This window comes from Eumetopias jubatus, unplaced genomic scaffold (assembly GCF_037043125.1).
Source record: "Eumetopias jubatus isolate StellerSeaLion01/CBP00866 unplaced genomic scaffold, mEumJub1_p1.0 scaffold_11, whole genome shotgun sequence".
Classification (NCBI taxonomy): Eukaryota; Metazoa; Chordata; class Mammalia; order Carnivora; family Otariidae; genus Eumetopias; species Eumetopias jubatus.
This window is the reverse complement of record NW_028274817.1, coordinates 116,746,619-116,818,417: the sequence shown is the minus strand read 5'-3', so window position 1 is coordinate 116,818,417 and position 71,799 is coordinate 116,746,619. Positions and strand designations below refer to the sequence as shown.

Genomic DNA, 71,799 nt, shown 5'->3' with positions numbered 1-71,799 from the left:
GAGACACACTAAGGACCAGCTGGACTCTTCTCCCTGTGCTCCTCTGTGTCCTCAGTCCCTCACTGATGTTTGTTGAATGAATGAATGAATGAATGAATGAATATAAAGAGCAGACAGACCTGGGATCAAACCTCAGCTTGAGCCCTTACTAGCTGAGCCTCAGTTTCCCACTCCACAAACCGAAGACAACAGACTCCTCACAGGGTTGGTAAGAAGATTTAAATAATAGCTACTCAGTATTTTTCTCTTTCCCACGTTAAATTTACCCTCAGTGCCCCTTTCATAATGGTTATCTGCTTTACCTTTTATTCTTTTCCATTTTTGCTCCCTTTGAAAGGCAGAAGCAGACTAGGAAGTGGATAGTTCTGCCTTCTCCCTGTCATCCCATCTGCCCCAAACCTTACTTCTCTCCAGTCTTTGTCCCTCCTTTGTCTGGTCATGAATTAGAAAATGTCCTCTGTGCTTTGTGGGTCACAAATAAAAGCACAACACACACAAGGATAAAATACTGGCAAATCAGCCCGCCTACACGGTGTCCTTTTTTTTTTTTCATAAGGCAATCAAAAACCGTAATTCTAATTCTAAGAAATGGCACTTTTGATTTCTTAGAATGCAATTGAATTTGAGATGAAGAATCAAAATCCTTCAAGAGAATTACATTGAAGTCGCCTTCTATCTCCAAACAGGTCATGTTTTGGGAGCAATTTCCCAATATGTAAAATGAATAATGATTGCTTTAGAATAATCATAATTACATCCCCAAAAGGGAATTTTATCTCCATTAATTTTTTTCTTTGTACTGTCGAATGACTGATTCTGAAGCAATTATAAAGCCCTGCATTATTTTTCACCGCTGAATAGCACGCCCATTATCCTTCACGGTTCCTTGTTTCCCTGCCATGTAGGCATTTGAAAACAGTGCTTTCGTGATTTAAACTTAATCAAGCAAAGTGCCATTTGGGAAGCTGATTTGTCAACTGACCTTTGAGTGTGTGTCTTTGTATCACAGCGCAGGGCCCGGAAAAAACACGTGGGCATGCGGCGGTGGAGGTACGGTTAATCCTCTCTGGGTTTGGTTTCCATTTTCCTGCGGAGTTTTGTGTGGGTGGTGGGAGCAGATTGGCCATCATAAAAAGCCAGGCTCCTTTTCTCTGTGGAACAGAGGCCCTCTCGCAGCAGCTGTGCGCAGCGGGAGGGGGGAGGGGGTCCTTTCGCCTGCTCTGGGTATGACTCGGCATCATGGGTCCATCTTCAGGGCCAGGTGCTGCCCCCCCACCTCTTCCCGATGCCTGTTGCATTGTGTCTCACCTCTCCATGGGCCCACTTGAGCCTGGCTCCCTCCTCGGACAACTGTCACATTCTAGTAGGAAGGGCAAATGGTGATGGGGTGCCCCTTGGGGGGGCACTCTGTCTGCCCCAGCAAAACACGTGCAGCAGAGAGGTGTAACCCAGTGATTTGCCCTAAGAATGGGCTTTGAAGTCAAGCAGACTGGATTCAACTCCGGCCCTGGCTTCATAGAAGCTGTGGGGACCCGAATCTGTTTGAGCAGCCTTCCTCCCCTTGCAGAATGGGAGAGGAATCACGCCTGTCTTATTGATTGATTTTTTTTTTAAGTCGGCTCCGTGCCCAATGTGGGGCCTGAACTCAGACCCCAAGACCGAGAGTGAGCCCCTGTTAAAGGAATTGTTCTGAAGAGTCCATGAGTTAATACACTTAAAAAGCATCATGCAGGGCCTCGCTTTCCAAAAGAGCTCGGTCATCGGGAACGACAGTTACCCTGCTGGCAGGGCAGGGTCCTCCTGGGAGGACCCGGTGTGGCCGACCATCTTCATCTTCACTCCTTGTGCTTGGCTTCTTCAGAAGGCATTGTTGAGTGATTCCTTGTAGTTTGTGTGTGGCCCAGAAACACCTTCCAACTGGATGGTGGCTTCCAAGCTGCCACTGTGCAGAGTGGCTTGGCCCGGCTCTCCCACTCGCATCCCTGCCCAGCCTTGGCGTGGCCGCCCGGACTTGTCTCCCCCGCTGCTCCCGCATCTTACTCATGATCACGGACTGTTCTCGTTCTGGCTCTTCCTGATCTCCTTCTTCTTATTCCCCTGCCTCCTCAATGTGTTTTTTTTTGGGGGGGGGGGGAGTTGCTTCCATTTCCTCCTCGGATTCCCAGCAGCCTCAGGCTGACAGCGCGCATGGTGTGGCAGGTTTTCCCCTCTTAGGCCATTCTCCACGCCGGCCCGGCAGCTGAGAGCGCCGGGGCATCCTTCCCAGGCTCTTCCCAGGCCCAGGGCCAGGAGGGAGCATTTCTTTGGGTGGACTCTTCCCAGCCTTTCCGCTGCATGAGGCTGAGCCATGTCGTGTGCCTGTTGGTCCCGAGGAACAGCAGTCGGTGCTCTCTGCGCGTGTCTCCCTGGTGGCCCCACCACCTGTTTCACGGTCACTCGGGTTGACGGACTCAAGCCCAGCGAGTGAGCCCTCTGTGCGATAAGCTGATGAATGCCTTGGTGGGAGAGGGTCTCAGTCTCTCTCTGCCCCTGGCCTGCCCGACAAGGAGCTCCTCCTCTGGGAGCCTCTCAGGTTGTTTGTGTCTCTGAATGTGACCGGAAGCCATTTGGTACAATCAGCTGGGGACGGTCGTGAAAAGACGGGCTCTTGACCTCTTGAATCAGAGGTTAACCTGTCAGGGAGTACGGATTGTAATGAGTTTTTTTGGGCCACTGCTACCCCAAGTGTGGACCCGTACCTGCAGGATCAACCTCTCTTGGGAGCTTGTTAGAAATGCAAATCCACAGCCTCATCCCACCTCCTGAATCAGCTGCTCTAGAGGCACCCCCCCCCCCACTCCCACCAGGTTCTGGGTTAAAGCAGTGTGGTAGTTTCTTCTTGCTACTGTGACAAATTACCACCAGCTTAGTGGCTTAAGACAACACAAATGTATTCTCCTACAGTTCTGGAGTCCAAAAGTCTGAAATCAGTTTCGTTGAGATAAAGTCATGGATTCAGCAGCGCTGTGTTCCTTCTAGAGGCTCCAGGAGAGGATCCGTTTCTTAGCCTGTTTCAACTTTTCATGGCTGCTTGTATATTTCTGGGCTTGGGGCTCATTCCTCCATCTTCCAAGCGTGTCTCCGCTTCTGACCCTGTATCTCCTTCTCTGACTCTGACTCTCCTGCCTCCCTCTTAGAAGGATGTTTGTGATGACACTGAACCCACCAGGATAATCTCCCATCTCAAGATCCTTCACCTAATCACATCTGCAGGGTCCTTTTTGCCATATAAGGTACCATTCACATGGTTCCTGGGATTGGACGTGGACATGTTTGGAAGGGGGACATTCTTCAGCCTTCCACAGGCGGTATCCCAAAGGGTCCTCATCAATATGTAACTGTGTTACCCGAAAGCCAATGGGCCAGTGTTTATCGAGGGTCTGAACTGTGCCCATCTTATTAATGTCTGCAGTTCCAAAGTTCAAAGGTAAGTGAAAGGAATCCCTGAGAGTCTCTCGGAATGAGTGCTTGGGTGTTCTGAACACTTCACAGAGATTGTCTTGATGATTTCTCAGGACAATCCTGTGAGCAGTAAGGGTGGTTAGATCATCCCCAGACCTGCTGACTCAGAACGCACATTTTAACAAGAACTACTACTTCAGACAATCAGCAAACACAAGCAGTGCTACATTGTCTTAATTCTTTTCTATAACGAAAAAGCACCATCTTAATTCTTACGATGGTTAAAATGTGTCAAATTATTCTATCCTAAAAGTAATGAAGCTCAGGATGCCTGGGTGGCTCAGTCAGTGAAGCGTCTGCCTTCGGCGCGGGTCATGATCCCGGGGTCCTGGGATCGGGTCCTGCATCGGGCTCCCTGCTCAGTGGGGAGCCTGCTTCTCCCTCTGCCTGCCCCTCCCCCTGCTCATGCTCTTTGTCTCTCTAACAAATAAATAAAATCTTTAAAAAAAAGTAATAAAGCTCATTATAGAAAAATGCTGAAAAGAAATGAAAAATACCACCTGCCCTCTCAACACCCTAATGTAAGCACTATTTTTATATGTGTACATTTCCACATATCTACGCTGTGCATCCACATCACACTCTTCATTCTGTTAGAAGGCTTTTTCACTGAACCTGGTCTAAACATAGTTGTACCGCCATTATGTCAATAGCTTTATGGCAGTGGAATGGTTTATTTCACCATCCTCCAATTTGGGGCAATTTTTCCCTAATCTAAGCAATTTTGTGATAAACATCTTTGGTGCACATAGCAGTTGGTCTCCATTGAAGACTATGTCTTTAGAATTGGATTTCTAAGAGTGGAATTACTGAGTCCTTGGTAATAAAAACTCAAAAAAGCACATTTTAAGATATCAATGGCACACTGCGTGTGTGTGTGTTTTGGTGTAAGCTGGGAACTTGTTTTGGGAGCACATAAATCTAACCTTTTGCATCTGGATTCCATGACAGAGTGATAATGTCTCACTCCTGCCTCTTGAACAACTGGGCCTGGGTTCAGTCTGTGACAATGAGTCTAGCTCTAGGAGATGCCTGGCGACATTGCTGTGAGGAAGCACCCGCTCCCAACCTGGGATTTCTGTCCTTCTAAGAAGGCTTGGTCATCAGCATCATCCCTGACAAAGTGGGTCATGGCACGTGCTCACCCCTGTGGTCATTTATGCCAATGGGGCTGGTTTATGGAAATAGAACGGTGCCGATTTTAGCTGTTTCTCAGTGGGGTAGATTACATGCAAACATCTCCACATATCCACGTTGTGCAGTAAGAAAGTAACAGTGACTGAGTCGCTGTCATTTGATTTCTGTCTCTTCATTCTTCACACCAGTCAGAAAGCAAAAGTGGGGCAAAGATTTGGGTGGTTTTTTTTTGGTGCACCTCTTTAAAAAATTTATTTATTTATTTATTTTTAGAGAGGGAGAACGAGTGGGAGGGGCAGAGGGAGAGAAAGTCTTAAGCAGACTCTGCACTGAGCACAGAGCCCAATGCAGGGCTTGATCTCAAGACCCTCAGATCACGACCTGAGCCAGAAGCAAGAGTCAGAAGCTCAACCAACTGTGCCACCCATACACCCCAAGGTGCACCTTTTTGGGTAAGTTTTATTTGTTTAAGTAATCTCTACCCCCAGTGTGGGGCTCGAAGTCATGTCCCCAAGACCAAGAGTCGCATGCCCTAGGGGCACTGGGGTGGCTCAGTCGGTTGGGCGTTGGACTCTTGGTTTTGGCTCAGGTCAGTGGTGTTGGGGTGGTTGGATCGAGCCCCGAGTCAGGCTCCATGCTGAGCACAGAGTCTGCTTGAGGATTCTCTCCCTCCCTCTCCCTCTGCTCCTCCCCTCACTTCTGCACATGTGTGTGCACACGCTCTCTCTCTCTCTCTCTCAAATAAAATAAATAAATCTTAAAAAAAAAAAAGTCGCATGCTCTTGCGACTGAGGCAGCCAGGCACGCCCCCCCCCCGTGTACTTTTTTCCTAAGTGTACAATTTCAGTGGTTTTAAACACAACTATCACCACAATCGATTTTATAACATCTTCATCACCTGTAAAAAACCCTAGACCAAAGAGCAGTCACCTCCAATTGTCCACAAGCTTCTCCCTCTGCCCTGCCCCCCAGATCACCAATCTAGAGATGAGCGTCTAGAGATTTGCCCATCCTGGGCATTTTATATAAGTGGAATCATTTGGTGTGTGACCTGTTGCGACTGGCCTCTTTCACTCAGGATCACGTCTTCAAGGTTCATCCGCGCTGTGGCATGTCCGTATTTCATTCTTTTACGGCGGAACAGCATTCTGTTGCGTGGATGTGTGGCTAGACCGTCTTTCGTTTACTCATTCATCTGCTGATGGACATTTGGGTTGTTTCCAGTTTTTGGCTATTATGACTAAATCCTGCTATGAACATTTGTGTGCAAGTTTATGTGTGGAAACGTTTGCATATCTCAAGTACCTAGGAGTATAGTTGCTGGGTGGTATGGGAAGTCTGTTTTTCATTTTTTGAGGAACTGCCAGACTGTTTTCCAAAGAGGCTGCACCATCTTACATCCCCGCCTGCAGTGTATGAAGATTCCATTTTTTTCCACCTCTTCACCAACACTTGTCTGTCCTTATTCTAACCAGCCTAGTGGGTGTGGGGTGGTGTCTCACTGTCGTTTTCATTTGCATTTCTCTCACTCTTAATGGTGTTGAACATCTTTCGTTGTTTATTGGCCATCTGTGTATCTTCTTTGAAGAAATGTCTTACTCAAATCCTTTGCCCATTTTTTTAATTGGTCTGTTTGTCTTCTTATTAGTGAGTTGTAAGAATTCTTTGCACATCCTGGTTCAAAGTCTCTTAACAGATAAATGATTTACAAATATCTCCGCCTAGTTTGTGGGTTGTCTTCACCGGTACCCCTTTTTCAGTCTCCACATAAAAGAAGCTGTAGCATTTGGAAAATTTCTTTGGTCTTTTTCCAGCCATAGTTTTCTGGTGTGTGTGTGTGTGTGTGTGTGTGTGTGTGTGTGTGCATGCGCGTGCGCGCGCGCGCGCGTGCGCATTAAATCCAAACATTCAGCAGCATTTTTAAAAAAGATTTCTTATTTATTTGAGAGAGAGAGAGAGACCCAGCAAGCACGAGCTGGGGGGAGGGGCAGAGAGAAAGAGAGATGCAGACTCCCTAATGAGCACGGAGCCTAATGCAGGGCTCAACCCTGGACCCTGAGATCATGACCTGAGCCCAAGTCAGCCGGTTAACTGACTGAGCCACCCAGGCGTCCTTCAGCAGCATTTTATTTTATTTTTTATTTTTTTTTTAAGAAAAGAAATTCCTATAACAAACATGGAGTGCCAGAGCAGAAGCAGACCATTCGTTTGCCGATCTGATTCTTACAGTAAGTGAAATTGAACCAACACCAAAAATGGCAGTTTCTTTTCTCTCTCCTGTGCCCCCAGCCTTCCTACCTAAACAGAGATCTCCAGAGATGGAGGAATGGAAAGAGGAGGCAATAAATTATCTACATTTTGGCAGGCTCATCTTGCAAATAACAATGTAATACTTCAACTGAGAAGCTGAGTCTATCGGTTGAACTTGTGAAATCCACCGCAGAATGTCTTAATGGAAAAAAATAATAGCCATTTTCAGAAAATTAGCCCCACGTTGACAGGAAATAGGACTATTCCATGTGTTGGACAAATGGTCCTTTCTGAAGAAAAGTGCTGATTCTTTCACTAATGACGCTCAGAGGCAGGTTGACTTAAAGCAATAGCTGAGCATCTTTAGAAAAGTGGGGACCCTGGGGCGCCTGGGTGGCTCAGTGGTTAAACGTCTGCCTTTGGCTCAGGTCACGATCCCAGGGTCCTGGGATCGGGCCCCACATTGGGCTCCCCGCTCCGCGGGAAGCCTGCTTCTCCCCCTCCCACTCCCCCTGCTTGTGTTCCCTCTCTCGCTGTGTCTCTCTCTGTCAAATAAATAAATAAAATCTTAAAAAAAAAAAAAAAGAAAAGAAAAGTGGGGACCCTGTCTTCCAGAGGCCCCTGCCATGTAATGGAGTAATATCAGGAGAAGATGGATCTAGAAGATCGTTCCCTTTCTTTTCTGGCCGCACACATGCCTACCACCCAACCCAACCCTCAAGTTCAATCAAGTCCCACCTCTCTCCTGCATCCTCCTGAGACCCCAGCAGCCCACACAGGTCACCTTGCTCTCTGACTGCCCCTGGGGCCTTCTGTTCCCCGCCCCCCCCAACTTTGGACTTGCTTCTCTACCTCCTGAGACTGTGACACTCTGACCTAGAAAGAGTGGGAAATACTGCTGGGCCAGCTCGCACCACCTCATGTGGCTGGGCTTCTCCGCGGTTCGCGGGGCTCCTGGCCTAAGAGGGGACCAGCAGGCCTGGGGGCTGCTGCTTCTGTCAAGGCGCTATTGGGCTCTCCCTCTTTGCCTCTCCCCTTCCTGTGCCTCTGCTTTCTGCTTGTGCCCTTTAATTTTTTTTTTTTATTTGTTTGGACTTTCTGTCCTTCCCACCAAATGACAAGAAGAAAAATGATGGTCCCGGAATGGGAAGGAGGGAAGCCTGGAATGATTTGTTTGGTTTGTTTTCATCTTTCTTTTCTTGTTTGCTTTTTGTCCAACGTGGCCACGTGAGTTTTGGAAATTTGTGTCTATTTAGAATTGTAGACGGTGGAAGAAACTCAAGAGAGATCATGCAGCTCAATAGACACCTGTACGATGAAGAAATGGAGGTTCAAAAAAATGCCCCAAATAGCACAGCTAGTGAGTGGCAGGGTCAAGGTTAGCACCTGGATCTCTGGACTTCCTTTGTCCAGGCTCTTGCCCCTGTCCCTGGGCTGGGATTTTTATGCATATGATGCCTGGTTCATAAGGAAAGGATGTTTGATAAATATCATTATCATTACCACAATTAGCAATATCTTCAAACCTACATAGGTCTCTGTTGAATTTGGGCCGATTTGGAAGTCTAAAAATCTCGGAGTCAAATTCAGCATCAGACAGAAAGAAAGTAATGCATTGCTCTGACAGTTTTCCTAAAACTCATCACGGCAGAGTTTCCTAAAGCCCTATAGCCTCCCAGCCTGTAAAAGTGTTGACTTATTCCTGGCAGATGATTAAACGCCCAATGCAACGCAAAACCAGACCTTAGGAGCTGAAAATTCAGAAATATGCATGGATGTCAAGAGGCTTCTCCTGGCACCCTCATGCTCTGGGTCAGGCTGTCCAGGGCAACTAAAAGTCACGTTCTCCATCGGAAGAGTGGCATGTTCCAGAATTAGCAAGAAATGATGCTGTAGGAAAAGTCTCCATGAGGGCGCCTGGGTGGCTCAGTTGGTTGAGCAACTGCCTTCGGCTCAGGTCATGATCCTGGAGTCCCGGGATCGAGTCCTGCCTCGGGCTCCCTGCTCGGCGGGGAGTCTGCTTCTCCCTCTGACCCTCCCCCCTCTCATGCTCTCTCTCTCTCTCTCAAATAAATAAATAAATAAAATCTTTAAAAAAAAAGTCTCCATGAAATGGATCCATGTCATGGGATTACATGAAATGTATCTGTGTGAGAATCCACTGATTTTATGGAGGGGAGGAAGGGGAATATCGTGGCCCTGAGAAATTCTCATCATCTTGCTTTGAGAACCTTCCAATGAAAACAGACATAGATAGGGCTTCCTTCCAACAGAAGCCCTAGGATTAGCTTCTTTCACTTTCATAGAGAGTGGAAACAGCATTCTCTGAGAACCCTTTCTTGTAGCATAAAAATCCTGGTTACGTGATGCAGCAATGCTAGAAGAAATAACAGGAAAAAAAAAAAAAAACGGAACCAAGACATGGAGTTAAAAGGCACAGCACAATGTTGCGGTTTGATGTGTTCCGAGAAGTACCATGATCTGACTAGATTTTTACTTCTTTCATCCGCATGCTGGCCGAGGCCCTGATTGCAGCAATCAAAGTCGAGAGGGGTACCAGCTGAAGCCGCTCCCAGGACAGTGCAACTCTGGGAGAATCGTCGAGCCCAGAGCTTTAGAAGGAATGTTCTTTGGAATCATGTGACATGCCGGCTGTCAGGGAGGTGGCCAGTGTGGGGATCCTGGAGGCCTGCGGCCCAAAGTCTTCTGGAACCTCCTGGCTCATCAGTACACTCCAGGAGGGCACGGCCCCTCCCCAGAATGACAGGGCACCCATTCAATCCTGTCTCCTGCGGTTTTCCTATCTTGCAGCTCTAAGAAGACCAATGGTAGAAACCACAGGGCTTGTGTGTCTCTAGGTTAACCATTTCTGATGTTGCAAATAAGCAAATCGTGGGGCTTCAGGGGTTCATTGAGATACTGAGGAGCTGGAGGGCATTTGTTCTATAAGTACTCACGGAGCATCTGTTGGACGACCAGCTCTGTGTGAGAGGCTGTGAGGGGCAGGAAACGGGAACCCAGCCCTCCGGGAAGTTACAGGCAGAGGCTGGCTTTTGAAGAAGTACCACAGCTGACTCATTGCATTCAAGGGTGATCGTAAAGAGCACTTTTGTGTCACTGACCCCGAGACACCTCGGTCCACACGTCGCCCTACCCCAAGAGCCACGGCTCCTTAGGATCCTGGGATTCGTGGTAAGAAGGCAGGAACTGCCTGGTCAGAGACTCTCAGGATACTTTTTGGCCCCGTGGTGGCCACCCCATGAAAGTCAGATGGTACCCCACCTGGTCCCTGCCCGTCGCCGCCGGGAGTGAAAGTGCACGCGGGTTGGCAAATGTCAGTATGTCAGTGCTTGCTCTAGGCTTCTCCGGTCCCCTCCCATTAATAGGGCCACCCACAGAACACAAGCTGAGGTAGGAAAGGGAACCCGATGGCTTTGTTTCGTCCATGGTTTGCACCACCACCGTGTCCCGGGGTTGAAAGATCCTGGCTTGCCTCAATTTGAACCATCGGGATCTGTGTTCTTACCGGGTTGGCTGGAACACAGCAGAGTCATTGCAAAGCAATTTCTTGAATACATAGAAGAAAGAGTGAGAGAGCGAGGGAGCGAGGGAGTAAGAGCGTGAGCGAGAGCCCTTAAGCAGATGTCCAGAGAGTCCAGGGTGTTCAGCCTTGAGGTTTAACGAGTGAGATCTGTCATCTCAACGCCAGACTCCTTAGAGCAGTGGTTCTCAGCCCGGCTGCCCACGAGAATCCCCTGGGCAGCTTGGAAAACGTGCAGATGCCCAAGTCCCACCGCAGAGAAATTAAATCCGAATCTCTGGGGGTGGTTCACAGACATCAGTATTTATTAGCATTTCCACTGCTAAACAGTCATCAGGCGACTGATGATCGCTGAATTAGATTCCTGGTAGAGGCTTTAGGAGGACCAGATTTTCAAAAGCCCCTGCTCTTCTGAGTACATTGCAATTCTCCTTCGATAGAAGACTGCGGCGTCATTAGGATCAGGCCTCAGTGACCTCGACTTGTTGTTATTGCCAACATTTTGAGAATGTTACCCAGAGAATACTGCTTATATGTACGCATAAACACATGTAAGTATTCGCTGATGCAGCTATACAGAGGTTGGTTCATCACTGTGTTTCTGGAATCTGAGTACATAACGGCTTTATTCTTATCAGGGAGGCACTCACCTCCTTTTGCGACCTGGGCCCTTGAAAATTCATCCATTCCTTTATTCGAAGAACATGTGCTGAGCCTGTGCTGCGAGCTACAGCAGGTACAAAGGCGATCAGAGCCTGGCTAGTCTGAGGTCGGGAAGCGTGAAGCCACATCCAACGAGGCGGTGTTGTACTGGGTGCTAACGGATGTTTGGGACCAGAGGGTGGCTTTAGGGGACGAGCTAGAAGAGATGACTTTTCTGAGACTTGCCTGGCAGCTCAGGGTGGGGATGGAATAGCAGGATGGGGGTAGGGTAGGCTCAGAGGCAGGAAAGAAAGAAATTCCTACACGGGCCTCCATCTTGCCCTCCTCTGTAACACGCCACTGAGAAACACGACAAAACGGGGGGTTATAGGCCTATTTCCTGCTAACACGGGGGGTTTGAGGCACTTCTTCACACAGGCGAACGAGATAGAAGCCTGGCCCTTTAGGAAATTTCCGTCTCACTGGGGGCGCAGAATGGACCTGCATTACCATGCTTTCCTTTTTGAATGGAGTTTTCCCAAAGCGGATTGTTGAATCTGCTATAACCGAACACAGGACGAACCCAGGGAGAGGAATGAAAGCATCTCATTCTATGTGAGTAACCAGGGCAGCGCGCCTGAGACTTCAAGCTGACAATAACACCCGACGGCTGTAGATCACTTTGCCATTTATTAGTGTAGTTGATCTTCATAAAAGCTTTGTGAGGTAGACGAGAGAAGACAGGCAATATTATTCCCACTTTACTTGATTCAAAGGGTCAAGTGACTGACCTGGAGTGAGGAAGTAATGAATTGCTCTAGAACCCACATCTTCCTACTCCTTATTTCATCTTTCTACGTATTTCTTTCCTTCTGGCTGAACGCCAATTTGTCACAAATGTCTCCATGCCGTACCGTTTAGAAAGCAGAGAAAGCTACTCCTGGAATAACTCAATTTGAGGAGACTGTCTTAGTCTCCGGTTTAGTCTCTTAGCAACCACTTATATTTAGTGGTGACTACTTCCATGCCCATAAAGCATAGCCAACGTGCGCTTGGTTTCATATGCATTCCTTGAGCTGGATCATAATTTAACTACAGCTTTGGTCTAAAAACCCCAGTGACTCTTTCATGCTCAGAATCTTATTTTTCACCCTCTTTGCTATGCATATGATGGATGAAATTCTGACACTTTCCCATTTTAAAAAGAAATTTTCTTTAAGAGGATGATGCTAATGAAGGATATTTTTTCCCCTTAAAGGCGGTTTATGACTTCAGTAAATTTAGGGGAATTTATCTAGGTGCAAACTTTTGGGGGAGCAGTCTGGGAGGATCAAGAACCTAAAATACATCCTCTGTTTGATTTGTCAGTTTCCACCTCTGGAGTCTGTCCTTTGGAAAGCAAATCTAAAATGCAGACCAAAATTGATGCATATACATCATCATCGATGCATTATTTAGAGGACTGGTTGAGTTCAATTTTATACAGTCATAAAATAGAATATTATACTTTCATTAGAATCAATTCTTTTCGTGGCAAAATGCTTATTATATTAGTTAAGAGATCAACTGGAATATGTATACGTGCAGATTATGAACCTAGCTGCATGAAAGCACGTGGATGAGAGAGAAGTGCACCAAAATGTCAACAATGGTTGTATCTGGGAGGTACCATATTGGTAAATTTTCTCTCTCGTGTGTATTTTTCTGTTTTTCTCAAGTTTTCTGCAGTGAGTGTGTGCTATTCTTATAATCAGGGGGGAATAATGAGCTTTTAAAGACTGTGCTCCTGCGTTGTGTGTAGGGTCTTCACATGCATGTGCTTTGGAGAGGTCTAAGAATATGCTCCAGGGAGTCAAGTGAGGAATAACAGAATCATTCTGGCACCGGCCTCCCTGCTTCTACCCTGCATCTTCCTTCTCCACACAGCAGCCAGAGGGATGCTCTTAAAATGTAAGAACAAATTTCACTCCTTCACTCAGTATTCTCTAGTGGTTTCCCATCTCATTAAGGCGGTGTCTTTAGCAGAGCTGACAAAGCCCTGCGGCATCCGCTGCCTCCTCCCCACCGCCCGTGCTCCCCACCTCCATCTGCTCCAACCACACTGGCTTCCTTGCTGTCTGTCCTCTCAAGAGGCCAGGAAATCTCCTGCCTCAGGAATGTTCCCTCTGCCTGGAAGGCTCCTCTCTCAAACACCAGCACGGCCGCTCCCGTTCCCGCCCCCCAGTCTGCACACCTTCCTCAAATGTCACCTTCTCAGTGAGCCTTCCTAATCACTCATTTCAGATCGACACACCCCACTGGCATCCTAGGTAGCCATCCTATGCTCCTGATCCCTCTTACCGGGTTCATTTTTCTTTTGTCTGTAGGACACACCATCTTCTATTTATTTATTTTTAAAGATTTTATTTATTTGAGAGAGAGAATGAGAGAGAGAGAGCATGAGAGGGGGGAGGGTCAGAGGGAGAAGCAGACTTCCCGCCGAGCAGGGAGCCCGATGCGGGACTCGATCCCGGGACCCCGGGATCATGACCTGAGCCGAAGGCAATCGCTTCACCAACTGAGCCACCCAGGCGCCCGACACATCGTCTTTTAATACACTACACAGCTCACTTACTCATCACAGGCTTTAATCTGTAATAGGCAGGCCAAGAGGTGGAGCCCTCCTAGCTCACTTGCACTGTGATGCTGTGCAAATTTGCCTTTTGTGCCTTCCTTTAACTCTTCCAAAAAAAGGTTTGTTTTGTTTTGTTTTGTTTTGGCAGAGAAATCAGCACCTTGTCCGTTTAGCCTCACCTTTCTCTATTTGTGTATTCCAACCGGACATGCAAAGGTACATCACGTAGGCCATTGGAGAGGAGTTAGGTCTCTTTGAGTCATTGTCAAGTATGTTTCCAAAATGGCCTTAATCTAAGGACATACTGGATTTCATGAAAATTTATCTGTATTTGTTTTTTTGAAAGGATAGTATATGCACATGGCTCAACAGTCCAAAGATAGAAAAAGGTAGACAGTGAAAACTTTCATTTGTATCCCTGTCTTCTAGTTCTTCAGTGCAGCTCGCTAGAAACTGTTAGCAGTTTCTTGTGTATTCCTATAGAGATATTTTATCCCTACCAAAGTAAATTCATACCTAATATATAGCTCCATTTACTACCCAATAGCAGCCCACTATACACACCATTCTCTACTTTGCTTTTATTCTTGCTGTATCTAGGAGATCATTCTGCATCAGTAAAGATTCTCCTTATTCTTTTGTAGTGGCACGTTATTCCATTGTGTGCAAGCATCAAAACGTTCTGTAAAGATTTTATTTATCATTATTTACTTATTTTTAAAGATTTTATTTTTAAGTCATCTCTGTACCCAACACGGGGCTCCAACTTACAACTCCGAGACTGAGAGTCACGTGCTGAGCCAGCCAGGCACCCCTTGCGTGTGTCAAAATTCACTTAACCAGTCCCATGCCGGTGGATGTCTGGATCCCTACATCGTTTCCAATCTTTTGGCATTGTAAACAATGCTTGCATATAAGTAATTTTGCATATATACAACTTTATCTGTATCTAGAAATAGATCAGTGTGTCACTTTGTGCTTTTATAATATTACTGCATATCTTATTTTTAGATATGAGGACACAGGATTAACAAGATGTCATCCTCTGGGGCACCTGGCTGGCTTGGTCGGTAGAGTGTGCGACTCTTGATCTTGGGGTTGTGAGTTCGAGCCCCACGTTGGGTGTGGAGATTACTTAAAAAAAAAAAGAGAGAGAGAGAGAGAGAGAGAGAGATGTCATCCTCTAGAAAGTAATGTGAGATTTCAATGTCATTCTAATCAAAATACGTATAGAATCAGTTTTTGGAACGGTCAGTCAGCTTATGACGCACCTTTGCTCCATATGGTCTAGTGGCTCCCCACCTTGCCCAGAGGAAGAGCCCGAATCTCCGTTTGCCCACAAGGCCCTCTCTGATTACTCCTGTTACTTCTCTCACCTCATTTGCTTCTCTCTCTCTTGCACTCGCTTTGCTCCAAGCACACTGGCCTCCTACCTCAGGACCTTTGCAACATGTTGCTCCTGCTTGTCTGCGCCGTTGGTTTTCTCACCTCACCTGCCATGTTCTCAATGAGGCCTGTCTTGATCACCCGGTTTAGTACTCCCCCACCTCCTATCTTCCTCCCCTAGTTTGTCTTTCTCCATCACACGTATCACCCCTTGACACTATATGTATTGGAGTGATTTGATTTGCCTTTCTTTCTCATGCAGCTAGGACGTAAGCACCACGTGGGCAGAGATTTTCCCTGTTCTGTTCGCTGCTGTCGCCCTAGTGCCTAGACCACTGTCTGGGGCTTAGTAGTTGCCCAGTCAACATTTATTGATTTAAATAAGCATGGGAGAAGAGCAAGAACTCTGGGGGGAAATGATTAAAGGGTAAGGGGCAGTTATTAGCTTTACTAAATTGTAAAATTTGTTATAAAGCAGAAATAATTAAAACAGTTTGGTTCCTGGACCAAGAATAAATTGAACAGAACAGAACAGAGAGTTCAAAAATAGACCCCAATCCATACGAGAACTGGAAATTTGAAGAAAGTCACATATGAAATCAAAACAAGAAAAGATGGATTATTCAATAAATGGGTTTGGAATGCCTGTCTAGTCACTCGGAGAAAATAAGATGAAAATTCTATGTCTCCTTTCATACCAGAGGATCAAAGATATACACGGAAAAAATAAATCACAAAAGAGTCCAACACTAAAATTTGGGGGAATTAATTTGTAATCATGGGACAACCCTTCTATGCAGGACACAAAACTAAGAAGAGATGTAGGAAAAGATTAATAAATTTCACAAAAACCAAAAAAGCTCCTGCAGGGAAAATTACCACAAGCAGTGTTAAAAGATAACACATACTAGTGAAAGCTTTTCAAGATATATGACTGATGACTAATTTCCTAAAGTTGCAAAAAGCTCTTATAAATCAATGAGAAAAAGATGAAGAACCTGACAGAAAAATGGAAGACGACATGAATAAGTAGTTCTCAGAACAAGAAATCCCAGTGGCCAATAAATAGTGACAAAGGGCTTACTTTCATTTATCCCTTTAAAAAGGCAGATTAAAATATCAAGAAAATACATTTTTTTTTCAATATCAGATTGGCAATGATCCAACAATTTGTTAACAGCTCTACTGGCAAAGAAGAGAAATAGGCATTCTCACCTACTGCTGGGGGAGGGCAGTTTCGGGTAATCTCTCTGCAGAGCACTTTGAGAGTATCTCTCAAAATGAAAGCTGGACAGTGCTCTCTGACCCAGCAAGTCCACATCTAGGAACCTGTACTACAGAGACAATTGAAAAAAGATCAAGGATGTACACTGTAGCATTGTTTGCATTAAAAAATAAAAACCCCAGGTGCCCGGGTGGCTTAGTCAGTTGAGCTTCCGACTCTTGATTGTAGCTCAGGTCATGATCTCAGGGGGTGAGATCGAGAGCCTTGCGTTGGGCTCTGGGCTGGGTATGGAGCCGGCTTGGGATTCTTTCTCCCTCTCCCTCTCCCCCTGCTGCTCCCCCCACTGCACATGCTCTCTCTCTCTCAAAAAAAAAAAAGAAATAAAAGCAAAGAAAGTTAAAAAATAAAAACGTGATTGTCCAATAATAAGGAAACACTGGTTCAATATATAAATTTGTTTTTTATTTTAGAGAGAGAGTGCACATGCGCGCGAGCAGGGGGCGGGACAGTGGGAGAGAATCTTGAGGGGCTGGATCTTATGACCCTGAGATCATGACCTGAGCCCAAATCGAGTGGGGTGCTTAGCGGACTGAGGCACTGTTTCAGGAGCCCCTGAAACACCGGTTAAATAAACTATTCTGCATCCATATAATGGAATAACTCTATAGCCATTTAATAAATGACTTGGGATTTTATATGTGATTATGTGATGCAAGATATAATAAATGCAAACAACACGTGTAGTGTATTCTTATTTGTGATAGAATGGGTATCCATATTATTGTGTCTGTATAAAAAGCATTCTGGAGAGATCCATAAAGTAGCGGGTAGTGGGACTTAGGTTTATGTTGGGGGAGAGAAAATTTTACCTCTCATTTTGTAGCCCCTTTCTGGTCCTCATTTCTTGCAATGTGCATGTGTTACATGTATTATAACAGTAAAAAACCCCAACAACGTTAAATTTTACTCTAAAAATGGTCTAATTCTAAGGACTGAGGTTCACCTATGGAAGGTAGCTTCCTCCTCACTCCTCTGATCTCTGTCAGCCATAACAAGCTTTGCAGAGGCTGGAAGCTGAAATCAGAAGGGTCCGTGACTTAAGTCCGTGAGGTCAGAGGGCATCTTCATCTCCCAATCACAGTACCAGTCCCACTTTCCAATCCAAACACGCGGATGGCTCTCCCCAAGCATGCTGTCGCCTGAGGGAGCCAGGTTTGCAATCCCTACCTCGGACTACAAGGTGACCCAGGAAGAGTTATTGAATCCCTCTGCATCAGTTACTAAGTTGTATATAAAGCAAATCCCAAACAACAGTGGCTTAAAAGAGACAGAGGTGTTTGTTCTCTCTGGCAAAAGGTAATTCGAGTTGTGCACTCCATGGAAACGGTGAGATAACAAATTTGCCTTGAAGCCGCTAAATCAGTTTGCAGCAGTTTGTTACACAGCTCTCGAGAACTAATACAGAGCATGGTAGAGCTTGATTCCTCTAGATCGGGGGTCAGCAAACTATGGCCTGGCCCACAAGCCAAGTCCAGCCCACTGCCGCATTTCGTAAGTGAAAGGTTTTACTGGCACACAGCCATGCCTACTGTTTGATGCAGAGTCTTTGTACCCCTGTCTGCTTTTGTGCCGCAGGGCTAGAGTTGAGTAGTTGCCATGCCTAAGATATTTACCCTCTGGTTCTTTATGGAAAAGGTGTGCTGACCACCCCACCCCCACACCCCCCCCCCCCCCCCCCCGCCCCGCTCTCGAAGGAGATCTTGAGATAACCACTTGAGAAGCAGCGGTTTGCTCGGGTGTTGATCCCTGGGAAGCACCAGGGAAGTGGGGGAGGTGAGACACAGAAGGAAGGAAGCCACTAAAGAGCGCGTTATGGAGCCGGCTATCACTGTGGGTGACCGAGGCTTAATCCCACCAGAAAGCCCTGGGAAGCGGCACAGAACAGGCACCTCGGTTATCCAGGTGATAGTCAAGGGAGCTGGGGTGTTTACCAACTCCCATCCGTCATTGGTTGCTGGCTGTCGCTTCTCTAGCTTGGGAGAAAGCCCTTGGGCAAAAAGTTGTTAATACAGGCAGTTGGAAGTCAGCCTTAAGTGCGAAGTCCCAGCAGGTAGAGGCGGGGCACGAACAGGGTCTGCTACAAGAGGGAAAAGGACCTGTGTACGAGTCCAGCTTCTCTCCATGCCCCCACCCCACTAATCACCTCTCTCCGGGGGAGGAATGGCACATCTCATTGGTGAGCTTGGAAGAAGGAGGTGCGCATGCTCGGCTCGGGGTTTCTTTAGTTGCTTCTCTTCCAGATTTGTCTGCCCACAGTGGGTCCATTTTGGTTTGCTCTCTACCATGAGAGAAGCTTGTGGGGTGGGTACTGCCCCAGAAATAGCAGAGCCCACAGTTAAGTTCAAGTCAGTGAGAGTGTACTGGAAAGTCCATTGGCCCCTGGATTTAAGGCCACATTCTTTAATCATCTCATCAGTAACAAACTTGAATATTTCTATCTCCATTTGTTGGACTCCTGAATTTATTTCTCAGTTGATCTTAAACTTGGGTGGAAGGAGGGTTGCAATTTGTTTTTAAAGATAAGTAATCTCTACACCCAACATGGGGCTCGAACCTACAACCCTGAGATCAAGAGCCACATGCTCTATGGACAGCCAGCCAGGTGCCCTGGGGGGAGGGTTGCGATTTATTTCGCTCTTAAACCCCACAGATAATTATTATTTCTATGGACTGACATACTTAGGTTCTTAACATAGTCTAAGAATTTACTGTGAAAATCTCAAACAATGCCCAATTTGTGGAACGGGTGTCTTGCAGTTATATTTATTCGGTGGATTTGTTTCCTTATATGAAACAGGTCTAAGTACAGAGGATAGAATGTTGTATCAGAAATCTGCTTTCTGAACTAGTACACAAAACTGTTTTACTGGAAAGATGGCAGAAAAGTGCTGTGTAGTGGAAAATGCTCATGATAGCTTCACACTCTTCCTCATAATTTGGGCAACAATGGACTTTTGTGACCTGAAGAGACACACTATATTCTAGAACAGAAATAGCAGATGTGCATGTCCACCACAGAGAGAGACTTGCACAGGGATGGCCATTTACCCCAGAGAAAGCGGAAGGGGCCACGGATGAAAGAACAGTAATGCCTTTTATGGGTTCTTTTTAGAAACTTGATTCTTAGACCCCTTTGCTTTCCACTTCGTGTAGGGTTGTAATGAGAGTCTCTGCTACTTGTGCTGTGTCTATTTGGTAACAACTTCTGTTTCCAGGATACATTTTTTAATAAAGCTGGAAACAGCTCATGAAATGGGGTCCTAACAGGAAATAGAAAGAAAAATGATACATGCAGGGAAAGAGAAAAGTCAGACAAAGTGAGTTATTATAAATGTGATTTATGGTGGGTGGAGGATGTGAGTCAATAATGGGAGGAAGCCGCCATGGCTGTCCTCTATCTTGAATAGCCCAGAGCCCGACTGTCCTGACGTGGGGTTTTCTTACAGTATGGCTGCTGGTTACATGTATTGCAGAGGATTAGGTACAGCTGTAGGTAAAAAAGACTCTAAATCACAGTAGTTCGAGAAGATAGAAATTTACTTCTCTCATGTAATAGTCAGGATAGGGTGGCCTGGAGCTGGTGTGGCTGTTGTGCTTCATGAAGTCCTCAACGACCCAGGCTCCTTTCATCTCACTGCTCCCCAATGCCCAGGGTGTGGCCTTCAATCTGTGGTACAAGATGATCAGGACTCTAGCCACCACGTGAGAATTCTGGGCCGCAGGAGGAGACAGGCATGAAGAAGAAAACCTTCACTATGGTATGTGCCAGCTGTCTTTTAAAGGAGGTGCCTGGCTGCAGCCATGGAAGGATTTTGTTCACACCTCATTAGCCAGAATGTAGTCACATTGCCGCACCTAACTGCAAGGGAGGCTGGGAAATGTAGTCTTTCCATATGTCCAGTTCAAAATCAGGGGTTCTATTACTACGGAAGAAGGGACTTTGGATACTGGGGGACAATCGACAGTCTCTGCCACAGTGAGCTGGAAATCAATCACCAGGATGTGTCCTCCATGTGCTGTTCCCAAGTGCTGGTCCTTAGGACCAGTGGCAACCTCCAAAAAAGTATTCACTGGGCTCTGTTGAAATGTAAACAAATTTGTGCAATGTGGTTGATTTCTTAATAGTTATTTTTTAAGGGATTGTTCATGGGAATGTCTGTGGAGCTCCCTAAGACACTGTCCACTTCTGCCACCCTAGGACACATGGGGAACATCCTTTTATGCCCATGCCTGGCTGCCCGAGACCCCTCTGCCACAGACCAGGGGGCCATATTTTTTCTAGGTTCTTGCTCCTGCCATGGGATTCCACCCAGGAGGCGAGACACAGCCTCCTCCAGGATCCCTGGGTGGGGTCTGCATTAATTAGAAAGCCTTTGGCTGCAAGTCCAGTGGCTTAAAAGTATGGACTGAATCATCTCATATGACTAGAAGGTTGGAAGTAGACAGGCTACTTCTTTGCCATTCTCTTGGCTTCCCGCCCTTAGTCATAAAATACTTTGCCGTGGCGCTATCACATTCTCTCATGACCACATCCAAAGCAGGAAGGAGTAGTCCTTTGCTTTCTCTCAAGGAGGAAAAATCTTTCCGGAACTCTTCTCCTCAACAGCTCCTTGGGCAGAACTGGGTCACATGGCACCCCCTAAGCCACCCACTGGCAAAGGGCAGGATTACCGTGGCTGGTTTCGAACAACCACGATTCGTTCCCTGGAGCTCAGCACCTTGTCATCCAATATCTGAACAGTGTCAGCGTTCAGGACAACCAACGGTGTCTGCCGCAGCTTCTTTCTGTTCTCTTTTGCCTCGGGCTTTTCTGCAGGAGGGGGTTATAAAACGCCACAGTGTATCTGCATATATAACTGGCCCTCTGACAACAACTGCTCCTCCCAGGGACTCACGACCTGGTCGGGAGGAACAGCCGAGAGAGCGTGACAATGCATTGTTGAAACTGCTCTCATATTCTCCAATACTTATGGTATTTGCACATATGAGTTCCACTTATCCCCCTTGAGTGTGAGGCGTTCGGAACTCAAAAGCCCAAAGATGACTCTTATTTTCTCCATTTCTGGATCTCATCTCTTCCCAGAGTTAATGAATGACTGACCAGAGTTAATGAGTGACCGTTACAGGGGAGAATCCTTTCTTGTCACATTCACCTGTATCCCCAGGTAGACAGCAGCTCCTTGGGGGCAGAAGCTTGCTTTGGTATCCCCAGCACCTGACAGCGAGCGCTCAAGCGGTCCAGATGGAAAGGAGAAAAGACCTCTGCCAGGGGCAAGAAAGGAAGCTGTCAAATAAGTCAGCGGGTTCGAACACTCACAAGTCAAGAGAGATGACATTTCAGCTCCCCAAAGTTTCTGATTTTCCTGAAAGGGAGGATCCGGATCGGGAAGATGAGGCACACTAGCTGAAGCCGAGCTCATTAGAATTTATCTGAGTCACTACAGGACTGATCAATCATGTCTGTTTCACAGAAAGGGCATGGATAGAGGCTGTAAAGGGTGGAAAGTGTTCAAGATAGGAGGGATTGTCTCTAGTGCTATGATGCCAACAGAAACATGGTAGAACTTGGTTACAGAATCCTTGGAATTCATGCAAATTGTTCCGCTCTGAGGAAGAGCAGCTTGAGAGTTAAAGCTTACCTAGGAAGAGCTTTCTTAACACAGAGGATTAGGAAGCCATTGTCTATATTCGGTAGAAACCGAGAAACACATTACATTAATTTCAAGCGTGCAACATAGTGATTCGACGACTCTGTACGTTACGCTGCGCTCACCACAAGTGTCCCTCCCATCTGTCACCATGCAAAGCGATTACAGTACCATTGACTACTTTCTCCATGTTGTACCTTTCATTCCTGTGACTTATTCATTCCGTAACTGGGAGCCTGTGTCTCCCTCTCCCCTTCACCCATTTTGCCCCTCCCCTCACCCCACTCCCCTCTGGCAACCATCAGTTCATTCTCTGTATTTATGGATCTGATTCTGCTTTTTGTTTGTTTATTCATTTGTTTTATTTTTATGTTTTTAAAGATTTTATTTATTTCGCAGGGAGAGAGAGAGACAGAGAGAAGAGTGAGCACAAGTGGAAGGGGCAGAGGGAGAAGCAGGCTCCCCGCTGAGCAGGGAGCCCGATGCGGGACTCGATCCCAGGACCCTGGGACCATGACCTGAGCCGAAGGCAGACGCTTAACTGACTGAGCCACCCAGGCGCCCTGTTTTGTTTTTTAGATTCCACATATAAGTAAAGCTGTGTGGTACCCGTCTTTCTCTGACTTATTTCACTTAGCATAATGCCCTCTAGGCCCATCCATTTTGTAAGACCTTCTTTGTATTTCTCAGTCTTTTTGATAACAGCTTTATTGAGATATATTCCACATACCGAACAATTTACCCACCTAAAATGTACACTTCAATGACTTTTAGTATATTCACAGAGTTGTGCAACCATCACCACAATCAATTTTTGAACATTTTCCTCACCCTGAAAAGAAATCCCATACTCATTAACATTCCCTTGCCCTCAATCTCCTCAGCCCCTGGCAACCACCAGTCTACAATTCTGTCTCTATGGATTTGCCTATTGTGGAGATTTCGTATAGATGGATTTATCCAATATTCAGATACTGTATGTGGCCATGAATTTCATCATCCTCATAAGCAGTATTGCCACAGACTGAAGAAACCCATATTTATCATTAAACGGGCATGATTGCATAAGCAGGCCATTGTCCAGTCATATATAAAAAAAGAGATGGGATGATCATTAATTCCCTTAAAATATCTGTGCTATTTGAAAATTAATACTAACATGGTAAGGCTATATTTTTGACTTAGAGTATTATGAGTGTTGTTTTTACAAAACATGTTGTTCCTGGTATTTCTTTTACCCTTTGGCTCTCCTGCAAACTTACAAATCTGAGCCCTGCCATTCTATCTGCTCATTTTCAAGGGAAGTGTTGAAAGGCAGAAAGTAGAGTAATGAAGAACCTTTTCTTGACTTCGAAATTTCAAAAGCCTAGCCCTTGGGCCAGATTTGTGCAGAGCTGTCAGGTGGGCCGTGTTCCCTGGCACCGCTGAGACCCAGGGTGTGCAGGAAAGGGGCTGTGTCCCGCCCCCTCCCCCCGGGGGGGGAGGGAGGGGAGCTTTGGTCTTAACGTGCGCCAAGATGCCCTATGGGCTAACAGCAGCCTTCTCCTCAGCTGAGAACAGAAGGCGTTCAGATTTGGCCACAGATGTAGGAGAATACCCGAGTCAGAATCAGGTTTCACGTACAGACCCCACACACAGATGTCAGAGGGACTCACAGAGGTGAGGTCATATCCTTTTCCCCTTTAAAAACATCTGCTTGCTTCTTGATGCATATGGTACAAATCTATACTCGTTTCTTCCAATGCCCACTGCAAAACCAGGACTGCCCGAGAGAACTTCGCGTGATGATGGAAATGTTCCATGCTGTGCCACCCACGTGGCTGCTGAGCACCTGATGCATGGCCAGGGTGACTGAGGAAGTGCATTTTAAAGTAATTCAAATTGAAGTGCCACATGGGGCTAGTAGCTACTGTGCTAGACGGTGCAGACATTGAACATTTCCATCATTGAAGACGTTTCTGTTAGACAGCCTTCGGAGACCAGCCCTGAGACAGGGTTTGGAATTTGTCTGGAAGGGTCAGGGAGGGGAGAGACGAGGCAGGAAGGGAAGGCAGCCAGAAAAGGACACGTCCGTGCTGGGAGCACCTAGAGCGGGGGGCATGCAGGGAACTCGGGCAATCAGTGTGGAGCACAGGCCAATGATCTCAGAATCATCCCCCTCGAGAGGTGCAGGACTCGATGTATTTCTCCACCAGGTCCCATCAGTCATTGATTGAGGGTGGCCCTCGGGGGCGTTAATTCTCGAGCACTTTCACCTGTCCAGAGCACGGCCCGAGAAGGCTCTGGGGGCAGAGGGAGCCTTCAGGCCAAGTCACAGAGGGCAGTGGTTGGGTCAGGGCCTGAGGGCTTGGGGCACCAGCAGGGCCCCCACCTGCTCTCCAGATAGGATCATAATGTTTCATGCATATCCTTAGAGACAGTTTTCCATATATAAATATGAATACACATAATACCTGTAAATATTTTGTTCTTTCCATTTATACAAATGGGATGGGATCATTCCATACATCCTCTCCTGCACTTTGCTTTTTGCACTTAATGGTATATCCTGGAGCTATTTCCTCGTAGCTGTTGCTTTAATTTCCGGTGCTTGGCTGTCTTTATCACAAAAGAGGTCAGACTTAGAAAAAGAACTGCAGTGGCTTGGCTGAAAGAATGCAAAGAGATTTGTGTTCAGCTTATGTATTTAAAAGGAAGCTGTTTGTTGAGACTGCAGAGTTTGGTTCACGGCATTTCAGGATGGTGTGATTTTCCTGTTAAAAACAAATGGGAATTTGCTCAGTGATAAATTCTGGCGGCGTGCGGGCTGAGTAGACAATAGAGTTTGCGATCAATAGATGAACCTCCTACGCTGATGCCACAAGCCAAAGGCAGCTGTCTCTGGGACACAGCATCCGCAGCCTGCCCCAGCCCTGCCACTGTCCTGCTCTGTCACCGTGGAGGCCTGCTGACCTCCCAGGGCCTCTGTTTTCTCTTCTGTTCGGTGAGACCAGTAATGCTTATGTTACCCTCTCTCGATGGCTTGGAGGCATGGACCACCAGGGGTTGCAAACTCAAATGCCTTCGGGGGCTCACAGGCAAGCCCAGGAGTCCCGTGAGACTGCTGCCAGCAACAGGGAGGGGTGGGGACTATAGCTGAGAGGGGAATAAATCACCCACAGCCCATCTCCCAGGCTGAAATCTTTTTTTTTTTTTAAGATTTTATTTATTTATTTTGACAGAGAGAGACACAGCGAGAGAGGGAGCACAAGCAGGGGGCGTGGGAGAGGGAGAAGCAGACTCCCCATGGAGCAGGGAGCCCGATGCGGGGCTCGATCCCAGGACCCTGGGATCATGACCTGAGCCGAAGCCAGACGCTTAACGACTGAGCCACCCAGGTGCTGCCCCCTGCCCCAAAGGTTGAAATCTAAACGAATCTTGATCTTGGCCAAACAAAGCCTATCCGTGGGCTGCGTGCAGCCCCTCGGCGAGAGGGCACACCCTATGCATTGGAGTTGTGGTCTGTGCCCAGAGGAGGTGGCCCTGGTGTGACTGCCCCTCCCACTAGGCGGTTCCTCACTGCACCAGTCATGAGGAGCGAGGTCGGGCGTGGGAATGACTCTAAAATGTGAGTGCCTTTAAACAGCAAAGGTTTACTTCCTGGTCCCACTACGTGTCCCTTGAGGCACGACACTAGCATGTGCACAGCTGGAGGCTGACTCCATAGCCTCCTCGTGCAGCCTCACGGGGCTCACCGGCCAGGGCCTCACAGTGGCCACACTGACGGGGGGTGGTGCTGGGAAAAGGAACAGAAACTTGTGCCCGGGCTCCTGAAGGCTGCCGCTTGGGTTTCCCCGGCTAGACCTGGTCCTGTCAGGAAGAACTGGAACAATCTGTGTGCAGCACTGATGCGCACGTGCCCCTTCAGACATCCAGCCGAATGTGTGCATTCCCTTCTTCTATTTCTACAGGTTATTGGATAAGGCCATTCCTCATCTGGCTCAGTTCTTTCTTCTCAGTTTTGTAAACATCCAGGGTGACATTCATGGAGTCTCCAGGACGTTTCTTCTTCTTCGTTGCCATGGCACTCGACGCCTGAGCTCATGCTAGCCGGAGCAGCGCCAGAGTGGTGGCACTTCCGGCTTCTGCTAGAACCGGGGGTCCTCCACTTGGGGTCCATTCTCTGGCAGCTTTTTTCCCCAGACTTTTTGTTTTTAGAGCCGTTTTAGGTTTACATTAAAATTGAGAGACAGTTTCCCATGATCTGCTACCACATGTGCACAGCCTCCCCGACTGTCCACGCCACTCATTATGGCCGTACTGAGGACACATCATCACCACCCAGAGTCCACAGTTTACCTTAGGCTTCACTCTCTGTGGTGTACATTCGGTGGCTTTGGACAAATGGATAATGACATGTATCCATCATTATCGTGCCCTACAGAATATTTTCACTGCCCTTAAAATCCTCTCTGCTCAGTCTATTCATCTCCCCCAACCCTAACCCCAACCACTGATCTTTCCATGGTCTCCGTAGTTTTGTCTTTTTCGGAGTGTCAGATAATTGGAATCGTACAGGATGTACCTTTTCAGATTGGCTTCTTTCACTTGGTAATATGCATTTAAGGTTCCTCCGTGTCTTTTCATGGCTTGATAGCACTTTTTTTTTTTCCAGCACTGAATAATATTCCGTTGTCTGGATGCACCACAGTTTATTTATCCACTCACCTACTGAAGGACACCTTAGTTGCTTCCAAGTTTTGACAATTATGAATAAAGCTGCTATAAACATCCATGTATAGATTTTTGTGTGGACCTAAGTTTTCAACTCCTTTGGGTAAATACCAAGAAGCATGATTATTGTATTATATGGTAAGAGTATATTTAGTTTAGTGAGAAGCTGCCAAACTGTGTTTCAAAGTGGCTGGAGCATTTTTGCAGTCCCACCAGCAATGTATGAGAGTTCCTGTTGCTCCACATCCTTGCCAACATTTGGTGGTGTTGGTGTTCTGGATTTTGGCCATTCTCTAATAGATGTGTAGTGCCATTGCATTATTGTTTTAATTTGCATTTCCCTAGTGGTATGTGATGTGGTGCATCTTTTCATATGCTTATTTGCCATTTGTATATCTTCTTTGTTGAAGATTTTCACATCTATGTTCATGAGAGATATTGGTCTGTAGTTTTCTTGTGCTGCCTTTGTCTAGTTTTGTTATTAGAGTAATGCTGGCCTCATAGGCTGAGTTAGAAAATATTCCCACCGCTTCTGTCCTTTGAAAGAGATTGTAAAGACTTGGTATGATTTCTTCCTTAAATGTTTGCTAGAATACACCAGTGAACCCATCTGAGCCTGGTGCTTTCTGTTTTGGAAGATTATAATCATTGATTCAATTTCTTGAATCGATATAGGCCTATTCAGATAATCTATTTCTTCTCGTGTGAGTTTTGGAAGATTGTATCTTTTAAGGAATTGATCCATTGCATCTAGGTTATCAAAGTAGTAGGCATAGAGTTGTTCAGAGTATTCCTTTATTATCTTTTTAATTTCCATGGGATCTGTAGTGAACATTATTTCTGATAGTAGTAATTTGTGTTGCATTTTTTCTTCCATTTTAATCTACTCATTCTCTGCCTTTTGTAGTTTTAACTAAGCATTTTATATGAGTCCATTTCCTCTCCTTTCTTAGAATATCAGTTAGACTTTTTTTTTTTAGTGGTTGTCCTAGAGTTTACAACGATATATTTACAATGAATCCAAGTCCACGTTCAAATAACACTATACCACTTCACGTGTAGCATGAGTACCTTAAAATAACGAAATAATCCTAATTCCTCCCTTTCATCTCTTCTTTTACTACTGTCACACATAAGCACACATAGGCATGTACACTCTTAAGATATATACACATGTATACAGAATTGAATACGCTGTCGCTGTTATTTTGAGCAAACTGTCATCTGTTAGATGAAGAAGAAGTAAACGTAAAACATAAAAAAGTAAAATAATCTGACACCATACACAAAAATCAACTGAGAGTGTATTAAAGGCCTGGATGTAAGACTTAAAACCACAAAACTCCTAGAAGAAAACATAAAGGGCAAGCTCCTTGATATCAGTCTTGGCATTGATTTTTTGGATTTGACACCAAAAGCAAAGGTAACAAGAGTAAAAATCAACAAATGTGACTACATAAAACTGAAAAGCTTCTTACAGCAAAGGAAACCATCAATAAAATGAAAAGACAACCTGTGGGGGTAAGAGAAAATATTTATAAGTCATATATCTGATAAAGAGTTAATATCCAAAATATATCAATAATTCATACAGCTCAAGAGAAAAAAACCCAATCTGATTAAAAATGGGCAGAAGATGTGAATAGCCATTCTTCCAAAGAAGGCATACAAGTGGCCAACAGGTACAGGAAAAAGTGCTCGACATCACTCATCAATCAGGGAACTACAAATCAAAGCCAGAACAAGATATCATTGTGAGAGATCATCTCACATTGTTTAGAATGGCTAGTATCAAAAATAAATAAATAAATAACACGTGTTGGCGAGGATGTGGAGAAAAGGGAGCCCTAGGGTACTGTGGGGGTGGGAATGTAAACTGGCACATCTACTATGGAAAACCTCAAAAAATTAAAAATAGAACTACCCTATAATCCAGCAACCTCACTTCTGGGGATATATGCAAAGGAAATGAAATCACTATTTTGGAGATCTGTACACTAATGTTCACTGCAGCATTATTCATCATAGCCAGAACACAGAAACAACCTACGGGTCCATTGACAGATGAATATACAATGGAATATTATTCAGTCCAAAAAAGAAGGAAACCCTGCCATTTGCAACAACATGGATAAATCTTGAGCGCAGTATGCTAAGTGAAATAAGTCAGACAGAGAAAGACAAATACCACATGATCTTACTTATACGTGGACTTAAAAAAAACAAAACAAAACCCGAAACCCCTATAAACTCACAGATCCAGAAAACAGACTGGTGGTTGTGGGAAGCAGGGGGTGGGGGTGGGGGGTGAAATGGGTGAAGGGGGTTAAAAGGATATTGATAATGAGCTAGTTATAAGCTAATGAGTCCTGAGGATCTCATGTACAGCATGCTGACGACACTCAACGACACTGTATGCTATATTTGAAAAGTGGCCGAGTAAATATTAAAAGTTCTCATCACAAGAAAAAAAACTGTAACTACGTGTGGTGGACGGATGTTACAGTAAACTAACTGTGGTGATCATTTTCCTCCATATATACCAAATTACTGTGCTGTACACCTAAAACGAATACAGTGTTATATGTCAATTATATCTCAACAATTTTTTTAATAAAAAAAAGTAAAAGTAAAAAGAAAAAGAGAGTCTCCTGTTAGAATTTAGATTCCAAAAGAGGTAGCTGGATAGGTTAGCTTTTATATATATACTGTTGAATCACTATATGGTACACTTGGAAGTAATATAGCACTGTATGTTAACTATACTGGAAATAAAGGGCGCCTGGTGGCTCAGTCGTTAAGCGTCTGCCTTCGGCTCGGGTCACGGTCCCGGGGTCCTGGGATCGAGCCCCGCATCGGGCTCCCTGCTCTCGGCGGGAAGCCTGCTTCTCCCTCTCCCATGCCCCCTGCTTGTGTTCCCTCTCTCGCTGCGTCTCTCTCTGTCAAATAAATAAAATCTTAAAAAAAAAAAGAAATAAAAAGATATCCTGTGAAATGCTGGGCTTTGTTTTCAAATGATCACATTGCAGAACTGTTTCTTAACCCATGTCTCACATGTGACTCATTAGCACACCCATAGCCATTTTGGTCGGAGGGACTGCAGCATTTCCCAAAGAACCTGACTTCTAACTTGGCAAAATGAATGTACTCAGACATTCTGAATTTTTCCTTGGGGCTGACCAACTTTCTAAGTCCCTCTTGGACTAATATATTACAAATATTTTAAAGCAAGAGTGGGAACGTAAAGCATAACCTAATTCTCTTTCCTAGAGAGATTCTATTTATTTAAACTCTATTTTTACACTAGTCAGAATCCTGCTCTTTGGCCAAGCACTTGCCTTGCACGTCGGGACCTTGCAGAGCCTGGGGCGGATCGCAGCATGCTAATTAAGAGAACTAGAAGTAGTTGGCAAAGCTTGCTCGCTCATTTTCCCGTGATCGCCTCCGTCAAGCAGCCCTACCACCAGCTGAGGGAACAGAGATTTTCTAATTCAGCTGAGATAAATGTTCTGAAAGGCTGTGCCCAGAGGAATGAGCAAAGAGGCAATGTTTCCCAACTACTTGAGTGTTTAAAAAAAAAAAAAAAAGTTCCAGAATAAAACAATCTTATCAAGATATGCAAAGAAAATATTTAAAAACAACAACAAACACATTGCTGGTCATGTCTGAATTTGACGAAATCATGTAAGATAGAAGCTATTAGTGTTTTCTTCAGGAAGGAAATGAGCCATTTCACATATCCACACTAACTTGAACAATGAAATTGCATTAAAATAACCAAATTTTACTTTAAAAAATAGGTAGATAGGTAGGTAGTTTGGGGGGCCCCCGGCAGGCTCGGTTGGTAGAGCATGTGTGGCTCTTGATCTTGGGGTTGTGAGTTTGAGCCCCACAGTGGGAGGAGAGATTACTAAAAATAAATAAATAAATAAGCGGACTTTGAAATAAAAAAAGAATACAAAAAATGTTTTTATTTTACCTTGACTGACTCCTTCTTTGATGCTCTTCCTTTCCCCGTGTGGATCCGAGTTTCTGACCTGTATCACGTTCCTTCTTTCCGAACTCCTGTTAGCATTTCCTGCGAGGCAACAAATTTCCTGTTTTTGTTTGAGCAAGTCTTTATTCCTCCTCCGTGTTTGAAGTATATAATTTCACCAGGTACAGAATTCTCAGTTGGTGGGATTTTTCTCTCAACACTTTCAATATTTCAGTCTACTCTCTTCTTGCTGGCACGCTTTCCGAGGAGAAGTTGGATAGAACTCTCTAGGTGTTCCTTCCCTGACCTCTTTCCAGAGTTTTCCCTTTATCTTTGATTTTCTGTAATTTGAAAATGGTATGTCAAGGTGTAGTTTTGCTTTGCTTTTGGCATTTATCCTGCTTGGTGTTCTCTGAGCTTTCTGGGTCTGAGGTTTGGTGTCTGACGTTAATTTGGAGAGATTCTCCGTCATTATTGTTTCAAGTGTTTCTTCCGTTCCTTTCTTTCTTCTCCTTCTGGTATTGCCATCATGTGCATCTGCCATCTACACCTTTTGTAGTTGCTCCACCGTCCCTGGATATTTTGTAAGCTTTTCTTGCTAGCTGGAGCTGATGTACCAGGTGAAAGGAGCTGCCGTAATAGGCCTTTAGGCCTGTGGTGGTGAGGAGAGCGTGGAGGAAAGCATGCGATCGTCCCATGATTAGGTCCCTGTCTGTCAGTGGGCCCGGGCCTCCGGACTGTAAACTTAACAAGTGTTTCTCAGTATTTGCTCTCCCCTCTGAGGCGGGAGAGGATGGCCGGGGTGGGATTATCTTCCATCCTCAGGTCCCTTGGGTTTTGATAAAAGCCCAGCAGGTTAGGCTCTGGTTAGCCAGCTTCCCCTGAGGGCAGGCCCTGGGTGAGAAAAACACCGTGCTCTGGCTTATTTCCAAAATGGTTCCTTTTCCTCGTCCCCTGCTGGAAACCTGAGGGGATTTTCCTCCAATATTTACTGCTGGAATCTGGTCAAGCTGCCGGAAACCAACCTCACAATACTGTGGCGCTCCCCGCCATGGGACACCCCCCTCCCCCCGGGAGTTGTCCACACGAGGCCTCCAGCAATTTGTCAAGGACAGTTCGTGTTTCCCCTTCCCTAACGCTGGATCACGGATGCTTCCTTCGGCCTGGGCGTCTCTGCTGTGGTAAAAGCCACAACTTGTGTTCCCCGGTCTCTCCAATCTTGGCCACAGCAGTTTGCACTGTCTTCCCCTCTCTTACGGATCCTAGATGACTTCTGAGTTTTCAGTCTGTTCGGCTTCGTACTTGTTATTAGGACAGAGTGGTGACCCCTAAGCTCCTGGCCTGTGGAACCAGCCTCTGCCAGTTTTAAATCTCCACAAACAAGTGAATGAAAGGGATATATGCCCATAATTTGAAAGTCAAATAATCCTGCAGCACTTACTCAGCAAAGCCCTAGTCGTGTATCCACATCATTCCTGACTGCACTGCTCAGAGGCCACCATCTGCAGGTGGTCAGAAGTGCTGAGGAGGCGATCAAGGCAAGAGAGGGGGTTGAGGGGTGCCCTCCTGGGGGAGGGGCTGCAATTTTCAAGAGGACATTCGGAAGGTGACATATGGATAAAGGAGGGAGGGAGGGATTTAAGGGGGTACTTAGAGGGTAAGCTGTCCGGGAAGAGAAATGAACACAAAATCCTGGGGGCAGGAGTGTGCCAGGCTGTTCCGGATCACCGCTTCCCACGATGATGTGTGGAGGAGTACCGGGGTGGGGAGGCGTGCGGGGGGCTTGGTAAAATGCAGATTCCCATTCAGTAGGTCTGGGGCGGACCCCGAGACACGGCATTTCTAAAGATTTCACAGTAGGTGCTGATGCCGCTGGTCCAGGAAGCACACTTGGAGTAGCAAGATCCTAGAGAGGACCTTAGAGCGGACTGACAGAGGGGCCAGTAGGCAGAACCAATGTCACAAAGCCCAGAGGGGACCAGATCTTGCCATGCCTTAGGGGGGCCACTGTCAGAAGTTGAGCTACTGTTGTAAACGAGATGGGAGCAGAGAAGAGATGCAATCTGGCTTCTCTTTTAGAAGCATCTCCGTAGGGGCTGTGCTGAGAAGCGACGGCGGGAGGGCAAAGGCGGCTGGGCGGCCGCTGCAGGAATCCGGATGAGCAAGGGCGGCCCTTCCGACCTGGAGGCGGCCCTTGGAATGGGAGAGGAGGTAGCAGCGGGCGGATGTGTGACGGATCGGTCGCAGGAGGGGAAGGAGAGTTGCTTGGAACAGAGTTGCCATTTCTGCCCCAGCCCTCACACCCATCTTCTCTCCTGTTCCACTGCCGCTCTTCTAGTTAATTCCAGTGAATTTCCCCATTAATTCTCATTACTGTAATTGTCTGCGAACAGATACCGCAAACACCTTCTCGAGAAATGCTTGGTTCAGTCCAGGCCTTTGTAAAGACCTTGCAGTTGCTTAGAGAGTCCACAGCCTAGCCGGAAGAGCCTTCGGACACTGGCCCTTTCCCACACTTGTGGGTCTCCCTTTCGTGAACCCATTACTCTGGCCCGGGGCTTCACGACCCTCTCCCCAGCACATGCCGTGGAGGAGGGACAGCTGCGGGATACTCGCAAGTCCTAACACCGCCCCGTCGCCTCCCGTTCAAACACTTTCAGCCCGTGTTCTCCACCGTTCCTTTATTGTTGTATGCCATTGCTTCTATCAGTGCTACTCAATATGGAGTCCAGGGACCAGCGGCATCAACATCACCTGGGAGCTTGATAGGAAAACAAGTTCATGGGCCTCACCCCAGACTACTGATTTGGAATCGGACAGCAGGGCCCAGGAATCCGTGTTATAGAGAGCTCCGCAGGTGATTCTTACACACGCTCGAGCTTAAGAACTAGTGAATACCACCGTACTTCAAATTGAACATCAGTAGGTCCCTACACCGTACTGAGAGAGCTGATCTAGACCACTGGGCTCAACCCTGGCTGCACATCAGGTTCATCTCCGACGTGCGGCCAGGACTGAGAATCTTGGGAGTTTGGCAGACGGGCCTATATTGTTTCCCACACACAGCCGCCATCTTTTCTGCCTCTTGCTGGGCGCTCTACCTGGACTGTGTGTCCGTGCCATTTCCATACTGCCCAAACTATCCATTCTAGGAACAGACGGAACCCAAATAAAGCTTCCCCTCAGACTGGTCTCTGACCCTCTTTCAATTTCCTGAAGCCCCGCAGGTGGCTTCTATGGCACTTGTAGCCAAGTAAGACTCCTACATTGTTCTGTTAAAATGCAGCCTCATCCAAAGAAATAGTGTTTCTCAAACTGTGTCCTATGGAGTATTCGTGTTCTGTCATATACTGATGCCCGTTTTGTGGAACAACTGTTCTTTGGTCAAAACATAAACACTGAGGGGCGCCTGGGTGGCTCAGTCCGTTAAGCGGCCGACTCTTGATGTCAGCTCAGGTCTTGATCTCAGGGTCGTGAGTTCAAGCCCTACGTTGGGCTCCAGTACTTAAAAAAATAAAAACTGAGAAATATTGCACACCACGTGATTTCTGCACATCACTCTGGGTTTTTCTCCCATCCCTAGACTACTGTTTCTTTTTGCTTTGTTACTGCATTTTCTTTCATGGAGCTGGAATTCATATAACACGAGAACAGCCATTTTTGAAGTGAACAAGTTCCATGGCATTTAGTACGTTCACAGTGTTGTGTCGCCACCTCTGTCTATGCAGTTCCAGAAGTAGATTTTCATCACGTCGAAGGGAAAGCCCACACCCACTCGCAGGCACTCCCCATTTCTATCCCACCTCCAGTCATTAGGCATGTTCTTTCTTTTTTACTTTGAATCTATTTGCTCATCAGAAAACTGGGGATCATCCGTCACCGGGTTGTTAGAAGAAACGAGGCAGGTAATTTGTTTAAGTTGTCCAGCACTATACACGTTGGGTACCTAACAAAGGTTGGATCCTTACTTCATTTTCCCTTCCGTCTTGTCATTCTTTTTTTTTTTTTTTTTTAAAGATTTTATTTATTTGAGAGAGAGAGGGAAACAGCATGACAGGGGAGAGGGTCAGAGGGAGAAGCAGCCTCCCCGCTGAGCAGGGAGCCTGACGCGGGACTCGATCCCAGGGCTCTGGGATCATGACCTGAGCCGAAGGCAGTCCCCTAACCAACTGAGCCTCCCGGGCGCCCCCAGTCTTGTCATTCTAGTGTTTAAGGTGTCAGATTCCACAGCGCTCAAAAGAAGAAAAAAGCTTTGTAAATTCTTCCCTTAGCGAAATAAAAATATATCTTCCCCTCTGAAAGGTGGCACTAAAGTAACTGGTATAAATACAACGACGACAATCCAATATTACATTTCTATTTTTATTTTAAAGCTCTTTTTTGGAAATTATTTTAGATTTACAGAAAGGTTGTAAAGATCATACAGAGTTCCTACACTTCTTCGCCCAGTTTATTAACATTTATAAATGTTAATGTATTATGTATGTTAATGTTATTAATGTTAATGTTATTATAAATGTTAATGTATTAACATTTATTAAATGTTAATGTATTAACATTTTATGCAACTCTGGTACATTTGTCAAAACTACAAAATCAACACTGGCACATTCTTATTAAATAAAACTACCGACCTTACATGGATTTCACCAGTTTTCCCATTAATACCCTTTTTCTGTACCAGGACCCAATCCAGGATCCCACATGGCAATTAGTTGTCACGTCTCCTTACTCTCTTCTGTGACAATTTCTGTCCTTGCTTGTTTTTCATAACTGAGGGTTTTGAGGAGAGCTAGTTAGGCATTTTGCAGAATGTCCCTCAATTTGGGTTTGTTTATTTATTATTTTTTAAAGATATTTTTTATTTATTTGTCAGAGAGAGGGAGAGAGAGAGAGAAAGAGCACAAGCAGGGGCAGAGGGAGAGGGAGAAGCAGGCTCCCTGCAGGGCAAGGAGCCCGATGCGGGGCTCGATCCCAGGACCCCGGGACCATGACCTGAGCTGAGGGCAGATGCTTAACTGACTGAGCCCCCCCGGCGTCCCATCAGTTTGGGCTTATCTGATGTGTTCCTCACGATGAGACTGGGCTTACGGGTTTTGAGACCGACCATAGAGGGGAGGCGCCCCTCTTGTCACATCAAATCACATCAGGTAGCACAAGGCATCCACAGAACTTATTACTGGTGATGTTAACCTTGAGCGCTAGGAGAACGTGGTGTCTGTCAGGTTCGTCCACTGCAAGTTGTCATTTTCCCCTTTCTATCCTTGGTTCTTTGGAAGCCAGTCACCATGTAGCCCTGACTCAGTAGGGGAGGGAGAATAAGTTCTGCCTCCTTGAAGGGGCAGTATCTACAGATATTTGAAATACTTCTGTAAGAAGACTTGTCTCTTCTCATTTATTATTCAATCATTTGTGCATTTCTTCATAGTCCAGCACTATGTTATATATTTGTTGCTCAAATTGTTCCAGTTTGCCCACTGGGAGCCCTTTCAGACTGGCCCCCGTATCCCTTTGACACAGGGCAGTCCTTCCCCGCCCCCACCCCAGGATGTTAGCTTTTGATGTAAAATTTGGTTTTCTTCCCCAGCTGTGCACTGAAATTGCTTTAAGGTCCTTTAGATTACAATGGTTTCTAGATTGTCAGGCCAAAGTCTAAGTTTCTTTTCTTAGTTTACCAGACCTTTCTGTGACAATACAATTCATCTCTTTCTTTCAAATTGCATTTCAAAAAACTTACTATGGCATTTTCAAACACAGACCAAGCTAGATAGAGAAAAGAACATAATAAATCTCCATGTGTCCATCTCCCAGCTTCAACACTTCTCAACATTTTGCTCATCTTGTTTCACAGGTCACCTCTCACATGTTCTGCCACTGGAATACTTTCTTTTTATTAGAGAGGGGAGGAAGGGGAGAGGGAGAGAGAGAATCGTAAGCAGGCTCCTGGGTGTGGAGCCTGACGCTGGGCTCAATCGCACGACCGTGAGATCATGACCTGAGCCGAAATCAAGAGTTGGACGCTCAACCGACTGAGCCACCCAGGCGCCCCGCCACTAGAATACTTTAAAGGAAATCCTAGGCAGGGGTACCTGGCTGGCTTAGTTGGAGGAGTGTGTGACTCTTGATCTTGGGGTCATGTGTTTGAGCCCCATGCTGGGTGTAGAGATTAAATGAATAAAAAAAAAAAGGGGGGGGGGCGCCTGAGTGGCTCAGTCAGTTAAGCAATCGCCTTCAGCTCAGGTCATGATCGCAGGGTCTTGGGATCGAGTCCTGCACTGGGCTCCTTGCTCAGCAGGGGAGTCTGCTTCTCTCCCTTCCCCTGCTCCTGTTCTCTCTCTCTTTCAAATAAATAAATAAAATCTTAAAAAAAGAAAAAAGGAAATCCCAGAATCCCAGACATTCTATGAATTCAGCTGTAAAGAGTAGTGTCTTTAACAAGTGAGAACTTTTAAACAAACGAACGAAACAAACCATAACCACCAAAAATCTATTGCACCTAACAAAATTAATAATTCTTTAATATCCTCTAACAGTCCATATTCAAATTTCCCCCAAATTTCAATAATTCAATTTGTTCAAATCGGTATCCCTACAAAGTGCACACGTTACATCTTGTAACAGTCTCCCCCTCTTGCCACTACCCCTTCTGCAACAGACTTTTTAAAAACCCAGTTGTTGAAGAAACTAGGTTTTTTTTGTCCTATCAAATTTCCTACATTCTGGATTTGCATGATTGTATCTTCATAGTGTCTTTTAACATGTTAGTCTACTCTTTGAACTTCCTGTAAATTGGTACTTAGAGTCTTAGATTCTGCATGTGTACCTGTATGTATCCGCGATATACCCGACATCTCTTTATATCTATCTGTATCTTTGCAAAAAATACTTGATTGGTGGTGAAGTCCGCTTCCCAGTGCATCACAGTAAAAGCCCTATTATCTGGTTGTCCCGCTTACAATTTTCCCCTTTGAGACACCCGGCTGTCCTCTTTATATCTGCCATTTCTTCTCAGTTCCCTTCACAGACTCTTATGTTTTCAAGTTATTGTTCTTCAGGGCCCCACTGTCACTGGCCTATATATATATGGTCTCTATATGGTCCCTTTTTCCATATTCCTAAGGCTGCGGACTCAAAAGTCTGTATTTTTGATGCAGACCCTCTCCACTGAATTCCAAAGCCCAGTATCCAGTGACTGGCAGGACGTCCCTGGATGTCGTGAGCTCTTCAAACCCTGTCCCATATGGAATTTGTCCCAAACCTGTTCCTCATTGTTTTCTTTACCTCAATGACTAGAACCACCACCCGAGACAGAAACCCGAGCCATCCCAGCCCTTTCCTCACCTGTCCAAATCGCCGAGCCACAGAACACTTAGATCCTCACTATCTCAAGGGTGTCCCCTTTTCTTCGGGCTGCTCTAGCCTCAGTTCTACAATTCAAAGAGTACAAGTGCACTGCCCAAGGTCGCACATTCTCAAGCAGAGCTAGGACTAGTACCTAACTCCACGCTCCAGCACAGGATACACTGGAATCTTGCTGAGGGCTGTGACTGGCTCCAGATTCTTTGCTATGCTTTGGATATATTGTGCTTTACACATACTGTGAATATGGTTGTAGAAGCTGACTTCAGCGGGGTGAAGCAGCCCAAAGTGAGGAGTTCACGAGTCAGATTCTATCTGGGTTCCACATCCACGTCCACCACTGAAAGTGCACTCGGTTAAGTTGGTTAATTTGTCTGTACTATTTCCTCATCTGCAAAACAGGGATCACATTCCTTCACCACTTCTCTGAAATCCCCAAAGCTCTGGGACACTGGAAGGTATGTGTGTGTGTTTTAAATAATTTGTTTGGCAGCCAAACCTGACTTGGACGGTAAGGATCTGATGACAAAACCTGACCTGAATGAAACGGAGGCTCTTTATGGTTTTTACTTATCCCAGTTAGGGTAGCCTTCCATTGTACTGCACAGCTGTCTTTGATGACAGGCTGCTGGCCCAGCCCATTGGGACAAGTTCTAGAATACGCTGTTGCACTTTTCAAAAGTACAACAATGTCTGTATTCTGCAACACACTTGACCGCAGGGTTTTGGGAAACAGGGTGTATAGCTGAAACAGCTCCTTTACAGGTTTGTCACACAGGCTGATTGCTGAAGAAATTAGTATTCTTAAAGCAATTACAAAAGTGTGTGCCCACAGTAAGCCCTACAGAAGCGTTTAACATTTCAGGTAACAGTTAACCCTATGAATGCAGTGAAAGGTAAACTAGTTTATAGCAGAATAGAGTCTGATGAATTTGGGGGCCTCCATAAAAGTGGGGTTCCTATCATAGCTTTTCTGTTAGAAAGGGATGAAGTACCAGAGACAAGAAAACCCCTTCTGAATGGCCCGCCAATCCTCATGCCAATGCTCAGAAGTAACCACGATTCTGAAACCGGTGTGAACCTTGTCCATGCAAGCCTCCTGATTTTCATACATGCATAGGCATCCATAGCATGTATTCTTGTTTAGAACAAAGAATGATCCAGCCCCGAATGGCAGCAGCGCGGAGGCTGAGAAGCCCTGCCCTGTCCCGCCTTGCTTCCCCGCTCCCGAAGCTCCTGCGCATGCCCCCAGCGGAGCACAGACCGCGATTACCAGCACTGCACACCCATATGCCTCTCCTCCTAGAAGACAAGTTCCCCCGAGGGAAGAGACTAGGCCTTAGCTAACTGCAACAGAAAGGACTCAAAAATTTGCTGAATAAATCCACCATCAAATCATGGGTCCCTCCCAGATGCCGAAAAGCCAAAGCATCCATTTGAAGAGCTGCCAGGGGAAAACACCTCTCCGTATCTGGAAGAAGTTTCATATAGACCCAGGACTTCCACTGGCACTCTGGCCATTTTTAAAAGGCAGGGACTACATGTCAACGTTTCCTGAGTCTTCAGCATGTGGCCAGCACTGTGTGATTCACAGGCACTAATTCCAGCGCGGTCTTCACAAGGACCCCACGTGGGGGCATCACGAACCCCCACCTGCATGAGGAGCGCGAAGTAGCGGGCCCGCACCTGCGCTAACAAAGCCAGCAGGCCCGGGCCCGCATGCTGGTTTCTCTGGGGGAAGGTATGAGAGTCCTTTGTCAAGAGAACGTTTCACTCTCAAATGGCTAAGAAGCTGCTGCAATTGCAGGCTCTGGTTTGTATCTGTGCCTGAGCCATACTTATTTTCTATTTCGGTGTAGGAGTTTCACAGAAAAAAACAAAGAGCTACCAAGGATTTGAAATTTTAGTCATGTGTCACCTCAAGGGAAGTTAATTCTGATTTTTGTCCGCAATACCCAAGCACAAATCACAACTCCAGGAATACAATGAGAGCTTGGAGAAATAAGCACCTGGGGCTGGTGAAAGTAATGCATTTGTCTCAGGGCAGGGGCTGAAATGTGGAGCTAAGTGTTCTTCGGGAGAAACATGTCAATACTCAATCTTTTCACCAACCTTTGATGGATGTGCTAATCTTCTCAGGTCAACATGGGCTCACCCTGGCAACATACTGTGATAACTTATTTAAAAGGCAGCTGGCTTTTATAAATGGACTGTTCTGTCAATTTTTAGATTTTCATCCTCAGAAATGTATTCCCTTCTCAAAGCAACATTCGCTATACATAGTAAGAGCTCAATTATACCTTTTCTACAACAGAGGATACTGCAGAGGTGAGGTTTGGGAATTACTGTTTTTCACTCTCAATTCTGTGTGACATTCAAGCTCTGTAGAGATAATGAGATAACAAGAAAAATGTCAAGACGGTTATTCTCATTCCATTAGAGCAGCGGGTTCGCAAACTACTGCCCTTAGGCCAAATCTGGCCCAAGGCCTGTTTTTATAAATAAAGTTTTGTTGGAACACACCCACCCCCATTTGTTTACTCACCATCTACAGCTGCTTTCAGCTGCAAGGGCGGAAGAGAGTAGTTGCAACAAAGACTGTGTGGCCTGCAAAGCCAAAAATATTGACTCTCTGCTCCTTTACAGGACATGCACACTGACCGCTACATCGGAGAGAAGTGGTGTTTGTCCCACTGGGTCATTTTCAGTGGGGGCTAAAGGAGTTCGAGCAGGAGAGGACATCTGACTCATTTAAGGCATGTGCGTTGAAGTTCAGTTGGGTTAAGGACAGGACAGAAGAAAATAGAAAAAGGCAAAAAACGAGGCAGTTTCTCTAAGTGAGGACTTTAATGAACTGAACATTCTTAGTGACATCAAAACCAAGCATAATATATATGAAATTATCATTTTAGGTCAAAAGAAAATCTTTCATGTTGGCAACAGTACATGTCTTGCTGACTTCAAGTGGCCAACGTATTATACCCAGCCCTGAGATGGGCCCCCTGGGACTTTGGTGACATGCTTGTTTCTCAGTATAAGAGAAATTTCCCTGAGAAAATGCACAGAAGGAGAGATTGAGTGAATCCGAGAGGAAGGGGGTGATGGCTGGGTACCCTGCACCGCGGGCTCAGAACTTGAGCGGAATGACCGGCCAGTACTTGGGCCGCTTCCTGTCACAGTGCTTGTCGAAGCTCAGCTGCACGGCGGCCTCCATGGCCTGGATCTTTGCGGCACTGTCCCCATACAAGCGCTTCATCTCGGCCTTGCGCCGCTCACCAGGCCTCTCGGACGGGGGCTCCACCGAGCGGCGGGTGCTGTAGTACAGGTCGTGGTCGGCGTTCACGTAGTCATCCAGGCGCTGGGCGTCCAGCTGCTGCTGCCGCCCTGAGAACGAACCGACATGGGGGGTGGGGAGGTGAGCCCGGGGTGCGGCTGCTAGCTGTTGGGCCCGGCTGCGCCCGCCGAGGCACTCACTAGGTTCTAAGGCATCGGCCGCACACCAGTACCCGCATGCCTAGGAAATGCACCAATCGCTTATCCGGGAGGCTAAGGCTGCCCCGCTAGACACGGTGAAAAGCCGCCAGGAAACATGTCACCCAGCACCATCAAACCTCCGCACTGAGCCTCGAATACAGTTCTGTCCCTTTCATCTATGCGGCCTGCCCACAAGCCGCCCAGCTGGAAGGGCCGCCTGGTTTCACATTGTACCAGGCCAGCAGGGACATGAAATGCTTCCTGCAAAGTCCAGGGCTGCAAGAAGTAGTACTTCCGCCCACAAATGAGGTGCTGGGGGCGGGGGGGGAGTCGGCCCCGTGTTAGAGGTGCCGATTTTATAGTCACCTGGAAAAGAGCAAGTGCCGGTGTCTATATAATTGCAGCCCTGATCCCCAATCCTTCCACACAGCCAAAGCACAGAGCACGCCAGGAAATGGAGTCACGTAATTCAACACCTGCCCGAGGAAACGGGGCCAAGCCAGGGCAATTCTGCCAATGGAAGACCTGACTTCTAAGCTTCCTGCTGTATTAACAGAACTGCCAGTGCGCCGACTTCCTCACGATGGGATTTATCTTTCCCCTTCACAGCTTAGCTTCGGCCAAATTTCAAGTGATAGTTACCGGATTTTAAACCTACTAATTTAAATGGATTCTTGTAAAGGAAGAAATTCAGTATATTCTCCCCTGTATAGTTTTTACTAAAACAAGTCCTACTTTTATGCATATAGAAATAACATTATCAATAAAAGAACACTGCATAAGGTAAAATTTAGCCAACTGACAGATTTTTGTAAGTGACTCTGTCGGGAACAGAGAAACAGAATGCACGCATCTGTAGCTGCTACTACGACTGAGAGAAATGCTGCTGAATAAGGAGCGAAGGTGGTTATAGGGGATGAAACAATGACATACATCATTCTTTCCTTGTTTGTTTGTTTTTTAAAGTAGCAGAATGATAGCTTAGTGTAGAAGGGAACCCAAAAGTGAGCAGCAAGATATGTCTGTGGCTAGGCGGTCACGCTCCTAAGTTCGTTCTTCGCACATATCCCCTTGGAGATGGAAGGAAGGAGTTTTGGACACTTGGGAACACGATAAACGTGGATGGCCATTTCTGAGTTAGCACATCTGCAGCTTCTTTCTTACACCGGGAGGTCACCTACAGATAGGCCAAATGACTGCCAAGCAAGTAAGTGCAATGTAACTGTTCCCTTATGCACAGAAGAGAGATGTAGCTGACTTCCCGTGAAATGGCAGAACTGAACCAAAATACTGGCATGATGTGCAAATGAACGGGAGGTCAATAAGCATTCGTTTCTCGGTTTTGGTCTTTTTGCCTAGTCTGAAACATCAGGATGTAAGTTGTTCAGTTCTCACAGGTGTTTAGATTGTGTACCCCCACCCTCCAAAGACCACTCCTCTGAAAGTGTGGCCTTTCCACATTAGCCAGGGACAGCAGTTCCCTCTGCCTCCTATGGGAGCCTTGGGCAGTTACCAGTCCTTGGGCTCGTTTCGTCATAGGCCCGGAGGAAACCATCCCGTGGGGGTGGGTGGGTGGGCAGAGCCTGTGCATCCAGATGACAGAGGTTCCCAGACCACAGTCCTTTTTCCTCTCACATTTGTCCCAAGACTATAATCAGCCTCACCGACAGATCCAGTGACACAGCGGATATTCAACTTCCTGTCTAAATTGGAGTCCTTGCGTTTACAAGTTTTAATAAACACCGGATCCGTGCTATCTTAGCAAGTGTTGCTCTCTACCACTGGGATATGTGAATTTAACCTTCTTACTTTTGCATCTTTCTCTTTCTTTTCCTGATAATTTAACATGGTTCTGCTACTCTTCTGACCAAAACTATCTTAACAGGTAGGAAATCAGTATAACAATCCTACATTGAGATGTTTTCTCTTACGGTTGACATCTGTCAACGAAACACTGTTCATACGAGCCAACTGTAGCCGCTGGTCAACACAGCCAGCGCAACTTTCCAAGTTCACACTTGGCATATGCTCATGGGTTACCATCACAGGGTTTCAGCTAATGAAGCTCATTTTGTGTAAGAATAACAGAATAAAAGGCACAGGCCTCTGCTCTCAATCGTCTTCTTGTCTCTCCTTCCTGTTCAGGTTTCCTTATGAAAATTTAAGACTCAACCCTTGTCCTCTCCCTGCCCCTCAAGAGGCTTGGAGCTTTCCTGGTTTCCAGCATGGTGGGTAGTTGCCCTAAAACACGGACGTAAGGGGCGGGAAGCCTGTCCCCCGCACTGACCGGCTAGTGCTAAAACCTGCCTGTGGAAGTCATGCGTGGGGAAAGAGCACGGTTGCCTCCACCACCCCCCACCGTCCCCAGCCCCGGGAGGACACAATGCCTGGCGCTAAGCAGGTGCTCAGGAAAGGACTGTTGAGAGAAAGCCTGGACAGAGGCCATACCTTATTTTTTGTAAACAGCTGTTTCTTCCAGATGCTGTTAAAGAAAAATGATGACAACTCAGGGACAGAGAAACAGACGTTCAAGTCTCAAAAGGTACTGGGCAGAGCTCCCCTCCCATGGGTTACTCAGAGCCTCCATAGCAGAGAGGCTGCGGGAGATGGGGGCACCAATGAGATGGGGTCTGATCTTGTTCCTTTACATCTGAGTCACTGTGCCTCTACTTACCTAAACACTTAAAAAAAAACCAAAAAGACCTAAGGCTAGACTACAAATTTGAAAACCAGTCAGCTTAAAACCAAATGCCCTCAGACTGGCTGGACATTGGAAGCTACAGCTAGCATCTGAAAGTACTTTAGCTTATACTGACTTAGGGGACCAAGCAAACCTTAGAACAGAATATACTCGTTTGAAGGCATCACTTACTGTTTTCTATTTATTGTTTCCTTCCTCCCAACGAAGGAAAGGATTCTCAATCACTAGCAGTTTTTCTTCCTGTCAAAACAGGGTGAGGGCTCAACCAGACGGAGAAGAGAACATCGCACTTCAGACAGAACAGGTGCCACGTCATGGAGAAGTCGATCATTTTTTACTGGAAACAGCTGTGGGACTCAATGTTACCCAGGACTTTTTTTCTTATGGGCTATTCAGTCATGGAAACTTGTTTTAATACAAATCAGAATATATTTTTAGATTCCAGATTTAATACAGGGCTGGAGCGGGTTGAACAGTGTGCCGCCCCCCACCAATTCACATCTACACGCAACCTCAGAATAGACCTTTTTAGAAACAGGGTCTTTGCAGATGTAATTAAGGATCAAGACGGGATCACACTGGATTAGTGTGGACCCCAAACCCAATGAGCGTGTTCTTATGACAGACAGAAAAGGACACACGGAGACACAGGGGGGAAACCGTGTAAACAAGGAGGCAGAATTAGAACTATGTCCCCACAAGCCAGTGAACGCCAGGAGCCACCAGAGGCTGGAAGAGGCAAAGCCCCAGAACCTTTGGAGGGAGTGGGTCCTGCTAACACCTTGATTTCAGACTTCTGGCGTCCAGAACCGGGAGAATAAATTTCTGTTGTTTTGAGCCACCAATTTATGGTCATTTGCTACAGCAGCCCTAGGAAACTAAGATAAAGGTTAATATGCATATAGGGCTAAAACAAGAAAACAGTAACATCCTATGAAGGAGAAACGCTACTGGATCCCGTCTGGGTTCAGGGCATATAACCTTGATATTTTCCCCCGCAATCTATAAATTTACATGATGCTACTACCACTGTGGACTTACGCTCTCCAAAGGAAAACAAAATGAGGAGTGACTTGGTTTTTAGAAGACCTGACATAGCAGGAAAACATTCATTCAGTATTCCACAGATAATTAGCCCAAAGGCAGAACATTTTGGAAGACAAAGCACTAAGACAAATGAGTGCTGAAGAACATTATTTTTCTAGGATTAGCATGTCTTTCTGATTGTATTCTCTGCTATGTTGCCAGAATTAATGATTTTAGCACAACCGAGCACAAGCAGAGTCTGGATTTATATCACGAGTGACTCATTTCTGGCTTGTCAGCAACACACCCGGAACACAGGTGCTCGCCAGCCGGCCTGGAGCCATTTCTGCTGGGCCTTCGTCCTCACCTCCCATCCCTCTCTCCCTGACAAATGAAGTCAGTGGATAATTACTGTTTTTACTTTTAGAATAAAAGTGCATTTCCATCCTGCCCTTCCACTTTTCCACAGCCTTTTATATGCATCTTCCCACCGACTGGTCTTCCGGACTTCGAGCATCTGAACTAAACGAGACACACACACACGGTGGAACTGTGCTCAGTCACAGGATGCCACGCTTTAATCCCACCCACTAAACCACAGTGGCTCACTCAATACTGAGCCATGCGTTGCACTGTATCCTCCAGGTTTTCCACAGAGGGTGGACTGAGGGCGAACTGGATGGGGTTGCAGCTGACTGACCGAAGGTTCGGTCATGAAAACTGGTCTAAACCTTCCAGCTTCGGTGGATACAACATGATGGAGCAGATGTCTCCCATCAAATGTCTAAAAGCACATCCGGAGGCGCCCGGCTAGCTCAGTCGGTAGAGCATGAGACTCTTAAAAGCACATCCGGGCCCTATGATAAGCACTTTGAGTGCTAAGTGGGGGAGTGGACTTATCCCCTTTCTTTCTCTCTTGATCCCAATTAACCCCCTCCCTCAAAGCCTAGAGCACACTCCATTTTCCACCAATACCCCATGAAACTTCTCTGATGGCTGAGTTCACTGGCTCTACTCATCACTGCAAAAGTACCCATGGACCAGGCCATAGACGGCTCTTCTAGGTATCAGTTTTAATTTGATTTTGTTTCCTCTTCCCGACTGGGTTTAAGCTCTTTGTGAATATGTCTCTCTTTTGACCCAACGGTTACCCCCAAAACACAGGGGATAAAATCTGATTGGCTCAAGCCTGAAACAACAGTGGTGGCGTTCATTTCGGAGGGTCTTCTTCTCCACTGGGAATGATAACTTTCACTCATTTCCCTTCTAAGTACTAGGACTATAACCTTGCAGTCTCAATTGATTGTCATTTATGACTAAAACATGATACTTTTCTTAACCTAACAATAAACATTTTTCCTAAGAAATAACTGAAAACACAGCTGACCTTTAAAACTCCATAACTGTCTACTTTCCCATAAGTAATGTTACCAGTGAAGTTTTGAATAATGGAAATATCTCATTAGGAAATGACATATAACATAATCAAAAGCATGTCTGTTCCCACCACACAGGGGTTATTTATCCTACTTAATTTTTTTGCTATCATTAAAATATGTTAGAGATTATCTGGAAGAGCAGTAATCACAAACAAGAACATGCTGTCCAGTATGAAGGATTTTATTCTAAGAAAATATTAAATAACACTCAGATGATGAATTATGTAACATATATATATATTCCCGTGGAAGTGAATAATACCAAAAAATAAAATCAAGTTTAGCTATATTTTTCCCCGCTAAGTGATATTTCATAAAATTCTGTGTTCTCTAGATGATCCATACTCAAAGCTGAATTTGCCTTTATTGAATAAGTAGCTTCTAGTGGTTCAAAGAGCAAAACAAAACAACTTTAGCCAAGTATTCACATTACTTAGGTCCCTAATCACTACTAAAATATATCCCAACTGTGTATGTAGCTAAACTTCCATGAACATTACTAGTCAAGGTAACGGGTTGGAGAGCACAATGGGCATTCCCACTGCTTACATCTGAGTTCCATCCCTCAGTACTGCTCGAAGGAACAGTATGGAGCAGTATTCATCCTATAGGCCACCACCAAAAGTGCTGGTGAAAAAAATAATTGTTTTTGGTGGTACAGTGTCAGGCCCCAGCAGCTTCTAAATCTTTAGCAGTCAGATTAGACTCTGACACCACAGCAAGTTCTCGCCCTTGCCAGACAATGTCCACATCTCCCAAAGACCTGATAATATTTTCAGGGCAGACTGCACGACACAAAAGCATCGCGGAGACCCTGTGACAAGCAGTTTTCAACTATGCTACAATTATACATTTACAAAGCACAAAGAAGCAGAAGCTCAATGTGTTTAGTGCTGTTATTAGTAATATGGAAGTGGGTTCATTTTTCCATTGTATTTTACTATATTGTCATCTCAGGCAAGAATGTCCTTGAAATGGATTAAAAGTTGTGTTAATGACTACTTTGATGAAACTGTGTTAACGACTAAATTGGATCGACACCAAAACTTTAATTCTTTTGCTTTTTAAATATTCTAAGTTAATTTAAGAATTTGAAAAGTGCAGAGCAGAAATGACTTTTTTTTTTGAAGCCACATAACATCTTTATTAAAGATAGTGCAGAATCTCAATCAAGCACTAATGAACACTGACAGCATCCGAGTAAAATCAGTATATGGTTAATAATCCACACTAAAGGATGAATAATTAGCAACTCACCGTAACAACTAACATTTCTTGGGCACTGACTTCGTACCAAGCATGGTTCTCTAACTTTTATTATCTCATCGAGTCTTCATAATTACCACTCCATTAATTCGGACCTTGTGAGTCCCAGGTGAGGTGACTGAGGCACAGACTGATTAGGGTAGGGGACCCACAAGCTAAGAACCTCTGGCTGATAAGTGGTGGAGGCAGGCAGGACTCTGTAACGGGAGCCGTTCTGCCACAGCCTGCTTGGTATAATGTTACAAATAATGATGTGTATATTAAAGAATGAGGTTAAAGATGAAGGCTGTATGGGTTTTCACAAAACTCCCTTTTTTATTGGTTTGCTGTCTAGATCATGGTAAAATAAGTATGCACCAGTTTCTTCAAAGGGATGGCAAGACCTGTGGAGTTCACTTCATGTCCCACTCACAGACTGCATTTGGGACAAAGAAAATTCTCACAGGGGGATTGTTATTAGTTTCCTAGGGCTGCTGTAACAAAGCACCACAAACTGGGTGGCTTAGCATAACAGAAATTTCTCGTCTTACAGGTCTGGAGGCCAGAAGTCTGAGACCAAGGTGTGGGCAGGGCCGTGCCCCCTCTCAAAGCCCTAGGGAAGATCAGGTCCAGGCCTCTCTCCTGGTTTCCCGTGGCAGAACTCCCGTCTTCACATGGCCTTCTCCTTGGGTGCATGTCTACCTTTGTGCGCAAATGTTTCCTTTTATAAGGACACTAGTCATACTGGATCAGGGCCCACCCTAAGGACCTCATTTTAACTTGATTACCTCTGTAAAGACTCTATCTATGTCCATATAAGGTCACATCCTGAGGTTGGAGGTGGGGAAGGTTAGGACTCCAACAAATCTTTTTTTTTTTTTTTTAGGGAAGAAAATTCAACCCACAACAGTGATGATAACAGTGCAATCTGGAGCCCTGAAGTCAACTGAGCAGATTTGGGAATAATATAAAACAAAATATGAAGTTCATAAAGTTTATAAGGCATTCAAAACCTAACTCACTTTGTAAAATGCCCCACACAAGGAAATTTAGCACTTTCTGGGATATTTGAAAACCTCTGATTTAAGGCTCGTAATTAATACTGAAATCATTCACTCATTCAAAACAGTATTAAGTGCCAGGCATGACTTAGCAGGTAATTTTTATATTTTTTTTAAACTTACCTAGAATTCTACCTGACCAAGGCAAGAGGAGGAACAGGGATGGTTCTTAGCCATATCTAACTGAATTGCTGACGCTGGAAAGACACATTTTGTTACTTTATTTTCATTATCATCACATCTACTTTTTGAGTAACTATCTATCAAGTTATTTTACATTAGCAGATAATTCAAAATGGCCTTTTGGATGACGGGGGTTTGCTTCCATCCCTAATTAGAGCTGCTCTCATAAAAGTTATCACTCTCTGGTGGGAAAAACACGTCATTCTACCCTATGGTAAGGACAAAAGAAAGAAACCCCACATCCATCAGATTTTTTCAAAAGCTATAAAAAATGGCATTCCAACCAAATGTGGACATGCTTGAACACCTCCTCTCCTTCATCGTTGTAAACTTTTAAGACACTAAAGGGCACGATACTTCATACACAGCCCACCGCTCAGTTCCTGGTACCCCGTGGGGATCGATAAGCCCATCATCAGGAAAACATAGATCAATCAAAGATGAAACCAAAACTTGCCCATCCCCAGACTTCTATGTTTCTTTTTATTTATCTTGTTTGTTTCTATTAAAAAAATCCTAAGTAAAATATCATATAATTAGAACTCAATAAAAACAATATTGAGACTACATAGGGGTTACAAAGAGAAAAGCATTTGTGTATCTATTTGAGACACTTCAAATGTAAACAGTCTGGTGAATTTTCATAGTAAGGAGAGCACAACAAGCAGTTCTAGTTCTTTGTAGCAACTTGGTAAGAAATCAAAAAAAAGGAAATTCCTGCTTTGCTTCTCTAACCCTAAGAGCAGACTGCTTCGGCATGGGATCAAACCAGAAAGGTTCGAGTCCTAGACATTTTCTGACTGTTTAGGTTCACGCTGACCTCTACTCTGAATGGTGCTGAATAATTAAGACCTGGTAGCTCACCAGCACCAGGGAAGTCTCAGAGCCGTGTACCAGTGAGGTGACAGCAGTATGTTAAAAACCTAGCAGTCTCAGGGACAAAACCTAATCCCTAAGTTTGTGCTAGAGGAAGCAGCACAGGAACTGGGAGTCAGACAGACCTTGATTTGAATCCCACCAGCTAATTACTAGTCGTGTGCCATGGAATTAAGTCAATCAACCTTCTGAAGGGTCGCCGGACTCATTTGTGAAACGGGTGGAATGCCCTTGAGGGGCGGGGGCATAGATTAGGGAACACAGGCGCACCCCTGTGCCCACTCCCCCCACCCCCCACCTGCTGTCTGATACTCAGTAGATGGCAGAGGTACCACTGGCGCAAGCTTTGTTCTAAAGCTAAAAAAAAGTCCTGTATTAAAATGCCTCCGGAAACTGACAGAGCTGAGGTGGGACCGGATGTGGAATGTGAGGAAGTTATAAAGTAACTTGAGGGAAGAAGACAATGCACAAGGCAGGGCAAGTAAAGGAAACGCGCAGGGCCGGGGGCACACTTACGGCGCTCTTCCCTGTGCCTCTCGGTCTCGGCAAAGTACTGGCGCAGCTCCTCCGTGATCTCCATGTTGCTCAGGTCGCACTCCACGCCCCCATCTGACTCGGACTCCGCCTCCTCTGGGGTGGGCCAAGCTCGCCGTTCTCTTGGGCGGGCTGGTGGATGCTGCCCAGACCTTCTGGAATGCGCAGAACCGCAGTGCGAGTCCGTGGAAGCCGGGAGATGGTCACGAGAGGGCCGAGGAGATTTGGCCATGTTAGCGTAAGAGCTCTGGGGAAGAGCTGCAGGAGGGAAGGACCACGGGCAACTGAAATACGATTCCACGGCCTTCCTGTAGGCACTGTGGTGGCTTCGCATCCAGGCCATCGCCTGATGATAATGTCGCCAGTATCTTGCATATACTGGATGAAAAGACCAAGGCTCTGTGGCTTTCCAGGATGCCACCTACAGAATAAAGGGAGGTGGAGGCTAGATACCACACAGTTCTTCCTCAAGAGAATCCTCAAATATTCGACTAAACAACAGGTATCTACTGAGTATCTTCTAAACACCGACTACATCAGGATGCTACTACTGGGCCAAAGAGGACACAGGACAGGTCCATGCCCACAACGGACACCAAGTACATGTGCGTGAGGTACGCACAGGACTTAGTTTAAGGTTATGGCCACAGTAAAGTGGGGACAGAGGCTAGTAATTATCATTTTCAGATAAGATGTAGGGAGAGATACTGACGTCAACCATCTTGGCCCTCTCTACCCACTGTAAGTAAACGGCTAGTTCCACGAACCACATGAACAAATGTTTTCTGGTCCCTCCCTTGCTACCCCCTTAACATCTGCTGGTCTGGCCCACTCCCCAGTGCCTGGACAAAAGCTGTCTAGCAACCTACCCAATGGTGCTTTTACTTTTAGCTTTTGGATGTATTTGTTTCTTTGGTCTTCTCCATCATGGAATGAGAATACCAAGACTCTAAAGGCTAAAATTTACCCTTTTCTCATGAGTTAAAAAAGAAAATCTTACCTCTGCTGCCATCTCTGATTGTGGATGTCCAAATGGGCACTGAAACTAGGAAAGAACAACCACAGTTCAAACATCTGGGTCAGTACACATGGGTGATATTTGTGGCTACTTCACGGTTTACAGAGCAGCTCCTCAGAGGTTGCCTCTTCCGAGTACCATGCCTGATCTTCACGCAACATACACTATAGGGCCCTGGCACCTGGGGAGGGATCCCCTTAGGTATGATTAAGTGGCTCAAAGGACACTGCATTTTTCAAATATTTGTTTACCTATTGAAAGTAGACTGGAAAGAACCACAGTTAGCAGCTAGTACCTGTATAAAAAATATTAATATAGAACATGAACTAAGAACATACAACTATTACTTAATTTATTAATCCTTAACTCATGCTGATGCCTATTTAAATTAACCCTAGATGTCCCCACGGCTTGAACAGAATACATCTTGCCGACTCACTGGAAATCATTGTTGGGTCTTGCCTCAGATCTGGGACTTGGAGAAACCTCTCCAAATGAGATTTCTCTCCAGCCTGGGTTGTGCTCTGGGCTTTAAGCCCCCAGATGAGCCTTGTTTTGGTTTGGACTGTAGTAAGCATCTCTCAGCCAGTGTGTGACACCACACTCTCCCTGCCTAACCACTCTGCGTCTTTGCAGGAGAAACTTTCATGGAGACTCTCCACCAAGTGCCTGCATAGAACGCCCTCGCTCAAGAGCCTTGCTCGGCCAGGATTTACCCCTTTCTCCCCTATCTACCTGCTTGTGATGTATTGATATGGCAGAAGATACCTAAAGGTAAAGTTTCATCTGCAGCTGTACCTTCTATGAACTATTTAAAACGATTTTTTCTCCTTCCTGTTCAGGACTTCAGAGCTACTAAAATGCCAGCATACATCAGAATATACTTAAAAAAAAAAAAAAGTTAAACAAGATATCCTGAGGCATCTGGCTGGCTCAGTCGGTAGAGCATGCAACTCTTGATCTCAGGGTCATGGGTTCAAACTCCACACTCGGTGTAGAGATTACTTAAAAAAAAAAAAAAAATTAAATTGAAACTAAAAAAACCCCAAAAAAACAAAAAAACAAAAGTAATATCCTAAAATGCACGAGAAATGAAGCATCTGTGAGATGAAACCACTAACACAATGTGATACTGAGCAAACAGCTACTTGGGTTTTGAAACTCTGGGGACTCAGATACTGAAGGAGGCCTATTTTTCCTCCTTCACTTAATTAGAGGGCAGAATTTAAAAATCTCTAAGCCTTAAGAAATAAACTTATTTTGTAATCTCTATCAGATGTTTTGCTATGGTTAATGTGGAAAACTCAGATGTTAAACTGACCACATCTTTTAAGATTTAGCCTGAAGAGAACCGTTCACTTTCTTTAAAATATAATAGGCTTTCCAATAGACTATTTCTAAGAGGTTTGACCCGATCTTCTGTAAATTTATTTTAAACACAGCCCACACTTCCTGTTCCCTGTTCTAAATTCAGGAATACACACACATGCAGTGAATAAACTGGAAAAAAGCCAACCAACACAGTGAAAATATAAGTGTAAATTAAGTTCACATTACTTTAAAACTATAATTTAAAGGTTTAAAACGTGAGCAATTATCTGAAAACCTGGCTAACTGCCTATGTGCTTTACAAGCTACTGAAGAAATATAAAAGTCAATACAATTAAGGGGTTAACCACCCAGAGAAGTAACACTAACACAAATGAAATTACAGTAGAAATCAGTACATACTTGAGTGCCAAACTGTAAGGTGCAGCCTGTAAGTGGCTAATTCATTCCAGCCCAGTTTCGTATTTGCATCACCAAAATCTGAATATTTTTCTGAGAGCCTGCAGCACGTAATGCCATTAAAGTGAACACCATGTGTGTCTTATTAATCAAATTTGTTTTAGAGATTAACAAGTAGCATAAGAATTAAATTTGAAAAGTCTAGGAGGCATCTGCATGTGTTCTGGAAATTAAGAGTTTTGAATCCAGACTTTGATGCCTCATAAAACGTACTTAGAACCAGATCAAGGTAAATATTAAGTGTCCTGAACTGGGAAGTCTGGATTCAGCCTCAAATATGCCATAAACACTATTGTAACTGAACACTACTGCAGACCTTCGGAAATCCCGTTTTTATTTATAACTGGGAAAATCCAGCCTGGCTTTAAAAGTAATAGTACCAGTATTGTGAAAATGTACAAGATGGCTTATGAGAGGTTCCACTTTGCAGAGCTGTAGGCATGCGCGATCAAGTAGGTAACTGTTTAAGAGGCTCCAGCGTAATTCATCACGTTCACCAGGCTGCTCGAATATAAATGGCTGTGATTAAAAGGGGGCATGGAGAGTTAATTTGAGGAGAGGCTACTTATTTATGCCTTTGATTTAGACAAATAATTTGCTAGAAGGGCTGCCATGTTACACTGTCTCAGAGATCACACCAGGCAATGCCTTAAGCGCTTCTGCAAGAGGAAGCCAGGACAGTGGGCTGAGATGGCTGAAGAAAGCCAATTCTAGGGTTTGCAGCACAACCAGCTCTGATTCAGCCTGGTGCGCCAGTGCCCTATGAAGTAGACCAACTAGTCAGCTAAGGCACTGGACTCTTTCAGGACCCAGGCCATTAAGGAAAGCTGAATTTATCTTAACGATGGAATACGGGCATCTTTGACATCGATTTTATTCTGATAGTGCTTTCCTGTTTTGGCCGCTGGGACAGTTACGATCAAATCTGCTGCCATTCTCCGGCAAGTTAAGAGTCCCGGAGCTGTGTGCCACATATGCTCATTCACCCCTGGCTTTATTATTCTTCCTCCCCAAATTCCAAAACCTATGTATCATATTCTTTTACATTTTAAGTACTGGAAGATTCCTAAAATCCTACAGATTCAATTAAAAGTAATTCCCGAGAATGAACGACAAATTAAGCAAGCTCTCAGAAATCAAATGAAAGAAGCCCTAGAAAAATATGTCTAAAGGAGTAGCAGCTTGCACGCAGCTTTATAATTACTGGCTTGTCTTTCCAGCATTACTCTTCATATTTTATGCCAGCAAAATTTTTCTGTAAAGGGTCAAACAGTAAATATTTTGGGCTTGTGGGCTACATACAGTCTCTGTCACACATTCTTCATTTTCTTTAAATTTAAGAACAATCCGGGGCGCCTGGGTGGCTTAGTCAGTTAAGTGACTGCATTTGGATCAGATCATGATCTCAGGGTCCTTGGATCGAGCCCCGCATCGGGCTCCCTGCTCAGTGGGGAGTCTGCTTCTCCCTCTCCCTCTGCCTGTCGCTCCCTGGCTCGTGCTCTCTCTCAAATAAATAAATAAAATCTTTACAAAGAAATAAATTTAAAAACAACCTTTTGATGATGTAAACACCATTCTTAGCTCCAGTAGGCAGTAACAAAAACAAGCTGTGGGCCATCCTTGGCCAGCCCCTATTTCGTGTGAATACATTATTCAGCTGCACTGACTCTGCTTTCAGTACACAGGGGGTTCTCATTGTTGCCAACTCTCCACTTGGCAAACCGTGGAGGAACTCTGTGCTTCTCACTCGTCTCATAAATGATTAGGCTCGGAGTAAGCCTAGTGGAAGCAAGACAACTGTGGTGATGACCACCAGCAATGTGGGTGACCAGTTCCTAGTATCTGGGACAAAAGAATTGTCTCCATGACTAAATAAGGAAATTGGACCATTTCTTAAAGATCTACATAGATATTTAAAGACTTAATTTAGAAAAAAACCAAACTCCTGCAATCAACTGGGCTTAGAATGCACACGTAGTGCCATGATTTCTGACGGAGACCCTACTAGCTGCCATGGGCTGGACAGCAACCCAACAAGGATGCGAAGCGGGAGAGAGCTCCTAGAGTCTCTTCCCTGGAAGAAGGAATACAAATCCCTTCCTGCTAAGTGCATCAGTTAGCTCCTAAGGGAAAGTGAGAGCCTCCTCTAAGAATGGGTCCTGTGAACTTTTTCAAACTGGCTACTCTTTCCACACAGAGAACTTTAGGACCTAAGAAAAATGCCTGGGTTTCTGAAAAGCCAACAGGAAACTAATTCTAGACATTAAAGCAACACTTTCAGCCACCAGTTCAAAGAGAAGCAAGCTTATGGTTACAGCAGATTTAGATGCCTTTCAAAGGTCTTTAATTTTATCTTTCGTTTGCCACCTCTTTGGGAGTGCCTCCTACTCTTCCGGCACACGTCTTCATGGACTGAACAGCAGCTTCCCTCCTAACGGGATGGCAGAGCTGAAAGAAAAGAGGATGGCAATGTCAGGGCAGGCTGGGACCTGCAGTGCCACCAAACCGGCAGCCCTCCCCAGCGAGCACAATGGCATAATAGTCACTACCCAGCTGAGCCCGGGCGGGCACAGAGGCCGAATTCATTGTCTGTCCTCAACCACCAGAGAAGGAAGGAAAAAAACAGCGCTGAGGTCATTCAGGAAACACTGCCGAGGCCCGGGGCCCAGAGGCAAGACAGTGCTCTGGGTCTTGAACCATAGAGTTTCCCACGTAGCCTTTTTTAAAAAACACACGCATTCTTCAATGAACCTGCTTATCCTGGAGATGTATTTTTAAATGCATAAATATACATGAGGAATAACAGACAAGAGCTTTGTCGTTTTCAATGGAAAAAATCCAACTACTTCCATCAAGTTATTAAAAAATTCCACAAGTAACTAATGTGGCTTTGTTGAAAGGTAGTGACGGCGTACGTATTCTTTTTACTGCGTATTTCTATTCCTGTAAATATAGGATCTAGGATGTGTCATCGCAACCAATAAATAAAATAAAAACACAAATTCCCCTCAAACCATAGTGTACGCTCCGCAACTGGATTTCCCTCTCTATCCTCCTTTTCCAGCAGAATCCTGAAAATTAAATACATAAAAACTCACCTGCTTTGATTTTTGCATAGAAACACACTGGAGGTCAGTCACTGAGTTATGCTGGCTAAAGCCCCTGAAGTCAAACCTTTCTGATAAGGCTCCCAGTGATTTAGTTCTCTGAACCAAACACATAATTTGGAGGATCTAATTTAGGCCTTCGGTACATATTTCAGGGTAGAAGGGGGTATGCTGGCAATTGCTCAAAATAAATGAAGGTACAATGAGAAATGGAAATGACAAGAATTGAGTCATTTGGGGTTCTAAGGAATTTCTGAATATGTAGTAAGAACCCTATCAGAGAAGATGTCTTCCAATAATGCATACACAAACAGGAATTTCCTCAACTAAGATAATAAAAGGTTTTCTGACAGCATTGCTTCCTGCCCACCACCCCCAGCTGCCTGATGGCAGTTTCAATTGGCTTGATGCCCTCACGGGCTCCCTCCCGTGGCTTAGCACGGCCCCTGCTGGGTAATGCGGACAAAGATGGCTCAAGCCTGAACGTCCGTCCTCCCACCCTCAGGAGTCCGGGCTCTTGTCTTATGGCCAGACACAGGCCTCCCCCAAGGGCACATACTACCCAGTTCAGAGAGCCCACACGTCTCTAACAACCATCGTTAAAACTGATGGGCGAGGGAGCCAAAAAAGTTTTATTTCCTTCTCATTCCTTCAACCCCAAACTCTCTTCTGGATGTTGCAGTTAGGGTGTCACAAAGGAAGGCCCAGCATGGGGAAGGAGGAAGACCGATAGGACGTAGTTAAGTGTTCCTCCCTTTTTTTTTTTTAAATACAAATAACTTTCCACCCACAGAACGGCATTGTTTAATTTGTCAGCAGGGTGATGGATTTGTGCGTGGATTTATTTGCAAGTTCACCAAATCCCCATGTGGCTAAAGTCAAAATCTTAAGTGAATTATGAGGCCACTCAAAAACAAAGTGGACCCTCTGACTCATGAACACAACAGGCAATGGGAGAGTTGAAAACGGGGATGACAAAGAAGGACATAATAGTAATCCAGCTCAAACGAGGAAACAGTTAAGTTCAATTCACTGCAAGTTACTCTCTCACAAAGCAAAACCTAGTGTGACTGTAAAGGACTAAGGGTTAAACAGGCAGGTTATGCAAGCTCAGAGCCTATTAGCAAAAACCACGACTAGTTTAAAGTGGTTAAGGCCACCAGATTTTAGGAGCTTTATTTCAAGTTTACCTCTGTAAACACATACATGGTAATTCCATTTAATCGCTGTTTTCTGAATTTATATGGCACTCACTACATCCCACTCATTTAATCAATTACTTGTAGGCATGGATTCTGCAATCTATTTCTTTTAAATTTCCTATTTTCCTTCCAGCATAAAAACCATAGCTATATTTTCCTGCCTTTGGATGCTGGTGAGATTGCTGTTTCCTGATAATAGTCCCTCCTCCTCCTTCCGCCCTCCCTAAATAAACTGAGTAGCTAGTCACTCAAGTAACGGTAAAGCTCCAGATCTTTTTGGAAAGCAGACGTTTAAATACATTAATATGTTTTCAAAACTATTTTTAATTCATCTGCTCTTTGGTCAACCACAGTTAAGCTCTTTTTTCACTTGTCCAACTGTTTTAATTTCCTATTGGAGAGAAGGGGTCCAAGAGTTCTGTACCTAGTTTGTAATCTCTCCAGCCTCCACCCTGGCCTTAATTGTTCAATGTTCCCCCATCCTTATCTCACCCCACCCTTAAATGCTGGATCCTAAAACCCAAAATAATCCTTCACCATCTGTAAAACAGTTTTAGAATGAAAATGTCTCTCTGGAGCTTTAGTTTATATACTTTCCCAGCACAGCAATGGACACAGAGGACATCTGCATACCTTACTGTGAACCTGTCTTCAGTTACTATCCCAAGTCACTAAACAATGATAGTAACCAAGTTACTATCCCAAGTCACTAACCAATGATCTTTAAAAATACATGGTTATCTCTTGTCATTGCCATCCCAAAGGGGCTGTTATAAACTGTATTTGCAAATGTTATCTCCACCCCACAATTCATGGAAATCCTGAGAGTAACTAAGCCCAGAAGTGTTACTAATCTTTGGTCTGGACTTTCTAGTAATGTTCTGACTTAAGGTGCAAAACAGCTGAATACAAAACCTAGCCTACGACACAACCTTAAAAATCATTCTTGAAAAAGATAAGATTGTTCAGAACCATTTGATCTGTACTAAGGGAACTCCCAAGATTTCAGAGCTAAAAGGTACTTCGTTGGTCCCTGGTTCAACCCCACTTAATTATTGAGGAAGTGGGCAAAGACCTTCTCCACCTCCACAGGTAAGGCGCATAAAAGACCACAGGTGCCGAATGTTCTCTAGATAATTTCCACCCAAATTTTTGACCTCCCACAGAGGTCAAAGTGTGAGGGGAAAATAATGAAAACCCCAAGTTTTGAGTAGACGGGCCAATATTCCAGACATCCCTCCAAGGATGAGGCTGCTCTGGGCGACGTTCTGGTTCAGGTACTGGGCTGTATGGCCTAAGTCAGAATTCATCCAGACTTAGCTTAACACACTGTTACTCAGCACCTCAGAATCACGTGGGGGAGGGGGGAGTTTAATAAAAAATACCGATGCCTGGGTCCCACTTCTAGAAATTCGAATTTAATTGGTCTGGGATGGGCCCCCGGGCATCAAAATTCTTAAAAGTCATCCAGTGATTCCGAAGCACGGCGGCTGAGAGTCTCTGGAACCAGTCCCCTACCACAATTAACCAGCAATGATGTAGGAATCTCACAGGCTCCGCGAGATGAGGCTAATTACGACAACGTGACAGGCAAGCCCTCTGCTCTCCCGGCATCTGCGGAAGCCAGGCTCCGGGGCCTCCAGGCTCCTCCCTCACTCCCCAAAGGAAACCCAGCCGTCCCCGGAGTCACCTCGTGGGCTCGTTGCTGGCGGATCTCGGGCGGTGGGCGAGCAGGGGCCTATTTCCTGTGAGGAGACAGAAGGGGCGCGGGAGGGAGGGGCTGTTGCCCGGGAGACCAGAAATGCACTTCCGGCGAGGATCACGTGACACGCGCGCCGGAAGCCCGCGCACGGCGCCGCTGACGCCACGTCCGCTGCGCGTTCTGCGCCACGTGTGTGTGGGGGTGGAAACTGCCGTGAGATGAAGCTCCGCCTTCCGGGGCGGAGCGTAGGGAATGTCCGGAGAAGGGTGATGGGACAAGGGTCTGGGCGCGGCTCCGGCCTGGCGGCGCCGGGTCTAGCACCTGTAGCTCGGGTGACGGGTCTGGCGCGGCGGGAAGACGAGGGTTGTTTCTGCACCGCCCTCGTCCCTGGGCCAGTTCCTTGACTGTCGACTTTTCACCCTGATCTCAGCTCTCTTATCTTCCTCCTCTTTTCTTTGGTTAGCCTTTGCTTTCTTTCTTTCTTTTTTTTTTTAAACTGGCAAGGCTAGAGATCGTGGCCCAGGAGGACACGCCCAGGCTCTGGAAATAGCGTTTAGCTTATTAACCTCGCATGCTTCGGGTTCTGGCTCGTAAGATGTGAATAATCCCTCGTGCAGTGCCTGGTGCGATATAGCCGACCGAAGTTAGTACCTTATTAACGTTATTTGTAGTGCAGGCATTATCAGCACCACTTGCATTGCTAGCATCACAGAGGATTCGTGAATAACCAAGCAAAATCCACCGAAGTCTAAGTGGCATATCCTTTCTGCGGTAATAGTTTGGCAAACCGCGGCAAGAGCCCTAAAAAGGGTATACTTTTGTCTTAGAATTTTCACTTCAGGGAATTCATTCCGAGGAAAAACAGACGTTAAACCGGATGTTCATTGCAGAATTATTTTTAAAGTGAAAACGAAAAAACAAGTGCTTAGAGCAAGTGGCTAAGTCAATTAGTTCACGCTCTACCCGTGGCGTGAATATTACTACCTATTCCTATATTACAGAAAAATCAAACTGTATAGGAAATTAACAAAGATGTACTGGCTGCCTACTATGTGTCAGGTATTACTCGGTGTCTGCACTGTCCATTGCAGCCACTAGACGCATGAGGCTGTTGAGAGCTTGCAGAGTCTGAACTGAGGTGTACTGGAAGGGTAGATCACACAGTGGATTTTGAAGAATTAGTATGAGACAAAGAATGTAAAATACTTCATTTTGCTAGTGATAACATGTTAGGGAAGGACTGTTTAGGTTAAATAAGATGAGATTAAAATTAATTTCACCTTTCTCTTTTTACTTTCTTAATGTGACTGCTAGAACATTTGAAATGGCATAGGTCCCATGCATCATTATATATTTCTATTGGATATTGGTATTCTATTTACCAGATACACAGTGGTGAGCAAGACCGTTTTTGTCCTCATAAAAGTAACACTCTGTTGAGTATAGCATGGACAAGGAACAGCTAAATAATGTCATTGTATATCTTGGTTATATGAAGAACATAAAGCGAAGGTAAGGGCCAGAAAAGGTGTATATATTGAGGGCGGTTATTTTAGATGAGATTCTTCCTCCCCTGTTCAGAAAATGGATGTGGGAAGGATGAGATCTCTATGGGTAGAATGGGAAGGGGATGGTAGGAATGTGGTGTCTTCTGGGCAGTCAGCTATGGACTGAGGCTGATAAATCATTTGGGCCTGGTGGAATCTCTGCCTTAGGGAAGAAACCCCATCAGGAGAGGAAGGAGAGATACCGGGGGAAAGAGCTCAGGGAGCCTCTGGCAAACACAGAACAAAGCAGGCTTGCAGTGGGTAAGTTTCAGGTAGAGCAGTTACTGGAGTAATAGCATATGTATGTTGTAGTCCCGTGGGTGTACGTATATATACATAACGAGTATACTATGGTATTAGATAGCATATTACTTTGACTGCTCTCACAGAGACTCAGAAGGAGAGTGGCTCAAACTGTTGAAAATGTATTTCTATCTCTCTGGGTGTCAAGTGTCCAGAGTAGTAAGGTAGATGTATGGGGCCAGGGACTCAAATTTCACCTATCTCGGAGCTCCACACTCCCCAGTTTGTTGCCGTGGCCCACGTGGTCAAAGACATGGCCAAAGATGATGCACCACTGTACCTTCCTTCCAGCCAGTGGCAAGGGGGAGAGGGGAAGCTGGGGCATACCCCTTCCCTCTAAGGCAGGGTTTTCCGCCTGGGCAGTATTCATATTCGGGACGGATAATTCTGTGTTCTTTTGCGGGGGGGCTCTCTTGAGCATTGTAGGATTTCAGCAGCGTCCTTGGCCCTTACCGACTAGGTTACAGTAGCATCCCCCAGTATGACAACCAAGAATGTCTCCAGAAGTTGCCAAATGTCCTCTGGAGGGCGAAGGCACCATTGGATGAGAATCCTAGTGCTTTAAGTGCACTACTACCTAGAAGGTACTCACCACACTTCTGCTCATATCCCACGAATGGCCAGAAATTCATCATTCAGCCATCCTAAGGGCGAAGGAGTCCTGGAATTGTCTGCTGTCCAGGTGCCCAGCTAAAAGGTCGCTAAAGGAGGCCGCAAGATGCTAGCAGATTCTTTGGCCCCCTTGTTGCCACAGGGAATGGAAACCACGCAGCCGATTGAGGAGGTGGCCCTGTTCATCTTCCAGAATGAGTTTTAGTCATTATTCATTTCGATTCATTTGCATTAAAATATTGGTGGTGGGAAACACTAAGTGCCTAAAAAGTGAGGATCCCATTTGAAAAGGATGGGCGTTGCTACTCCAGAGGGCTGACCAGGGAGAGAAACTGGATTCAGAAACGGAAGCGGCAGAATGTTGGCTTTTTCTCTTGTGTTGTAGCGCCATCTGGTGGAAATTTATAAATCCTACCGTTCTTCACCCGCTTGCCTGGGATGGGCTTTCACTCGGGTCAGGTGTAAACCTCAAATTATAAACAACCCTTACGTGGATTTTAGCAAACCCTTGAAGGTCCTCCTTTTTAAGATGAGGAACTTTTTAAAACAGGGTTCCTCACCCCTGGAACTATTGACGTTTGGGGCCAGATAATTCTTCATTGTGGGCGCTGTCCTATGCACCGGAGGAGGTTGAGCAGCCTCCCTGGCCTCTACCCACTGGATGCCAGTCGCACCCCCCCATCCCTCCCCTCTCCGCTGGCGACAACCCCAAATTACCAAATCTCCCTTGGGGGCCAAATTGCTCCCTGCTGAGGGCCATTCCTTCAAACAGAGTATCTAAGAGTCCCCGGACTATTAAGGCGCTCTGCCACAGCGCTTCGTGTCTGTGTACCCTGGGAATGGGAGGGGCATGTCTGGGAGAAACGGGAAGACGCGACTGGGCGAAAACCAGGGTCCAGATGCAGCATGACATGTCCTCTTTGTAATACTCTGCAGAACTCTGTTCCTGCTTGTCCCAGGAATCTCATCTGGAGATGAGATTGACTGAGGGCTGCCCGAAGGTCCGGAAGGCGGATGTAAAATGTCTTTAAATCCCCCGGGGCAAGGGAATCTATAGAGGTCATTGCCTAAAGCACGAAGGCGCACAGAGTAGTCCCAGACTGTGGTGGTGTGTGTGTATGTGTTGGGGGGGGGGGGCGGGTGGCAAAGTCCTGCCATGGTTCATCTCCTGGGAGCTTTTTGGATCTCCCCACGCCTGTTACCTCTCTGCTGCCCGAATGTTCTCGAGGAGCTGGTTAGGAGCCAGTCCCCTTGCCTGGGTCAAGCGAGTGGTGCTAAAGCCCCTGCAAACGGTCCTGAGTTCTTACCCGGGAGCTTTATGAAGGAAGGTCAGTTTTGATGTGAAATGTTGGGGTCCAGGAGCGAATGGTCAAGAAGGAATTCTTGGCAAACAAAGGTGGTTTTATTAAAGCCTGGGGACGGGACCTGTGGGCAGAAGGAGCTGCACCAGGGTTGTGAGGAGTGACCGATTATATACTCTTAAGTTGGGAGGGGGTTAGGGAGAGCGTAAGTCAGTCTCTAAGGAATTTGGGAGCAGGGTTTTTTTAAGGACCTTGAGGGGCTAGTTGCTATTAAGATAAGGTCATTTGTGACTGTGTAGTAAAACGTTAGTCATGAGACCTTTCAGATGTATATCAGTGGACCACAGGTTTGGAGGATGATGGCTAACACATATCATGGGGGTGGCGGTGCAGGGTGGGGGGGTGGGTAGAGATAAAGGAAGTTTCCAGAGAGATTTTTACAGGATCCTGGAGGTTGGGCTAATGTCAAGCTAAGGTTGCCTTTCGCCTCTAGCCAAGTAGTCACATTGAGGCAGCTGAGTTCCTGGAGGAAGGTCGCTCGGACTGTCTTGAGTACTTGTCAATGGGCTGCAAGTTGTAAGGACATTTAATTTTTTCTACATTTTTTTTTTTGCCCTGGTTCTCCACATCGAGCTTCCCAGGGGCATTGCCTAGTGGCAGCTTCTGGCCCCCCTGAGGGCCTCTCCTACACTCTCCACCTGATGTCACCTCCTTGTCAGCTTTGCCCCGCCATCCCGACCCTCCCTCTCCACGGAGACCTTTCTCCTGACAAAAATGAAAATGCCCAGGTGCAGGTCTCATCACTTGGGAAGGCAGCGCGTCTTGTTTCAGAGGAAGAGGTATCTTGGCTTCTGCCTACGCCCATCCATCCTCATGTTCTCTGGAGCCAGGCCCATGTCCTCAGGGGCACCTCGCTCCTTCAGTTATGTCCCTCTTCTCATATCCGTGCCTCCTCCTTCCCCAGCCCCTTCCCCCTCAGCACCCACCTTGCTCGGGCTCTCCGATCCTTACAGTAGTTTTGGCGGGCTTTTCATGTCGTGCTCCTTACTGTTCTTTCTCCTTCCCTTCGCGGTCCCACTTCTGTACAAAGTGCGCTACCTCAGTGTCCTCACCTTCCTTCCACTCGACCCGCTGCCATTTCTCTTCCAGCACATCACCCTTGTGTCCCTGAGGCTCTCTGCCGACTTCTGCCTCTCCTGTCTGCCATTATTTGGCCTCTGCAGTATTTGATACTCTTAGCCAAGTCCTCTTTTTTTCTTTTTGCAATCACCACGTTCTCCCTCCCCAAACTGCAAAGTAATATGTGCTTAGTGCACAGAACAAAACACAAGGAAAAAAAAAAAAAGAACAAAACGCAAGAAGAAAACCACGAGTCTTGGAAGACGCGTGTACTTAAGCACGAAGGACAACAACAAGAATCCTTCCCGACACCATGACTTTAAAAGAACCACTCCTTATAATTATTGTACATCCTCCCACTTTTGTTTTAGGCTAATACTTTTAAACACACACATACTACTCTTTTTTTTTTTTTAATACATGCACATATAAAGCCAGATGGCTTCCTGTCGTAGATTCCTATCGGGCAACTCTTCCCCAGGAAGCTGGCTCTGTGACGGGGCTTAGGGTGGACGGTGCTTATGAAGAAATGAGCTTGGCATGAACACCCACGAAAGGAAAATGGAGTCAGTAGGATTGGGTAGAACAGGGTTTCTCAGCAGAGTATATTGGTATTCCGGACCAGGCGATATTTTGTTGTTGGGGCTGTCCTGTGCATTGTGGGATGTTTAGCAGCATCTCTGGTCTCTACCTTCTAGATGCCAGTACCGTGCTCATGTGTGTGTACACACACCTCTCCTCCCTCCTTCTCCCCCAGTTGTGATGACCAAAACTGTCTCCAGACATTGCCACCCCTGGTGGGGGTGAAGGGGGGGGCAAAATCACCCCCAGTTGAGAGCCACTGGGGTAGAGAGAAGAGTTGAACTAGGAAGCAGCCTAACAGCCATATTCACGGACCCCCAGGCATCTCAGGAGCTAGAACGGCCCTTCTCAGTTGTCACCAGCGGGGCAGAGATGGGTCGGCCATTATTCTCCCATCTGGAGCAGTCACCGGCCACGGCTCCTAGAAGGGGGCCTGGCATTGGGTAACTTGGCTTCCTGTGGCTGGAGCAACAAGTCCTTTGCTGAAGGGGGGAGCAGGGTCATCCCAGAGTTCATGACATGTGTTACTCTACAATTATCAGTTTACTTCTCGGCATCTTCCACTCAATGACAAACCTCCTGAGAACTGGGGCCATGCCTTATTTGGTTCTGTGTCACCCAAACCTAGTATGGGAATAAATCCTGGTTAAATGAAATAAACGAAATGGGACAATAATTGTGGTTATGTGGATCTTTGCAAACTGATAAACTATGATGAAAGGATTCATTATGCATTTTCTTGAGATGTGGGGAACTCCAAAAAGATTAACTCATATTTACCTTATGATGTTTAATTAAGTGTACGTTTTTGGAGAAGTAACAAGAGTCAGTATCAGCTGACAATATTAACAGTTCTGAGCTAATCTTTAACAGTGTTTTGAATCTTCTGTAGATGAGATTCCTTAATAGTAATTTATAAAGAGGATTAGGGGATTGGTGTGGGATAGAGCCAACTAATTGTGAAATATTACTCAGAATTCGAGTGATGAAAATTTTTGCTTAGATAGGATTATAAAGCACTGTATTAGGTCTATGTAGAGCTCCGCAAAACAGTACCCTCTTCATCCAGCAGAGGGCACAGCTGTATAGAGTTAGCGATGGAGAAACACTTTAAAAGTACCGGGGAAGTGCGTTCATTTCACAGCCATTCACTTCAGTGGCATCTGCCATCCCATGTAAATGAGTGGCACTAAACGTCTAAAGTCCAACAATGCGTTGTTTGTAGACTGCATTCCCACCTCCACTCTTCCACATTTTTAAAAAATTATATCATCCACCAGTTCAGGATTAGGTCAATCTCTAAATAATACTGTTCATTTCAACTGGCTAAGAGCATTTGAGCCCAGCAACGTGTAAGGTGTGTTGTTTTTTTTTTTTTTTTTAGCATAATTTCACTTATGGCATGTTTTCTCTTCTCACCAGATCCTTTACGGGTTATGACACAGAAGTAAAGCACACCTACATGTACTGTGCAGTATTCTCTTTATAGATTACGGGGGGAAAAATCAGGTTCATAGTTCCCCACCCCCGGTATTTTCCGATTTTGCTTGGCCTGGATATTGTACGCCATGAGCCCATGGGGCAAAATGGACAGAACTGCTCTAGGGGATGGAAGATCTGGCTTTGTCCCTTCCTGGTTGTGTGGCCTGGGTCAAGTGACGACTTGTCAGAGCCTATCTTCATCTGTTACTGGAGGAACAAGAATGCCCACTGGGCCCTCTTCACAGATGGACGTTGTGTGCTCACGGTGTGGGAGCCGAGCACAGGCGCTCGGCGCACGCAGGGGGTCACTGCGCCGTAATACGCAGCCATCGCCGAGTGTCCACCAGATGGCGGCAAAAGTTTCTGGCTTTCTCTGCAAAGCACTTGAACAAATCTCCGGGTTCTCGGGCCATTTAGAGCAGTGGGAGGAAGCAGGATCCAACCGCCGGGTTAGGCTGAAGCTAATCCGGGGAGGAAGGCTTTGATCAGTGTTAAGACCACCTGTAAAGCAAGTCGTGCTCAGATACATTTCTCACTTTAGATTGCTAATTCCATTTTGGGGAATTTATCCTGTGTTGGTAATTGAGAACTATAAAAGAACATAATAGCTATGTATCTATACTTATAGAGGTATAGATGTTTATTGCAGTATTGTGTTGAAAAAAATAAAACTGAGTAAATTTAAAGATCTTGGGGCGCCTGGTCGACTCGGTCAGTAGAGGATGAGACTCTTGATCTTGGGTTGTGAATTCAAGCCCCACGTTGGGCATAGAGTTTACATTAAAAAAAAAAAATCTAATTAGCTTTATTAAATGATTCACGAAAGGAACAGTACCCCAGCTAACAAGTACTTGTAGAGAGGTACTGGAGGAGTTGTACAGAATGGAAGGTTCCTATAGGAAGGAGAGTGGGGCATACAGTTATTAGCAAAAGAAAAGAAAGGATTTTTACTTCCTGTTTTGGAGGGAAGGGAACAGGAGTGCTTTTATCATGCAGATAACCTCACTAGTGCTAATCTGGACATTTCAGACTGTTAAAAGATCTCATTCCTGGGAGAGGTTGAAACTAAGTATGTGTTTGCTTTTGGTGGGGGTGGGGTGGCAAATGACTCCGTTTGGAGCTTCTTGTTTCTTTCTTTCTCTTTCTTTCTTTCTTTCTTTCTTCTTTCTTTCTTTCTTTCTTTCTTTCTTTCTTTCTTTCTTTCTTTCTTTCTTTCTTTCTTTCTTTCTTTTCTTTCTTTTCTTTCTTTCTTCTTTCTTTCTTTCTTCTTTCTTCTTTCTTTCCTTTCTTTTCCTTCCTGCCTTCCTGCCTTCCTGCCTTCCTTCCTTCCTTTCTAAAACACTCATACTTGAAGTATTTTTATTTTATGCGCCAAGAGTTAGCATTAGGGTCAGTATCTTGAATATTTGCGGTTGAGGTGGGTATCCTGGATGACCCATTCAAGAAAGTTCTCTGAATCCAGTTTATTCATATCCTCCGCATCCTGACCCTGGTGATGCATATTGAGGCCATATTTCCGGATCAGACCAGCCGGTTTGGGTAGAACCCCTGCCAAGGCCAAATCTCCTTGGATGGCTCCAGTAGAGCTGCTGGTGACCCATCTTGCCGTCTTGGAGGCCACACGGCGAAAGAACTTCTTGTTTCTTTCTTTCTTTCTTCTTCTTCTTCTTCTTTTTTTTTAAGATTTTATTTATTTATTTGACAGAGAGAGAGAGACACCGCGAGAGAGAGAGAGAGAGAGAGAGAGAGGGAACACAAGCAGGGGGAGTGGGAGAGGGAGAAGCAGGCTTCCCGCGGAGCAGGGAGCCCGATGCGGGGCTCAATCCTGGGACCATGACCTGAGCTGAAGGCAGACGCTTAACGACTGAGCCACCCAGGCGCTTCTCCTCCTCCTCTTCTTCTTCTTCTTTTTTTAAAAACAATTGTTTACGGATAATTAGTAAAATTGGAAGCAGTTTAGGAACATGGAATGTTAGGCAGCCATCAGAATGAAAATTAGGAATATTATCTAGGTGCATGGAAAGTAAGTCTGGTGAATAAGTAAAATGAAAGCAGAATGAATTATGTGTCATGTTAATAACTAGGGTGACACTGAGAACATATGTGGCTGGGAAACAAAAGGAAAGAAAGACAGAATAACCCCTGACATGTCAGAGTTACTAGTCTTGCTCTTTCTGTATCTCTCTGTCTCTGTGTCTCTCTCTCCTTCGGGAATCACATTATTGCTGTTATAGTGGTATTTGCAGAACACGACACTTCTAAAGAGATTTTTATGCTTTGTTTGAAATACAGTAATGCCTAATGTATCCAGCATGTTCCAGAAGAAGTGGAATATTTAAATGACTTTTTTATCTGATTTTTTTTTCTGTTACATTTTTTTTAACGGATTAAAAAGTAAAAGCTCTTTCTGGGGGCGGGGGGCGCCTGGGTGGCTCAGTCAGTTAAGCGCCGGCTCTTGATTTTGGCTCAGGTCATGATCTCAGAGTCGTGGGATGGAGCCCCGCGTCGGGCTCTGAGCTCAGTGCGGAGTCTTCTTGAAGATTCTCTCACTTCCTCTCTTTCTCCTCCTCACTCCCCTTCTGCCCTCACACGTTCTCTCCCTCTTTCTAAAATAAATAAATAAATCTTAAAAAAAAAAAAAGACTCCCCCCGCCCTTGATCTTTACTCATTTAAACACAAAAACAACAACAGCAAAACGATTTTGGCTAGAAGTCTTTCTAAAATGTATTGCGTACTTGCTGCCTTCTCCAACAGTTTCCTGAGCATACTTTGTTCTTGTCTTCTTATCTCAGGCTTACCATGATCAATGTCAGTTTCTCTCCCACGCTGGAATACAATGATGTTCTCACATGCAGGTCAAGTATGGGGTTATTTGCCTTGACACAGCATCTCCTCTGAATTTTGTTTGATTCCTTGATTCTTGTTTTTTTTTTCCTTAAAGATTTTATTTATTTATTTGAGAGAGAGAGAGAGAGAGAGAGAGCACGAGCAGGGGGCAGAGGACAAGCAGACTCCCCACTGAGCAGGGAGCCCAATGTGGGACTCAATCCCAGGACCCCGGGATCATGACCTGAGCCAAAGGCAGACACTTAACCCACTGAGCCACCCAGGCGCCTCCTCCTTGATTCTTGTTTTTACAGGTTTTCTTGTTTTGTTCTTTGGTGTTTTTCTCTCTTAAAGTCTATCAGGTGTCATTTTCATGGTTGCCAGTGTCCCAGCCTTTGGCAACCTTCCCTTCCTAACCTCTACACAAACTTGCTGTTTTTAATGTGCTTTGCTAGAAAATCACACAGTAGAGTTTACTAGAACTATGTGCAGAGAGCTCCAAAGGGCTTTCCTATTTTTGAAGTGTTTGGACAATGGAGACATGGCCATATCTATTTTGGTGTTTTGGCTTATTTCTTAACTCTTGGCTGTTTCCTGGCTACATCGAGGTCTCTAGGAAATGACCGATGCACCAGGGACAAGCTGCTGCAGGGAAAATAAAATACTGGCTCTCGAAGAAAAAAAAAATACTGGCCCTCAGAAACAAAGCATCGCAGTCGTAGATCCAGTCAACACCAACAAATCGATGCAAACTGAAAGCAGAGCCAAGCAATCAATAGTCATCACAAACCCCACACTTGCATCTGTTCTATACTTCTTCCATGTCTCTTCATCCTTCCATTCACAGCCTTCACCCTGGGCCATATTCACCTACATTTTAGAAAGGAGCAATGGAATGAGAAAAAGCAGAAGTTAGACAGAATAACGTGGAGAATAATAATTTATGTGATTCAAGGATCTTTTCCCTAGCCAACCAATAAATAGCATGCATTTTTAACACAAAAGGCATATTTTTAAAAAAGATTATATTTATTTATTTGAGAGACAGAAGGAGAGAGAGCACAAGCGGGGGAGGCACAGAGGGAGAGGAAGAAGCAGACTCCCCGCTGATCAGGGAGCCTGACATGGGACTTGATCCCAGGACACTGGGATCATGACCTGAGCCAAAGGTAGATGCTTAACCGACTGAGCCATCCAGGTGCCCCATAAAAGGCATATTTTTAACGCAAAAGACAGGTTGCCAGGTGCCATGAAGACTCAAAAAAAGTAGGCATTTATGCTCCCTATGCTTTGTTGGTTTGCAAAGAGTTAACTGTAGGAGTGGACCATTTGTGCGATTAAAATTGAATTAAATGACATTACATCAAATGACACATAACTCTCTGGGAATGTTTGAGTCATATGAATTCACATATTTCTGCTTTCCAGGGTCAATGCTATTTTCTTTTGGTTCTGGAGGCTAAAGTAAGACTCCAATTCAGTGTTAGCTACAATGGATGCGTAGACACTCTTTTGAAGTGAGTTTTGACCACAATTTATTCAACTCCACCCTGCTCTTAAAAGTAGTTATGTACTTCCAGGGCCTGGGAAAACTCATGACACTCCTAAGCCTTCTCTTTATTCCATTTAATTCCATTATTTAATCTATTTTTATACCCAACAAAATTGGCAATAACCACAAAGCAAAATAAGCAAACCCATTCCCTGATCTTCAGAGTACTGGTTGGAAGAGAACTTGTAATTGAACGTAATTTTTGGTTTCTTTTGCTTAATTCTGATGAAGCTGATGGATTCCATGGATCAATGTGTAGGGAGTGAACTACAGTTAGATCAATGTATGAGAAGTGACCACCTTCGAAGAATTGATGCAAATTGCTGGACACATTTTTGTTCAGTGTGATTAGAAATGATCATCAATACCAGAGAAATGATCAGAAGGTGTAGACTGTCCAGGGAGTGAAAGGGAGGATGCTTGGAGTGAACAGCAGTGCTGTATCTCCATTAGACAAGATTTGTTGGTCATTGTATTAGGAAGCAAGTTGAGAAAATGGTCATCTTTTCCATAGTTTGAAGGCTACGTTATGAAAATCTATAGTGTCCTGTTGTTATCTGAATAAATCCCATATTAGAAATGTATTTGTTGCATTTGATGCATCTATTGAATTCTGGATTATTACTGATGGTAGGGACAAGGTGAACTTGTAGAAAAATCACCTAATCAAAAATACTGGAATAATCCAAAAGAAAGTGTTTAGAGCCCTGAAACCATTCCAAACCACATTTTATCCAATAATTTAAAAAATTTCTTCCATAACAATTTTACAATGTTGTGAACAACTATGAAATAACTAATATCATTTCCATCTTTTTTGTTCATTTTCTACTGGAAATGATGATCGGAAACAAGAGGGCCCAAAAATTAGAGGGTAGAGAATATTTTCCCTTCTGGCTATAGGGAACTCTATAAACGTCCACAATTTTGATGATCACTGAATGTTGATAATAATATATGTACTCAATGTATCAGGTAACCATTTGGTTTTCTATTAAGCTAAACAAATGCAATCAGTTTAATATACATAATTGATAAGACGCATAGAAATAAAGTACTAGTTGAA

At 45.3% G+C, this 71,799-nt stretch overlaps 1 protein-coding gene across 3 annotated transcripts; it reads right to left on the bottom strand.

Annotated features, from left to right (window-relative positions):
- Positions 1–40,879: 40,879 nt before the first annotated feature.
- Positions 40,880–59,504, bottom strand: GEMIN8 (gem nuclear organelle associated protein 8). 3 transcript variants are annotated; one of them, XM_028115038.1, is made up of 5 exons: positions 59,397–59,504; positions 55,765–55,845; positions 51,592–51,636; positions 50,574–51,012; positions 40,880–41,436 (listed from the first exon to the last, which is right to left on the bottom strand). In XM_028115038.1, exons 2-5 carry the CDS (start codon positions 55,804–55,806, stop codon positions 41,180–41,182), a joined length of 783 nt encoding a protein of 260 aa, XP_027970839.1. In that variant the 5' UTR covers positions 55,807–55,845; positions 59,397–59,504; the 3' UTR covers positions 40,880–41,179. The 3 variants fall into 3 exon arrangements, with proteins under 3 accessions (XP_027970839.1, XP_027970840.1, XP_027970841.1); XM_028115039.1 differs by having other exon boundaries at positions 51,592–51,630; XM_028115040.1 differs by lacking the exon at positions 55,765–55,845.
- Between the last annotated feature and the right edge of the window lie 12,295 nt (positions 59,505–71,799).

Excerpts from the sequence above, each read along its gene's own strand:
- GEMIN8 (XM_028115038.1), bottom strand. The coding sequence starts at position 55,806 with ATGAAGACGTGTGCCGGAAGAGTAGGAGGCACTCCCAAAGAG. Across the intron at positions 51,013-51,591 it reads AATCAGAGATGGCAGCAGAG|GTGGCATCCTGGAAAGCCAC; the intron begins GTAAGATTTTCT and ends TTTATTCTGTAG. Across the intron at positions 41,437-50,573 it reads GAGGCACAGGGAAGAGCGCC|GGCGGCAGCAGCAGCTGGAC; the intron begins GTAAGTGTGCCC and ends GTTCGTTCTCAG.